At 42.0% G+C, this 72,089-nt stretch overlaps 1 protein-coding gene across 1 annotated transcript; it reads left to right on the forward strand.

Moving 5' to 3' along the window:
• The first annotated feature begins 5,305 nt into the window (after positions 1–5,305).
• Positions 5,306–38,586, forward strand: SYT10 (synaptotagmin 10). Its single transcript, XM_088528454.1, has 7 exons — positions 5,306–5,464; positions 16,366–16,723; positions 22,559–23,123; positions 34,797–34,917; positions 35,255–35,426; positions 36,875–37,004; positions 38,393–38,586. Exons 1-7 carry the CDS (start codon positions 5,314–5,316, stop codon positions 38,462–38,464), a joined length of 1,569 nt encoding a protein of 522 aa, XP_088384580.1. The 5' UTR covers positions 5,306–5,313; the 3' UTR covers positions 38,465–38,586.
• Positions 38,587–72,089: the final 33,503 nt, after the last annotated feature.

Raw genomic sequence — 72,089 nt, forward strand, 5'->3', positions numbered from 1 at the left:
AGCAAGGCCTCGTCCTGCCAGCTATGTTATCACCTTCAACTCCACATCCCTTAGGGAGCAGTTCCCTGACATCAACAGAACTGCTCATTTTGTAATCATTAGTCAATGAATTTCCATAACTCCTTTGTACATAACTGGCTGTGTAGGTCTTAATACAGGACAAATGCGACACAAGGCTATACAGTCTTTCTCTGAAATGGCCAGAATGACTTTGCAGGATCCTCTGCTTACCAGATCTATTGCTTTGCTTATTCTCTCTACTGAAATGGCCACAGAAAAGAACATACCACAAGCTTATGGCTTAGCAGGAAAGTGTATCTTATTTAATTACCAGCTAATAGTTGAAAAGCAAAAACAATTCACAGTGGATGCAGGTTTCTAAGACACCAAAAACTTCCCTAGCCCATGTATCATTTACAAAGCACAAGTAGAAATAAAAATAGAATAGTAATCACCTTGCCCTCTGTCTCTAGCATTCTCGAGGACCTAATCTAATATTCTCAAGGAATTATAACTCCTTAAATCTCCTAAATTATTCCATGCCATATATTTTAAGAATAATCTTCACAAAACTGCAAGCACTGTTTGCTCATGACTCTCAGAAGCTACTTCAGCTGTCTGTAAAACAGAGTGTGTGCAACACTCATTGCTCAGTCTTTCAGCTATACCAAACTATGTGGAAAAAATATAGCAGTTACTCAATATTTTGAAAATCGAGGCACTATCTGTTTAGACCAATCAGGAGGGAGTGTGGGGGAGCATCTTCTATATTATGTTTCTGATGAAACATGGCAAAAGCAACCTGAAGAGGTCTCTACTGTATCAGGTACTATGGAAGTTTGGAAGTGAGAAGCGAAAAAAGAGAAGGATGGGAAGAATGGGAATTTAACCCATCTGCATGACTTCTAAAACTAAGAAAGTATTTTTGTTCATATGTATTCAAAACTTAAGTAGGCAAGAAAAATAAAGGATAACAGAGTTACTATCCTCATTTTACAGTTTGCAACTGAGGTTGAGTTATAAAATTAAGGGGACAGGGACAAACTGAAAACAGGAACTCAAAACTGTAATCCTTCATTGCTGTAGTCACGAGGCCACAGTCCTCTTCCAAGGAGGCTATTCTGAACATTCAAAAAAAAACCCAAAAAACAAAAAACCAAACCTGAAATGCTGTCTCTCAAGCTATTCAGTTTTTTCTCTGATGACAAAATCATGCTAAGTAGTTACCTTTCAAATCACAGTAAAGAAAGGCATAATGACTTCATGCATTGGATTGATGTGCTAGCCTTCTACTTCATAAGCAGAGGCCAAATCCTGGCCAAAATGATCTCATCTTTATTCAATTATGATAACAATGAAAGAAAGGACAGCAACAGTCCCACATCTCGCTGACCTAATGTTTCAGTCTGTTATTACTGGCACCTTTACTTTGCTCATGGCACCCTCCTTCTCTAATTTGCAGGTTAGGAACGTTCTGCTTTGACTGTCTCCTGGATTGCTATATTACTGTAATAATGCCTGTCAGACGGCTATCTTCTTTTTACATTAGCAGTGAAAGGGACTTCTTATTCAAAATTAGAGGGTTAAAAATATTCAGCCAGACTAATTCAATCCTTAATGGTGTAGAGCTTATTTTGCTATTTAAAAGGGATTTAAAAGTTAAGGAGATGCTGCCTCTGTGACTTCATCTGTGTTTTCACTTTTCTTTTGAACTCACAGCTTCTTAAAGGCCTAAATTGGAAATATCTCTATTGCCTAATGTCTCTATTTGCCTCCAAACTAACCCATTTTTCCTCATGCACACCAGATAAATTGGGCCCTTACACTTAGTAGTGCCAGCGTGACTGCAAGACATCTGAACCACATCTCTCTTTAGGCTGTCCACATGCTATTGACTGAACTTCAAAAGTCCTAACTTCGTGCTGAAGGATTCCTCTTATGAAACTGAGTTTACCATGTTTCCCAGTCCAAAGCTTAGTACCGTAACTGGATGGATCTTGCCCATGCAGTTAATGCAAAAGGAAAAAAGGCATTTTCTGCCTTAGTCCATTCCAAGCACTAAAAAAGGAGTCAAGCCAACAGGAACTCAGCAATGATTGACTGTCCACATAGTAGGAGTGGGTAGGTGCTGCGATGACAGTAGCGGGAACCCATGAGTCACGGATCCACTGTGTTCTACTAATACATCCACAAACAACATGTGGGCCGGTGACCTCAGAGCACCTCCGAAGGGGAACTAAAATAACTGGGCTTGGTGAGCACAAAGGCACATGATGCAACTGCAAAGTCATTTAAGAACCGTCAGACTGATGAAGATCTGAGCAGTGGAAACCAAAGCCAGGAGACAAGGTTCTATGTCCTTTCATATACAGAAGTACTTTTCCATTGAAAGCACACATTCAAGAGAAAGGACGTGATTCCTAACCGGAATTCAGCTTTCTGACTAAGCTCTCAGTATACTAAGGAAGAATTTCCTTCTCCAATAACATGTTCCCAACAAGAAAAGATACACATAGATCTGGTAGGGCAGAGAGCTGGCATATCTCACCGGTAGAATCATTTACCTCCTGGAGTAATTCATCTCATAGCACTAAGGCTTAGGAAAACAATTATATCAATGAATTCAAGTTTATATCTATGCTACTACTATATCTTATTGAAACTGTGATGCCTTTGATAAGGATGTAGTGGCACTACTAACTGCAGCTGGATTTTTTTGTATGCCTAAAAGCATTTTCAGAAATACTTAGGACATCTAAATATCAGTATCAGTTGGGTACCCACCAGGCACGTACCACCCAACATCTATCTAAAAAAAAAAAAAAAAAAATTTCTTTTTTTTTTACAAATGCGGCAATGTAGAATATACCTCATTATGGTTTTTCAAATACATGTACTTATCAACTCTATCACTAGTAATAGTAATACAAAGGATGGCAAGAACTCCAGTGAAATGAAGGTTTTCACTGTGTTAGAAGGCAAACAGCATAAGAATGTATCAAAGACTTATTATACAAGGAAGAAAAAGTGTGGTAGTAAAGAGACAGACCATTTTACAGTGAAGTAAACTGACCTACATGTGAAATTTTGGCTCTGTTGTATTCAACAGCAAAACCGCCAGTAACCAGAGACAAAGACTCTCATGGACTATGTAATATACATCCATGGGCACAAAGAGAGTCTACAGAGGAGAACAGAAGTACCGGTAGCTCAGACTTTAAATTAAGTCCTTCTGTGAAAGTCAAGTCCCTTCCTTCATCAGTCTCTGTAAGCATTTCCTGCTAGTCCTGCTAGCGTCTGTTAGAGTTGTATGTCTCAAAAATAAACAAACTGATTAATTAATGGTGATGCATGGCAATTTTGGGACCAGGGTTGTGAATTCTACATGAGCAGTAAATATGCTTTTGTTTTGAGGTTTGGAAGTAAGCATCAGCTTTCTCCACTATAATGAAAATATGTACATTAATTCTTTTACTGCCAGCAGGCCCGTTTTCATGGGATAATTAGCCTGATTTAGATCCCTATGAAGGTTAAATGAGTCTTCAAATAAGTCTCCACAATTCTGTGCTCCGACTAATTATAAATAAGAGCCTAAACATTCCAGGAATTGTCAGAACACTCTGCAGAAATTACATAGTTTTGACTGCACCAGTCTCAGGAAATGCACTGAACAGGACAGGACTTTTAGCAGCAACAAGTATTTCCAAAATACCTGCTATATCTATAAGAAAGCTTTAAGGATCAGAGCTTCTGTAGATGTTACAGTTTGTGTACTACAGAGTCCACTTATTTCCTAAGATTTAGAAAAATAGATGTGTATGAATTCATATGCAAAAATGCATGAGCCTTCAACTGCCAAATAACCGATTTTTGCAAGCCTTTTTTCTCTGTAAGTTTCACAGCTACAGTTGACAGAATAATTCTCTAATATTTCTGCATTTGTTGAGTCGTTCATTGATGATTATGAAGCGTGGTTCATACATTGAACTTTGCATTTTGTTAGACGTCAATTATTAATTTTCAGGTAGCAGATAAAAAAATGGGAAAAAGGGACCGTAGCTCACAAGTCAACTTTTGATGTTTATAAAAACAAGGCATTCTAGCAGCAGACCAGATGCAGTGCTGCTAAGCAAGCTGCTAGCAGACTTTTTTTTTAAAAAAAAAAAAACTGTAATTAGCTGTGTTAAGCATTGAAAGACATACACATGTTATTAAAGAGCTTTTTTTTCAGAAATATAAAACATATGCATCAGGATATCAGTAAGTATATCACCAAATTAACAGCATAAGGTCGTTCCCTGCTGTGTAGCTAATAATTTAAAGGACTGTTAGCAGCATATGCCATATGATTTTTTTCTTTTGTTAAAGTATGTTAAAGCATATGTGACTTTTACCTCTTCACGGAAACAATTTCCTAACTTATCCGGGATCTATCCCGGACGAGCAGAGGGCTGCTCTAAATCCTTCGCACGTTGAAGACACCGCGGGGACAACTCGGACCGCGGTGCGGACGGTGCCTCGGTTGGCGGCTCTGCCCGCTGCGCTGCTCTGCGGACGGGCCGCACCGCGCAGGGCACCGGCCCCCGGGAGCCTGCGGGGAAACGGCCGCGGCGCGCTCGGATCCTCTCCAGAAGGAGAAAATCCAGGGAGCCGCCGCGCCCTTCCCTGCCGACCCGCGCCCGCCCTCCCACAGCGGCCGTTAGGAGCCGTTGGGAGCCGTCGGGAGCCGTTACCCGCCGCCGCGCGCCCTCACCTCGGCCCCGGGAGCGGCGAGGCGGAGCCGGCCCGCCCTGCCTGGCCCGGCGCGGCCCGGCCCGGCCCGGCGCGGCGCGGCGGCTCGAGGGCGGGCACGGAGCGAGGCAAAACTTTCGGCCGCCGCCACCTGCGCCCCCCTCGTCCCCCCGACCGCGCGGGCTGCGCCGCCATTGGGCGAGCGCTACCGAAGCCCGCTAGGCACAAAAGGCGTTGCTAAGGGGGAGCCGTATTTTTTCCCTCCTTTTTTCTTTTTTTTTCTCCTCTCTCTCCCTCTCTACTTTTTTTTTCCTCCTCATTCCTCCCTCCTCTCCCCGCCACCCCCCCCCCCCGCTTCCCTCTTCGCTACTTCTTGGGAGCGGCGGCCGGTGTCGCTCAGAGCGCGCCCGCTCGGCGGCCACCTCGGCGCGCGCTGCCCGTGCGGGCGCGGCGGGCGGCTGAGGCGGGCGGCGCTCCGCGGCCCCGCCGCCCCGCGCCGGGCCATGGCGTAGCCCTGGCCGTGGCCGTGACCGTGGCCGTGGCCGTGGCCGTGGCGTGGCGAGGCGGCCGCGGGAGGCCAAGATGAGTTTCCCGGCGGAGGACGGCGTGGGCAGCCTGTGCCACAAGGCGCTGCAGATCATCTCCGAGCTGTGCCTCGGCGGGCAGGTGGAGCGCGACAAGTGCGCCGGCATCTTCCCCCTCGAGACCGCCCGCCAGGGCATCGGCGGCACAGGTAGGAGCCCGCCCGGAGCCGGAGCCGGCGCCGGGGGAGCCGCTGGTGCCGCCCGTGGGGCTGCGGGGTCAGTTCGTGGCGCGCCCGGGCACGGCGGGGGAGCGGAGCCCCGCGCTGCCCGCAAGGGTCGGGGCGCTCCTGGAGGCAGAGGCGACGAAACCCCTCAGGGCGCGAGGGGCTTTTGGGGCGTGAGCATCCCCCGTGTCCCTTCGTCCCTCAGCATCTTGGCGGTGCCGGCCCCGCGGTGCCAGCCGAGCCGGGACCGGTGCAGGCGGGCTGGGGAGGGGGCTAACTTCAAACGTCCCGAAAGCAGGAACATTTTCAGAGCGGGGATTTTTGACCCCCCGTTATCGTTGCTCCCCAGAGAAGATTTCCGTCTTCACTGGGTCGCTTAGCATTGGCTCCGCTCCTTTGCACGGTGCTGTCCGGAGCCAGGGCGTTGCACAGTACTTACTTGTTGTGTTTAAGATGGGGCTTGAAAATTAGCCCAAGTTCTCGTGCTTAATTTCTGCCTGAAGTGCTCGGTAACCTGGTCTGTCGGTGTATCAAAGGAATTAGACAGCTTGTGCCACAGCCAACGAATAGCACACTTAAAAAAAATACTACTGACAAGTCGTTGGAAGCAACTGGTCCTGAGCATGTGCCTCAGCCGCGGGTTTGCTGCCACAGCTGCTGCTTACTATTATTTTTTCCTTGCTATTCTCATCCTCACTGCAGGGGCGGGGAGCAGTGTCCTGGTAGCGGAGCAGGGATGCCGCCCGTGGGGCCCGGGCCCCTGCGCGGCGGCGGCGCCGCTCGTGGGACCGCGGGGTCCCCGCGGGAGGGCAGGAGCCTCGGCGCCTCCCGCAGCTCCCGTGGCGCTTCGTGGCTGCTAATCGTCACGGTGCAAAGCGTGGGAGGCTGCCTTAAAATGAAATCACTTAACGGGGCGGGGGTGGGTAGGTAGAGAAACAGACCGGGTCTCTGCAAACATTACTGGCGTGTAGAGATCACTGCACAGGGCGTCAGTGTTAGGCGTTGGAGCGACTGCTTTCGGTATAAATAGATGGGACGTGAAGGATGCATGATGTCCCATAAAGTAAAGCAAGGTTTGCTGTTTGGAAAACGGGAGTCTTCAATGCTTGCCTTGCTGTCGCATTGCTTATAGTAACAAGAGCTGCTTTTATTCAAAGTCAAGAGTGCTGTTGGAGTTTTACATGTGAAATACCTGACCTGAAATTGTTGGACAACAAGAAGGTGGTAATGGGCAGACTAGGGGCTTGAAGCAGCAGTGTCACATCTCGGCTGAGTTCCTAACCTCGTTTTCTCTGTCCTTCTCTAACAGAAACCATTATTAGATGATGAGTGTCAACTGTATTTACACTCAAGTTAAATTAAACATCATCTCATTAATTAATAATGCTTCTAGTAAGCATATTAAAATACTCTCTGACTCCAGAGGAGGCACAAACAGACAGTCATTGTTGAGACTTGGCAGTATTTTAATGTGTAAACTTGGATAGAGAGGATATTTACATCACTCGTGTGTGTAAATACACACTCTCATGAATTTTATGAAGTGTAGGCTGTAATTACAGTGTTTAGGTTGAGAGAAATTATTGAAAGGTGAACACATAACTGTAGAGATATCTCTCTTCTACTCTTCAAATGCATGGAGAGTTCCTGTTCGTCTCTGTGAATAAAGTTAATGTTATCCATGGTGTTGAACATGCGTGGCTCTAGTTCATTAAAGGCGGAAATGTTAAATGTTACAACTTCAGCCACAGAATGAAGACAGAGAAATGCTTGTTTGTTTTTCTGAAACGTCTTTGCCTGGTACAAAGGATAGTAGTGTTTGGTGTGAAAGTCCGTGCCACAAAACCATATACTTCTGTGGCTGAGTAAATAACGCATGCATCTGGGGTCGTGCAGCTGCAGTTCTTCCTGCTCTTTGGGGGAAGAAGGGAGCAATGGTTAAGTACTCCTGTCAATTTTACTCTGTTTCCAAACAGTGATGTGCAGGGTGCCATTTGCCAGGCACTTCCTTGGCAAGTGCAGGGGCTGGACACTGATTTTTGTGGTTTTATCTAGGTATGAGAAATAGCATAATGGAATCTAACACAGACAGTGAACAGGAAGCTAGAGATACAAAGCAAAAATAGGGAGTATGGATTTGGGGAAGCAGAACACAACAAAATAAAACAGCAGGAAGGAATCAGGAAAGAGCTATTCAGGTACACTGGTAACCAAAATGATGCTTGGGATAATGAATAAGGAAATAACTTCATCTTGTTTAGTTCTTCTTATTCTCAGAGAAATAAGAGTTTGGGCATTCTTTGTGGACAAACAGGATTGCATCAGTGAAATCTCTGATTCTTCAATAGTTTGCTTTTTCCTTTTGTTTATTTGTGTTTATTCCCTCCCAGTGGCAGCAATGAAACCTTAGAACCCTCATTTACTGCTCACCACTTGGGTCAAGAATGGGTAATCATATTTAATGTAATGGATGATTAATCTATGGAACTTGCATCAAAGAATGATATTGAGAGAAATAATCTTCCAAATTTCTAAGAGCATTAGACAATTAGTGAAGATGCAACATCTGCTGTTGTATTTTCTGCCCTAGTAATTACAAGGGCTATTAATTGTCATGTCTCAGTGGAATGTTCAAGAGGAAAGATTAGGAGGCTATTTACATTCACGGTACCTTTATATAGTTAGATGGCACCATGAACTTTCCTCTAAAGAGTATAATGTTTTTGGCAAAATGCAGAATGGACCACTGATTTTCTTATAGACACTGTCTTTACTTCCAAGAGTTTTGAGCAAAATAATTAAGATCTTTGTCAAATAATGGGAAGGATTCGTCTGGAAAAGAAATGAAGCTTGCAGAATTGGACCTACCAAAATTAATCTCTAATCTAAAATAAGTATTTGCTAGATATGTTCAAACTTCATGTGTGCAGTTTGGCTGTACCTGTATTTACAATCGGGTTACCTGGTTAATAATAAAGAACTCCAATTTTGCCAGTTAAGTATTTCCTGATTTTCAAAGAAGCTGAATACATCAAAGTCCTATGTGGGAGCATTTCTGAAAGTTAAACCAGTTGCATAAAGTGTAGTGAAAGGACATGACTCCTGCTTTACAGACAAGTGTTTAAAATGTGTTGCTATTGCATGCCCCCTGCAAATTAGGGCATCTACTGCTATTGTTGTCTTTATTTTTTGGCCTACTGATCCTGCAGAACTTGAGAGTCCCATGATCAGTTCTCACGGGCTACCAGTCTCTAGAACCAAGCTGGGAACCCAGTACGTATCATTTCAGGAGGGCATTTTATAGCCAATGGCCTGAAGAAGGATGTTGACTACTGCTTGTCAGACTGTAAGTTTTTAAGTTGGCCATGCGGAGAGCCTCTGCTTCTACAGGTTTATTCATTATTCACCTAAATATTCTACTTTCAAATATTATATTGTCATAGAAGCTTAACCAACCAAGTTTCTAGCCCTCCCCATGATTGTCAGTTTCCCAGGAGTGGGGCTAAGGGTAATAAGAACTCACTAGAGCACCCGGGCATAGCCAGCCTACAGTTTCGCTCTTCAGCTCTCAACCTGCTGATGGCAGCTGATGATTCTCATTCAGCTCAGTTTCCTTTAAACACAAATATACACATATTTAGATTTAATATAGGCTGTAAGTGTACTTACAGCCAGCCTTCTCCTGGCTTAGCTGGATAACCGTTGAGTTCTCTGCCTGGATCCTTTGCAGGAGAGAAACAGATTTACCCGGTAGTGGGTTATCAAGTTCTTTTCTGTTGTGCCAAAGCAAGCATGAGGGGGGCTGCAAACAGCTTGGATGGGTGTGAAGCATACTGTGAGCGGCGTAGGAATGCTGCACAAGAAAGGCAGTTTTCTTCGTAAGAAAGTAACTGCTCTGTATAACAATTGAGCTTTTTGTTATAGACAAATGTGATAAAGTTAAATAATAAACATTTGACCTGGGAGCAGATCAAGTTATTTATGCTATAACTCATAACCTGGTCACAACACAGTTATAACCAGGTTTGCAGGGTAAGTGTATGGTTACTGAAGTCTATGCTTCCCAAAAATCAATGTTAGCAAGCTGTGGGAAAAAAAAAAAAAAAAGTGCCTCCAATTCAGCAGCGGGAAGGTAGAACAGAGGGCTAAACATACCACAGAGACCAGATTTATTTACAGTAAATGTGAAGGCAGTCAAAACAACAGAGAAGTACTCAGCACAGACAACAGCGATACACAGTAGAAACTGGAATTAAGCAACAGAATCTTCCTGCTTCCTCCTTATATGTTTTTTTCAAAGAAACACAAATAAAAAATACCACAATGGTTACACAGCTGGAGGTCAAATCTGTGATGATGAAGATAGAAACACAGTGTTTTGCTGGGTCTCATCATATGTGTGAGGTTATTGTTACATAATGCTGGGCTTGAATAAATGTAAGCAGGACAGTTCAGAAATGACACTTGAGCTGTGTGAACCTTGTTATAGCTATGGCATGTTCAAGATTAATGACTGTCCTATGAGCCTCAGAGGTGTTTTCATTTCATCCTCTTGTCTGGAAGAGGATAATGAGATATTCTTGAGGATGTTTACAGAGACATCCTCATAAATGTGAGAACAGCATGGGACCAAGCCCAAAGCAGTTTTTGGGGGGTAATAGAAAGGAAGAGGAAGGGCAGACATTGGCTGGGCAGAGATGGGAGTTTATCTCCCATTGAGATTAGATGAGAGTTAACAAGGATATTGGCCAGAAAAAGCCCTGCAAGTAGAGACAAATAATCTACATTTTATGCAATAGAGAGGAGAGTCCTGCATTCAGTGCAGCAGATTTTGCTCCCTACACGGCAGGCAAAAAATGATGACCCAGTCAGGCAAAGTGAGGACCATCTTTTCTAATTGCATACAACATGCTTATCATGTACTGAGGCTCATAATTAAACAGCTGTTGTGTCACGTTGCTTCTGAATTGAGGAAAATAGAAGGTAAATCAGGCCAGGAAAAGGCTAATAAGCTTTTAAGAAATCCTTGCATTTCAGCATCTGGAAATACGTGCTATATGACAAAGGCTATATGTTAAAAGCCCATACATGGAGTTTGAAATGTAAAAAAGGGCGATTCATTTTTGCCTGGTTAAGTGTAGATGCTTGGATGCATTAATAGATACAATAATTAGATAAAACTATTTTGATGAGAAATTAGTAATATTATATCCTGCAGGGACATAATAAATCAGTGATACCCTTTTTGACTCTTTTTGACTTCCTCTACAGTCCCTCAGAAACACAAGACCTTAAAACCCTGTTAACTTTAAGAAGCAATAAACCAGCCAGTAGATGGTGATAGCTGTTTTGAGCAAATTTCTACATCAATCAGACTAAATTAACAGCACAGGAGGGAGCACATTCACAACAGAACATGAGGACATGTCATGAGGACAGCAGAGGAGGTCGTATCTAGACTTTTAAATGATAAGCTATTTTTGCAAATTGAAAGACAAGTTTCATCTTAAGGAAGAAAGCAATAAGACACTACCTGTCACTTGCATGCTGAAGCATTATGTTCCCGTTCTGTAGGGATTTGGATGAAATTGAGGTAATTGTGGAAGATCTGCTAATGCCAAGTAAAAAATGAACACCAACAGTTTTTGATGCTCTTTTAATTTCCCCAGGGAAAGCTGAAATGTTGGGTTGTACCAACTAGTTCATATACATGGGGATGAATGAGAAGGAGACCTATTGGATATAGACATTGATAAAGACTTCTCACCTCCCGCCCCCCCCCCCCCAAAAAAAAAAAAACAACCTGGAACATCATAGGCATATTAATTTACTTGAATGAGTTGAATCCTGATGTTTCAGAAGTCTGTTGCATTCAGAACAGACCCCACAGAAGAGTGGAGTTGCTTATGAATGATTAGCAAGAGAAGAAAAAAAAGTAAAAAAAAAAAAAAAGGAGTTTTAATAAGTTAGAGGCAGCATTCTTTAACCAAGATCCATTATATGGCGAGAGTGGGCCAAAAGAGATTATAATCCTTTTTACCCAGGAATTCCTGCTCCCGCGGTCACTTTGCTGGCAAGAGCACGCTCTCAGCGCGGTGCTTTGCAGACGCGTCAGGCACGACTGGTCTCCTGCCAGACAAGGACAAGTGCAGTAGCGTTCTGCAGCAGTCGTGGATCATGAGCCTGGGGTACAGTTCTGTCCTGCAGACTCATCCTCATCCCTTTAACCTCTGGCAGGAGCTAGGTGACCTTAAGCACATCTGCCTATCCTCTGGCCTGTGGTCTGACTTGCGAGAGGCACCGAACGTGTGGTTTGACACAGCTATAGTGGGCCACCCCTGCCTTGTTCTGCCTGCTGCTTGTACCCACGGGCAGCAGCATCGCAGCGCTCTGGTCACTCTCCGTGTGAGTTCCTGTGTTCATGGAGTGTCTTTTCCAGGCTATGCATTAAGGTTTCTATGCCATCGGGGCACTCACTAAATGTAATTTCATAGAAGAGTGGAAGGCTGCCAGAACGCCTGTCTGTGAATGCATTTGTATGCAGAATTTGATTGAGGCAAGTGGTTGGAAGCCATAATATAGAAACCATTGCTCAGAGCATTCCCAGTCATCCAGAAAAAAAATGGTCATGTTTCGATGTTACTTGTTTAATGAAACATTAAATGTCGAGGTGGAAATGTTTCTCAGGAGACTTATAAAAATGCAGGGAGATTTTGAAGGAAATATAGCTCAAGCACTCCCAAAATAGGTGTCACCTTCTCAAATGAGAAATATAAAATGGCCTAAAATTTCAGCATCTTGAAAGAGTAATTTTAAATGGAAAACTGTGAGCAAGAGGACGATTTCAGTTAGGAAATCTTATCAAGATTATGAAGATGACATTATGGATAGTGGTATGTAATGAAATATCACTGTAAGCAAGGTTAACTCTGTTGAATTTACAAGAATATTTCCCGTTCCTCAGAAAGAGGTGTGTGAAAGACAGGATTTTCTCCATGTTCATAAGTTTACCTGGCTTATAAACAAGAATGGCAAAGATAATGTTCCCAGATAAGTGTTCAGAAAAGATGTCCTATTCTGTGCAAAAGTGTAGCACTGAAGACAATATGCAGTTCAAAATGTTTTTCCTCTCCCTTCATCAAAACCAGTGAGAACATTGTTTAGACTGTTGGCAATTAGCTGTGTCCCAGCAGAATGAAAACATCTCCATCTGCATCCAAAAACTTAATCAGCCTTTGAATTTGCCACCAGTTTTCTGTCTTTAAATAATTCTAAAATATATAGAATACAACATCTTTCTGATGATACATCCATTGTTCATTACCTATTTTACTTTGCAACCAAGTTTTCCTGATAAGGATCTGAAGAAATTCCAGGGATGTGAAGAAATTCCCGGTCTCTATAACTGCCTTTTAATGTTTTGTCATCTAAAACAAGACTTCATGTAAAAAGTGCAATATAAGAGATGCTGCCTGTCTAAAGCTTAAAGAGTTAGGGAAGCTACATTTGCCTGCTGTTCTACAGATGACTTTAGTCTTCACACAACAGGAAAAAATTCCTAGTAAAATTTCCATTTCCTTGAAAAAAATTTCAGTTGAACAACTATCAGAAGTGAAGAAACAAAACAACACTTTCTAGTTTTTATGCCAATTTATGTGACATGCTGATTGCTTTTTTAGCAATGATTGCAGTAGCTGCAGTGAAATTAGTTTTCTTTGGTAATGAACTAATATTTTAGTCAAATTCCTGGCAGTTATAGTATTTCATATTTTTGTTCAAGTATTTTGTATGAAATAGTACAATATTTGGGGGATCTGGAATTCAATGGTGAAATACCAAGTGCAGAAAGTGTAAGTTTTTAAGTGTAAAATGTATAAGAATAAAACCATTTATCAACTTAGCTCTTAGACTTTCTCTTTTGCTCTTGAGAGTTCAGTGGTTTGATGCAATTCTTTTGAGCTAAAAAATACCCATTTTCCATAAAGATTTGGGGGACTGATTGAGAATTTGAAATAGCGCAATGGAAATACAGAAGAAGAAAAAAAAATAAAAAGAAAAGGTTGAAAAAATCGAGTAGGTGTTTAAAAGAGACACCAAGTTACTTGAAGGTTGGAAAAAATATCTTGCAGCAAGAAACTTAAAATAGAATTGGTTCGAAGTGCTGTGATGGAATGTTCTTCAGCTGAAGAACAAAACTGAAACTGCTAGAAGGGGTCAGTTTTCACACTTTCGGTTTTGAAATGTTTCCAACTGTTTCAAAGTTGTTGAAGCATTGTGTTTCAGCATACTCTAAATGAAAAATTATGACTTTCTGTTCTAAAAATCTTCATCTCAGGGTATAACATTTAAATATTGCAAATATATATAAATATATATTGCAAAATACTCTTTAATGCGTGTGAGAGAGATGTTAATGAACATTTGGATGAATTTGACTTTGTATTAGCTTTTGCTAATGAGCAAAAACCAAAGTTTTCTCCAACTTGTTTCAAAGTTCAATTGTTTCAGATATCAAAAAAATTTCACTGGGATAAAAATATTATCTACCTCTGTATTCATAAATTAGATTCGCATATGACCATTCTCCAGCATTGAGGCCAACTCACATGTAAAAGCCTCATCCACACTGTTAAACTCTGTCATCTACCAAAATAAGACCACTTACAAACTGCCTATTGAGAATAATTTCCTGAAACACGCCCAGAAACTGGTAGGGTGAGTGTGAACTGTGCCATGTTAGAGCTGTTCCATGACCTGCCATAGGCAATTGGGTTTAGTGACTGGGTTTCTTTCCTTACTGCATTTAGTTTATTTGTGTTTTGCATAGGCATATGTTATGAGTACTGAATTGTTATTTAATCTTTCATACAAAGGCATAAGAGAAGGCAGTGACACTAAATTAGAACTACAAAATGCCAATTAGCGATACAAATTTGCAACAAGGCAATTACCATTGAAACAAGCTGTAGACCCAGCATCTTTTCATGTCTTGATGTCAAGATAGGACATTGTTGCGGCATGCGCAAATGGAAAGTACAGAGCTCAGTAAAGGTCTCAGAGCAAAGAGTAGATCAAAACAAATAACCCAATAACCTCTCCCAGGGATAAATTCTCTAGGAAAATCACACACTAAAGTAGTGTTTGCTTCTTTTGTTACATTATTATTAGTTATAATTATGCATTAATTTATATTATAGAAGCATCTTAAACCAGAAGTTGCCATATAAGTTTCGCATTAAGAGAACGTGCATATTCCAAGGGCTACATTTTGACATTTAACTATAGACAGAAAAGGCGACATCTTTGTCAGGACTGTCAGGAAATGTCCAAGAAGGCAAAGCTCTGATCAGGGCAGTGCCACAGTTTGTGCCAGACTCTTTAAATCAAACACATTTCCTGTCATTTCCTCTATGACACTGCAAGGACATCTACGAAGTAAAGTTAAGCAGAACTGAATCTTTCAAATTTCAAGACTAACTACGTTTTCTGTTTTCTTTTGCTACTTTCATGTCTTTTTATGTCAAAAGGGCTTGAGCTCAGTATTTGTTACTGAGAGGTGTATCTGGTAATTACACATTATCAAAAACAAATGAACAAAATAACAGCAATAACAACAAAACCCTTCCCAAATTTTCAATTGGAAGCTCAGTCTCCACAAGTGACCTGTGAAATACACACTACATCATGGAGCCAATATGTGCCTAGAGGACTATTTTTCTTCCTCTGATCCTTTAGAAAAAAAAAAAATGCTCAAACTGCTTGGTGCACTTTTCCACTGGTTCAATTTAGTAGCCTGTAGCCTGGAGCTATGGATGCAAAATATTAGCTGTAAAACTGTCAAGACTTGTTGTAACAAGCAGCAACAAGCCATCGCTTGAGGGACATTTAAACAGGGTTTATTGAATGTTTTTAAAATATACAAAAGCCTTGCTTTTCAAAGGATTTTTTTTTAATTTTTATTCTAGGGTATTACATGATACTGGAAAAATCAAACTGAAACATGTCGCATGTAATAAAACTCCTAATTAGGGCTCTAAGTGGTACTTCTGATGATCCACCATCTCCTAAAATATGAGTCTGTTTGCAGACTCTAGTTGATATGAAATCTGTTTTCCTTACTTAGGCAGTGCTACTGGATATGTTAACCCACTGTGACAGAAAAAGTCAAATACTGGGCAGCAGGGGTAACTAATATGTACGGTATGTTCCCTGTACAACTTGGTGCTCTACACAGTACTCTGAGGCTAGCTGCAGTTTCAAAGCAGACTTCTAGACACCAAAATATTCATGCTGTCTTGATCTAGCATCATTTAAGATTTAACCTCAGTTTAAGATTTAACCTCAATTTCTTAGTTATGACAGATTGTACTATATTTATGCCCATTAAACATCAGATTTAAGCATGTTTCTGAAGTAGCTAGTACACAGAGTTAAAAGTTTGAACAGTCATTAAGAAAAATGTGCCTCAGTCTGGATGTTTAGAACTGATGTGTCATTATGTGTACCTATAGAAAATGTTATCTGTGATTTAATTCTGAGTAAGATGTGTTCCTGAGCCAACATCCTTTGATTAAAAATGGCTAGACATATTTGGGACCATTTGGGTAGCCTCTTCCTTATTGAGAAATCTGATTTTGTGGCTGGTGGTTGATCTCTAGCCTGAGCAACAATGGATGGAATATTTGTGAAGTTGATTTGAGAAGCTGACACATTTTAAAATTAAAAGTGTCGGCTTGGATAGCAAAAAGTAAAAATATTAAGTAGATTTTTTAAACTCTACACAGGATAATGATTTAAGATTCTTCAGTCTCCTTACCTGTGTCATTCTTTTTTCCCCTCTTCGTGTTTGTCTGTCATGATGGTCTCCTGTTTCTAATTCCTTGCAGACATCTCAGTGAGTCTGTTAGCAGTAGTCGTCAGCTTCTGCGGGCTCGCCTTGCTCGTAGTCTCGCTTTTTGTCTTTTGGAAGTTGTGCTGGCCCTGCTGGAGAAGCAAACCTCTCACTTCTAATGTCAGTAATATCCCTCAAAGCAACTCCAGTGCTCCTACGGAGGTTTTTGAGACCTGTGAGAAAAAGGAAGTTAAAGAAAATGGGAAACCTTCAACAAAGGTACTTGAAGCTGCACTGAAAATTAGCCACACTTCACCTGATATACCAGCAGAGGTCCAGAACGCGCTGAAAGAACATCTAATCAAACATGCACGCATGCAGAGACAGATCACTGAGCCTACGTCATCATCAAGGTAAGGGACGCTCAAATTTATGGCATGTGCCCTGGGAATAGACAAATGCCAGAACATTCAGCTCAAGAGCTTCCCGATCCTAGGTTATTCGCTGAGTTGTGGGTAAAACAGCGGTCATGTTAAGCCAAAGCTTCCGTGTTCTGTGAACAAAATACTATGTAAAATAAGGTGCACTTTCATTTTTGAACATATAAGCATGAAATATATATTTTCAGCTGTTTTGCCAGTACATATGTTACTACATCAGGCACTTTCATTTTAAGTTTTGTGTGCAGGAAAAGCTGTGTCAGTGTTATTTTTAAAGTATTGCAAGTCTGTAGAGTCTAGCTTTTCAGGGAGATATTTTTGTTGCTTTAACAGTTGCTTTTGCAGATGAAAGTTTCCCTCATCATTAAATAAATGACAGCTTTGTTTTTGATGGCACACATCTTTAAGACACAGTTTGCCACTTATAAAGGAATTAAAATCCTAGGCTAAAAATATAGATCCTTATGGAGTCATCTTAAAGCACTGCAGATTTTATAGAGATTTTTTAAAAAATTATAAGCAAATAGTAGGGCTGAAGTTATTTATTTCGTATTAAAATGGAGGAGAAATGGAGGAGAAATGGAGGAAACTTTTATTTTCCCTCAGGTACTAGATTAGGTTGATATGCAATGAAAAAGAGATGTGCAATGATCTATAGCATCAAATGTTTTTTTTTTTTTTTCTCCACACACAGTCCCATCAGATTTAATGCATGAGAAATAAACAAGGAGATACAAAGTTTGGATCCTACATCAGAAAAAAAAATCTTTTGTAAACACAAATACGAAAATGAAGTTGAAAGGGGGGATTATGTGTGATATTATATAATGATTCTAATAAGAATAGAATTGCAGTATAGAAAGTAGCTTTTACTCACTAGGCTGTGAGGTGAACACATGTTGCTAAAGCAATAAAGTTGAATTACAGTAAGTTTCAGTGCCCCAATATTGGAAAAGGCACATTCTTTACATTCAGTGGACACACATTTTGTGAGCTGCTAAGATGATAATATTTTGCCAGCGCAGTATATTCTTTGAGATGGCAGGTGCTAAAGTGCTTTTTTTTCAGCTTTTCCAGCATGCTGGAACAGCCCACAAGCAACTGCAGGAAGCTACCAAAATTTAGAGACCTCCAGCCAAGTGAGATCTAACTGAGTCTAGCAGCTGAACTGTCTCCTGAATGTTGAGTCTGTTCAGAGTGCACTAAGTTACACTGCCATGGCTATGCCAGCTTCCAACTACTGTATCCACTTGCTAAGAGAGGGGATATATTCTGAAAAACTTTTCCAAAATGCTAGCACGACAACTGAAATTTCAATTGTCATATTGGAAATAGAGGTATCAAAACCAATACAACTTAGTATGACTAAAATATTTCTTAATGGGATATTTTCTAGCTGGACATTAATAGAAAGAATTTTATCTATTTTGTGCCAATAAGTAAATCTTTAATTAGTCAGATTGTCATGTCCTGAATAGACAGAATAACCAGCTAGTTGACAAATGAACTCAGATGTTCTCTGTGATACTGCAGAGAAAGAGAGACATGCCAGGAACATGGTCCAGAGTTGTTTCAGTTTGGAAGATATTCCCACGGACCTCCAAAATAATTTGGACCAGGACCTAAAACCATGAGCTATCTTCAAAGGACAGTTTTCTGAAAAAAGCTGTTTATCATTCCTTTTCTTTCTACACAGGTTGGTGACTTTGTAAGGGAGATCTTTCTTTCCATCTTCTCTATATTATTTGTATCAAATCTTCCTTCAGAGAAGCATTTCCCTCCCCTCGAGTAGCCATTCCGGTGTAGCCAATTAATAGTACAGTATTTGGAGACATCATCTTCTGTTAGAGTTTGCTGAAAAACTTCGCACGCTTGTTATATACCATTTTTACAATCCAAAAATGCACCTTTATGTGCTAACAAATGCGTCTTTTCTATAACTCTGCTTGTTTCGCAAAGCTGCCTGCCTGCTGAGACCTATACTTCCCACAGTCCATATTAATTATGTATTAATGTATGAATTTAATGCATAAGATGAAGACTGGACACTTGGACCGACTTTTTGGTTGTGTAACAGAATGTTGGATCACGAAATTACTAAAAACTACCACAGTACCCTTCCTTTAAAGAAAGGGGAGCCTTTAGCAGAAATAGTATAGCTTTCCCTTACACTACCCTCACTGCAACACTTCTTCATTGTACTTCAGAGAAACTAAAATGCATCTCCAAACTGTTCCCAGTTGACAAGAGATCTAATAGAAATGTTTGCTGAGTTGTGTTAAAATTTCCTCTACACTAGTCTCACCTGAGCTTGTGCAAAGAAAAGAGTTGTAGCCAGTTCTCTGATAGCTACTCATATCTTCTGCCTGTCTTGCCAGACCGCCATGTGAAAGTTAGATGACATTTTTTGTCTTCATGCAGCCACCAACTCTTAACAAAAGCAATGGAATCATATTAACTCATTATAATTGAAGCATAAATAATTTTAAAAGCCATTTACAGCAATAATAAAATGTACCTGAATACTTTTTCTAGACTGCACATATAACATAGACATGTTACTGCAGGGATATGATGTATTTTTGCTTAATTACAACTATATAATTTTAATGGTTCTCAATAATATGAAAAAAACTCCTGCTTATTTTTTTGTTTAAATCAGTCCTTAGTCCCAGTTAGCCAGTAAACCGCAATAAGTGGTACATTCCTGCATCAGCTCTGTACATTAAACTACATTTTAGTTCTGTGTTAGAGAACCACTCTTCCCAATACTTCGGGGGGGGGGGATTCTCTATTATATAGAATCTCTATATATTCTATATTATATTCTGTAATATAAATTATTGTTTCTGTGATATTAGTTCCCTCAAATGTCCATCTGTAACTTCAAAAGGCAGGTTCTGAGCAATTTAACTAAGTCAGTTCCCGAGAGGTACAAAGGCAAATGCGAGGTGCTTAGGAATGTTAAGGTTAAAAAAGCCAACAGGTCTGCCTAGTTTAAGTGCTTGCAAGAGAGATAGGAGCCTCTATTCTATTTAAATACCACTTAAGTGTCTGTGTCCATTGCAGGCTGTGGTTGTAAAGATTAGCCTCCTGTCATCCAGGAGAACTAGAACAGGCCCATACCTCATAAACCTCAAGTCACAGCAGAAACAGCATCCTATTCTCTTCTGTCTTATTTGTCGCAATTGTACTGAGTTAGGAGTCAGCTTCATACATCAATGTTCCCCTGCAAGTGCAATTTTCTACTGAGGATTTACATACAGATTTGCTATGCCTCAAACTGTGTTTGTTCTGAGATAAGGAAGACATGTCTATAATACATATGCTACTAAGAGTCAGTAGTGATCAAAGTGCCTGAATTTGCACGTTAGTAGCTTTGCCACATCTTCACAACCTGGTTGCCTGTCATCCTTGTACTTCATTATAACCGTCATTAATTCCTTTGTTATTGCAGAACAAAAGACGATAAATATGTTGCCATGACAACAATGAAGCATCTTAATAATTAACACACCAATTAGCTATCCTGGCAAAATGCTGTGACTCAGAACAGATTCTAGGCGCTATGTAATTCGGGTATTGGCTCAGCAGAGCAAAAGCACTGCTGGTTCCCTCTTTGAATAATCATACAGCTGCGTCGTTTTGTTCGGTGACACCTCGCAACACCTAGCTAGGGCTAGCCCCGCTAGAGGAACTTGCTTATATGAAATTTGAAATTTTGAAAGGAGGTTGGTAACTTAGGAATCACAGATTCAGGAGTTTACATATGATTTTTACAGATATTAACTCAGGTCATCATATATGCAAGTAGATTTTTTTAATATCCATCTTAATTAAACCACAGGAAAATGTCACACAGTCACTTTTACTGTTTCCCCTGCATAACCATTTTTTTCTACTGCCTCTCTTTGGCAAGATTTGAACATGATTATCTGGGCATATCTGTACTAAAGTTGCAAGTATGAGGAGCACTGAGGAAGGCCTACTTGCACAGATTAGTACAAGTAATCTTGCACTAATAAATCTGTGCTTACTTGCACGGCAAGTAAGTAACACAGGACTTACTTTATGGAGTTTATTTTGAGGCAGGGACACTAGGGAGCTAGCACGTGAATTGCTAGATGCCCAAACACCCAAAGTCCTATTGTCAGTACAGTGTGAGTAGAATTCAGTTTCCACCTTAGTTTGGGCCTCTGAGAACACCTACCAGGCTGAATTTTTCAGAGAAAAACAATCCTCAAATTCCCTGCTGATATTATTATAATTATCTTTTCCTGACTAGCTTGGGCCTTTTAACTCCTTGCTCCATTTCACTGTGGACATTGTATACTATGAACTTGAGTACTCTTAACATCCGAGGGCAAAAAAAAGTCTTTAAAATGGCCCATCTTGGAGGAAAAAAAAGGTAAAATGTGTTATGAGAAGTGCATATTATTAATTTAAGCTGCAGATCAAAACACCTGGATTTTCTGGAGCCACTTCAAATCAAGACTATGAAGTCTTCCATCCCCTCTTGTTGTGTTATAGTAGGACTGTTCCCTACATCTAACACTTAAAGAGCCAAAAGGGGAAATGTTCTTGTCTATTATTGATGACTGCAGATTATCCTCTTGTATCTCAGCTGAGCTGAACTGCAGTAGTTTTGTGCTTTGTGTTCTTTGTGTCTTCTACAACCACTTCAGTTAGAGCAAAAATACAAACAGTGTCTATGAAATGAGTCCTGGTAGCTTTCAAATGGACAATTTGCATTTCTGTTTTAAAGAAAGAAACACAGCTGTGTCACCTCTTGTTTTCAGAACACAACACCACAGGGAAACAAAGCAATAAGGCAAGGCTGCATTTGTCATTAATAAGCAATTGATTGCAAAAAGCAGAGGAAATTCTGACAATTAAATCATTTTTAATGGCAAATAAGTATACTTGCAGGAGGAGATATTGAGTTTCTTTCTTTTACTTCTGTAAGGCTGGTTTGATTTCAGTCTTAATAGGAAAAAAAAATCCAGTGATGTTCATGAGTCAAGATAAGCCTGTAAATACTCTGAATGTGCTGCATGGTATCCAGAATTACAAGGATTTAAATGTAATGTATCTTGGTAGGAGTGTATGATTTGATTTTCTAATACATTACAAAGAAGAATTTGAGAACAAAAGAAAAAAAAAAGCTACAAAGCTCTCATGGAAATATGTTGACCCAAACTTTGATATTTATTAAAGCCAGAATGAAAGCTTGACGGTATTATTGGCCAAGGCAACTTGTACCCTGGTGTAGCAAAGATCTTAAACAAATCTATGAAATGTGCTAGGATGGTGGCTTATACTGGCAAAGCACTATGCTGAAAACCTCCAGGCATAGCTTTTCTTGGCCTTTTCAGTCCAACATGGATATATCGATGACAATGCTATGGGTGATCCTTTTTTTTTTTTTTTTTCTGCATGACTGCACTTTATTCATATCCTATCTCTGTGGGAGCAAGTGATGTTGGAGCTGTCACTTGCTGCAGGAAAGAACCTGAATTCACTTTTAGCAGTATAGCCTGAAAACAAGATTATAAACACATTGCCAGGACACTGGTGTGTCTCAGACCAAGAAGGTCAATTCTGAATGTTCATTTCCTCTCAAGGATGTTTTAACACTTGAAAAACGTTTGGGGGGGATTTAAAATTATTTTTAAAAGATGAACCTTTATTAATTTAGACTTCTTGTATTTTCTGTTTAGTAACACCCTTATATTTTCCTGGAGATAACCATGGCTCGTTTTGTGTGTGTGTGTGTGTGTATGTGTGTATGTGTCTGTGCGTGTACAGGCACAATTCTTTCAGGAGGCATTTACCAAGGCAGATGCAAGTGTCCAGTGTTGATTTTAACATGGGAATAGATCCAGTTTTACAAAGGAGAGAGACTACAACCAGCATTGGGAGAATAAAGCCAGAACTCTACAAACAGAAGTCGGTGGATTCTGATGGGCAACAAGAAGATGTGAAAACCTGTGGAAAACTTAATTTTACTCTCCGGTATGATTATGAAAATGAACTTCTTGTTGTCACAATTGTCAAAGCCTTAGATCTGCCTGCTAAAGACTTCACAGGAACATCTGACCCCTACGTTAAGATTTATCTGCTTCCAGATAGGAAAAAGAAGTTTCAGACACGAGTTCACAGAAAGACATTAAATCCTGTCTTTGATGAAACCTTTCAGTTTCCTGTAGCCTATGATCAACTCAGCAACAGGAAATTGCATTTCAGTGTTTATGATTTTGACAGATTTTCTAGACATGACATGATTGGGGAAGTTATTCTTGATAACCTTTTTGAAGTCTCAGATCTCTCCAGGGAAGCCAATGTATGGAAAGACATCCACTGTGCCACCACAGTAAGTAATATGTTCCAAAAGTGTTAACGTAATATTTTCATTTCTCCTTTGTAGTCTGTGGCAGAGCATCCTGTTTATCAGCATGTCTGGAAGAAGAAGAAAGTTGTCAATATTTTCCTTTAAACACAGTGAATAAGATGCTTAGGAAGTTATAAAATGTAATTACTAAAAAATCTTCTGGGAACATGCTGTCACCCTCATGGCTTACTACCTGAATGTAAATTAGGTCTATTAATTAAATAGTACATCACAAAGAGTCACTGATTAACAAGAACAATTAACATTTTCCTGTTAGCAAAATACTTTGTCCCTCAAAGCGTCCAGCTATTAAGGGACAGAACCCTCCCTGCTCTTCATAGCACATTTTCATGGATTAAGATTCTTGTGAAAGAAAAGAGAGAGGCTAAAAGATTTTAACGTCCAAAAAGTCCTTTGCTGGGTATCCCATGCTTAGAGTCTTCTGCTGTTGGTTGCTAGCATGATTCAAGAAACACAAACAAGAAAAGTTATGAAATAGAAATTATTTGTTTCTTCTTGCAGACAAGAAAAGGAAGACTGTATAATCTACCCATAAAGTAGAGGACAGGGTACTATCAGGAAATCCACGAGTCTCCAAACTTCACTTTTGTTAGCCCAGAAAACCAAACTCATCTTTCCCATTTGGAAATTTCAGACAAAAAAAAGAGAAGGCTTTTTTTTGGGGGGGGGGTCTTTTTAGTTTCTATGCTATTCATGTAGAAAATTTCCCATCCCTTGTTCAGCTAAGATACACAAAACATTCCGAGTTATCCCTGATTTTCATCATAGGCTACACTGCTCTCTGTAGAGCAGCGAGGACAAATGGCATCTGGAGGACAAGGCAGAAGTTAGGCACGTCCGCTAGAGACAGAAGCTTAACACTGTCTATTGAGTGAAGCCAGATCTCTCTCATGTCTCTTTTCCCAAATTTTTTTTCATGCTGTTCATATTTATTGATCAGGGAAGTCTAGGTCTGAATGACTAGGAAGACAAAGAGGAGTTGAAGTTTCTCACCAACCTGAGCATGAGCAGTGTGTTTCCTGAGAGAGGAGAAGCAACACCAGGGAGCAGAGCATATGGACACAGTTTCTAATTGTGAGTTCAGGAAAACAGGTCTACCAGACTGACCTGAACAGTCTCTGGCACGTTTCCAGTACATTGCATCTGTATATGCTTAGTTTTAGCATGGTCGGCCTTCAGGCAACTATGCTCTCAACCTTAAAATTAAATCTGTGTTTAAGGTCTTGAAATAATAGCCTGATAACTTTTTTGCATGGTTATTCTAGCTTTGATAAAATCTTTAATACTTCAGTAATGATTTAAATGCTTACTGGTCCTTTGCAACAGGCATACAAGTAAAATCTTTAGCTGATAGCTAGACTGATTTCAGTATACTAGAAGTCCTGGATGATTCATCGCTTTTTGAACAGATTGAAATGCCAGTGCCATATTCAATGATGCTGTTGGGAGAGATACTAATATACATCTGGATGAAAACAATTACTGATCTTGGCTACTGAATCCTAATTCAAGTTTCTTCTTCACTGAGGGACAATATGTGCAGTTACAGGGCTTAGTTCACTCTGCTGTTGTTCTACTATCTATAACGTTTAGGAAAGAGCACTCAGATTTGGGATTTCAGCCTTTAATGAGAATGGTTTATAGTAGTGCACATGTTTAAACAAGTTGTCTGCATCTAAACAGTTAACAATAAACCGTGAAAATGAAATATATTCTAGTATTGGCTAACCATATCAGTTTTTACAAGCCTTACGTTGTTGTCAGCAAACTTTGTTGGAAATTGACCTAATTGATTCTTACTGTCAAAATGAAACCATCTTAAAATATGTTCTTTTACTATATGTTCAATGTCTTCTCTCATATTTTACTTTAGCTGCTTGATATAGATTAAAATTGGTTTGCTAGTAAACATTTCTAGTTCTGACATTTCAGAAACTGTAAGGTGAGGGGGCCAATCTTGCCCAGAGCTAAACAGTATATACATTGCTAATCAGGGAGGACTTATGTTTTAAGTACCAAATTTAAAGCCTACCAAAGTCACTAAATAGCAAATATATACCTAACTAGTGCTTGCTAGCTAGTGCTAGCTTGCTAACTAGTGATTTGGATCAAGCCTTGAAAAAATAATCCCATTCGATTTGCAATTAGTGAGAAATAGCTGTATTGCAGGCAAGCATATTTTGGCGTTTATAAAGAATCTTTAAAAAGCAAATTGTCTGCTTCAGTGGGAAGGTGCTTACTAAGCTAATCACACGACAGCTTGAAACCAAGACATATGTATACAAATGTATTTCTCATGCTTTTTCCTTCTTCGTTGTATGTTCTGTGAAGTCTCCAGTCTAAGAGTTTGGGTATGTTTCCAATACCCAGTGATTTGCTTATACTGTTCCTAATGATAAATGGTAAAAAAGGCTGGATGTGACAGATCAAAGAAGTGATCAAACTTAAAATACCCAACACTGGCTTCTCCACAGCTTTAAGTAAGTCCCTCACATATATTCCATGGTCAAACATTTTCTATTCAAAAGTGGAAATGAGGGTAAAAATCAGAACTTATATTTATGATACAAGGCTCTGCAGGCAAGGAATTGAAGATGCATCACATTTGCCTTGGAAATGGACTGCAAAATTCTACCAGTGAGGGGAGCTATCACTAGAAAAAAAGAGATTGTTCACTAGTCAAAGACTCTCTATATGTAGTTAATAGTTAAAAGGCAAGACATTTTTAAAATATATGCTTGCTGTTCATAAAGAGTTTTTGTTTGGTACAGGGAGAACTCTATCCTCTTGGGAAGATCAGGATAGTCACACCAACTCCTTTTGGTCTTAAGATCTATGACTGTGAGAGACCACGTTTTGAATGCTTTTTCTTGCTTGTGATGGTCATTTGGAACTTGTTTATACAAGTGCAGGATTGGCTTCCCTCGTGCTCATTTTTGTTATAATTTTCAGCTGTATTCATCTTTTGTAGTTTGTATTTTGTTCCTTTAATTTTTCATTTATGTCATTGTTTCTCTGTTATCTGTTCAGTTAAAAACTGCAGCTATTGTATAATATATAGCATGTACCTGTTGTAAGTGCTAAAGCATTTTCATTGTTTAATGTTGAATTATCAAGATAAAATTTTGTGTTGAATCTGTTGTGGAAAAGAAGCATTCTAGATATCTGATGATATTAATATCCCAAAGTTTTGCTTATACATGAGTGATCAAGTTTTCAATAAATGATCCATCGTTTACTTCTGTTCGTTTGACTGATTAAAAAGACAAACTCAGAGGCAGCTTTGAAGCATGCTCAGTGTATTGGACTATTGTAACTCTTAATACATAGTAATTAAATCAGGGCAATAGAGGCAAGCAAATACTATCAAATCAATTTCTTGATTTGATATCAATAGCCAAAATATCTAGTTTCTCTTGTTGCGAAGTGCTTCTGAGCATTGCATACAGATCTGATGGTTTTTTTACTCCCAAAAACATGTTGCATACTTTAAAATAAGAAAAACTATTTCTTTGAATTGCTGATAAGAATTTAAGTGCAAATGCTCAATATTGCAAATGTTTAGAGAGAGACCACTTGTTGTAGTCTGAGTTAATGTAACACATAGAATGTACTTTCTAGATCTAAATGTTTAATAACTTACCATTAACTTACTTTCCCTCTAACATCATTGCTCAAAATCTTAGTGGAAAGTGACTTTCCAAAAAATTTTTTTCCAGAGGTTTTCTGTGAACCCTGTAAGAGTAGCCAGTTATAGGAAACTACACAATTGGATAGAAAATAGGGCTCAGAATTTAGATGAAAGCCATTTCCAAAATAAAGGTGGTCTCTTGGGGATGTTAGTCTTGGAGCTGTCATGTATTTGTAGCCTCTGGGATTATCTCATGTAAATTGATGGAATTTGATTATTATTTAGTCTTACAGCACCCGTCATCTCTGTCCTACAATTTTGTAAAGTCGAATGTGAAAGAAGGTATTGTGAGGACACAGACTTCATATGATGCAAATGATGTATGTTTGTTCTTGCTGGAGCACTTGGTTCATAAGTGAATTGCATTACTGAAAAAGATAGGAGAGCTTAGATACCATTTAGTATATGTATAAAAAGTGACATTGTATTTTAAAAGTTCTGTCTTAAACACTTAAATAGAGTAGCATTTCACACTGGTTAACCTATTAGCTATCGACCTCAGTCATGGAAAAAGATGCTTCTGATTTTAAAAGCGAAAAACAGTTGAGCTCACCATGCAGTTCACCCACAGAAATTGCAGGCATAGTCTTTACATAGTTCTCCCCGTGGTTTGCTGTTTCCTGACTGGATAAAAATTAGTTTACTAGACCTTACTTTTAGTAAGACAATAGTGATACAGAACAGACAAGGATTTATCTTACAGTGGTTGAACTTTGGGACCACATTGTAATGAGTAGCTTAGTTCTTGACATTCGAAGAACTTCTCTCTCAGGAAGTGTTTTATCACAGTGGAATTAGAGGCTGTGCCCTACAATTAACCATGCTCATTAGAACAGACTTACACTATTAGTGTTTCTGGAAATGTCCATAAAATCTCTGACGCAATGTTAAACACACGTGGGAGCGTAACAGCTTGTAAGCACAGAAACATTTATCATTTCTGTAACGAGAGCAGCGCCTTTAAAGCCAAGAATCCCTGGTGCTTGTCATTTCCAATCATGGTCAACGATATAAAAGATTCATGTCATAGCCTGCTGCTGAGTGGATGAGACAATACTCTGTGTTGGTTTTTACAGGAAAAATATGGAGGCTTTTCATTTAGTTTTGGGGCTGCTTTAGAACTGGGAGATAGCTCGAAAAGATGTGGGTTGCTTTGCAGTCATGGAAAGCAGGAGAGATTTCTGTTTTTATTATTGTATGTTTCTTTTCATTTGAAACAAAAAGAAATTTGAATGTTCTGTTTTGTTCGAGGCAAACTGCTATTTCTTCATCTACATTTAAAGTAGAATTAGGTGAATGGAGAATACAGTTTCCTCAAGGGAAGTTAATATTGCTCTGCCGGGGTGATACCGGAGTAGTTAGGCTAGGATGCACAGCTTGACTGATTTGCTGTGCCTTCCGAGGTTCTCACTGCAAATATTCTCAGTGTAAAAAATGCATTGCTGCCTCAGAAATACCTCTTTGCTCTGGGTCTCTGGAATTCAGTTACTTTTTTATTCGCTTTGTTCCAAACCATTCTGAAGCAGAAATGGGCATAGGGGCTTCCTTGCTGGTTGGCAAGATGAAACTATTCTTCTGGTAGTGTAGGACATGCACAAGTCACAGTGAGAGTGACCAAAGAAGCATCCACAAGGCTTCTAGGTCTCTTACTGAGAGCATTCAGCCTGCTGGACCCTGCACAGTCCTAGGGAGTCCTCTCTGTACAGTCAGGACCTCAGTCAGGAACTGGGTGTAGCGAGAGCAGCCAGGATGTCAGGCTACAGCAAGCATTGGGTCTCCAGAAACAGAAGGGAGTAAAGCAACAGGCCCCCTCACTGCTTCCAAACTGTTTCCCAAAGAGACAAGAACGGACACAATTCATCCTCGTTGATTCATTTCCCAGGAGAACAGTTCAATCAATAAACAGTGCTGTTAAGAAGGAGGAGAGTTTAAACTGATATTCAAAGAATAACAGGAGAGAGAGAAAAGTATTAGCTGTGGGGACAAAGTTTCCAAAATAAAATTGCCTTTGAAAATTCTGAGATAGCATATATATAATCATATTTGAGATGCATAGGTGGGAACATAAATGGACTGTTAGAATCCTGTATTCCACGTTCTTGTCATTCTTGATCTATACCTCAAAACTGGAAATGTCTTAATGCATTTTTATCTGACCCAGAAACCAGTTTCCTCTCTTTTTTTTTTCCATCCAACCTCCCCCATTGATCATTACGTGTTTTATTTCATCCTTAAATGATTCTTGAAGCTTGAAGTCATTCACTATACCAAAAATAGTTTTTAATAGAAAGTAGGAGAATTGTGTTTAGGGAAAGGTTTTCCTGTACTCATCAAGAAATCCAAGGGCTGAATTCTGACATCTTTATTTTGAAATTAATACACTATTCATTTTCAGCAGGACTAAATGAAGCAACTTAGAAACCAGGTATGTGAATGCCTGAAAAACTTGACATCTAGAAAATTACTTAATACAGATGTTCACTCAAAATGCATTAAAAAATAAAGACAAAAAAAATTTAAATTGATCGCCCAACTATCACCCGTGAAGCAATGAATACGTACAGATCCTTGTGAACCTGATGGAAACATGATTAATATGTCTATTCAGGTGTGGTCATTTGTGTGGAATGAAAATTATGCTATCCAAAAAATCTTTATTCTGTAACTAAAAAAATCAAGTTCATCCAAGTTGCTGATGCCTTCGTGTGAGGTCTGTGTCTTTATTTTATTTTGTTCTAGCATCCCTGTACCAGAAAATGTATTGGCTAGTGAGGTGAACTGGGAGCCATAAAAATAAACTGAAGCTGGTATAGTGGTTACCACTGTTCCAGTTCCTTAGTTGTGCATGGTGGCTTGTGTACACAAAAGGGAAATAAATGAAGAGGAGACATGTAGTACTAAACAAATGCTTCTTTTTGCAATAGTGCAGCTGTGCTCAATGCTGTTTTTTTCTGTGCCAGTTATTGGAAGTCTGTGGGAGGGAATCATTATGAGCATCTGTAAAGCTAGTTGTTAATTGAAATCTAAGCTTAATAAAAGAGGAAAAATAAAATCTCAAAATAGGCCAAGGAAAGCGATAAAACTTCATGGGTGTTACATAAGAAACTTACAACTAGTCTAACAAAAGTTCTAGGTGAATATATAGTTCTGCTACTAAAGCTATTTGTAACATAGTTAAAAACATGCTTGTATGGCAGCCACTGGCTTCCTGCTCATGTCTTCTAAGTCACACTTTGTTTGAAGTGTGCTGTGAAGTGATTGTAGTTATTGAGGACAGTTTATTATTTGGCTTCCACAGGTTTGCTTGTACTGAAGTGTTCCAATCAAGATGGTTTGTGTGAGCTTAATTATCTAGTGGACTATAAAGCAAGAGAAATCCTAATTTTCTAGACCACTGGGGTTGTGTAGTAATTTAAATCCTATTTTTAAATCTCAATTAAAATCAATAGCACTTAGGTTTCTGGGGCATTTAAAATTGTTACTAATTATAATCTTTAGACAGATTGTTATGGTGTGTTTCAAAGCTGAGCCTTGTTTTATTCATTATCTTAGAACAAACTTGTTCTTCTAGCCCCAAAAAACTAAACCTATTAGTAAAAAAAAAAAAAAAAGTGATATCCCAGCCATTTTACCCAATATATAACTGTAGATATCATCTATATAGAGAGAATTTTAATCTTCCTTCTTAGGAACATTTAAAGTGTTCATAAGTCTTGGACTATCCTACAGTTTCACTTTTCGTAAAACAGTTACAAAGAATACTTTTTATAAAGATGTGTTATAATACTTTAATCCCTGCTGACAAATGATTTCTAGGGGTCCTAACAAAATGCACATTGTTCACCTAAGTATGAAGAAAGACCACCCATCTCAGTAGATGCTCAGAGTAGAAAATTAGTGAAAATACTAAGACTTTCTATTCTTTACTAAGCAAAAGTTCGGTTTCTACAAAAATGTCAGCAAACATCAGATGATGCAATGATTATGAAATCCAAATAAAAAGAAATAATGAGAAGAATTGTTTCAGAGGATTCTGGGAGGAAATGGATTTCAGTTTAATCCAAAAGAAAAGATGCAAACTCCTAGTCTGTGGTCACAATCTTACGACATCCAGTTCTTGCCACTGGAAGAGGAATTAAATTGTGACTGCGAGTTCATGCAGGATAGTTAGTAATTTTATTTCCGGTAAATGTATTTCCTTTACAGTGAGATTCATATATCAAAGGATATAAACAATAGTATAGTAGGTATTTGAAGTAATATCTATTCCACTCCACTGCAGCTTTTTTCTGTCATAATAGCATGTGAAGTCACATGAGTTTTCTTCTACCATATGACAACTCGGCATTTCAGGGCAGCACAAGCCCCTTTTTCTCCAGGCATAGGTCTTTAGTATCTGAAAATATTTGTATAAAGAGTGCAGTTTTCTCACTTCTAAACCTATCCGTGACCACTTTAAGATTGAAGAGTAGGGCATCACAGCTTATCAAGCAGTGATAACTTCAGTGCCTCTGTCCCGTGGTCAGTTTGCTGAGCAGAGTGGAAGGATTCATCCCTTTCTTTGCCAAAACCTTTCTTCTTACATTAAGGCATCTTGCTTATTCATTATAAGGTCAAAAGATTAGGTTTGATTGCAGGTATTTTCTTGGCTTATTTTCAAAATGTCCTCAGTACCTGGAAAGGACTTTTCTTTCTAAAGAAAGGAAAGAAAAAAGACTGAGAATAAAAAAGTCATTATATATTGCCCTGTCTGCCTGTATTCTTGTTTATCCTTTGAGTGCACCCAAATTTTCAGTGCCTATAAAATTTCTCTTCAAAAAGAAATAGTAGAAGACTGGTGTTCACATTCCCATCTTACCAAAATGAGTTTTTCTGGATTTACCTACACAGGGCAGGTCCTTGAAGATGATTTGTAACTTCCTGATTAACTTCTGAGTCTACAGCTTAAGAAGCCAGTTTTGCCCATGCACCCCCAGCATCTGTCTCCCAAGACAGCTACGAGTCATAGGGAAGAACTGAGTCCACAACCTTCACTTCTAACGTAGTATAATTTGAACTGTGAGAGTTTTTCACCTTAGTTTTACAGACATGTTTATATGACCCTGCGTGTGCAGAGGGGTTGGACTAGATGATCTCTAGAGGTCTCTTCCAACCTTAACGATTCTATGATTCTATGATTCCTGTACATTATTGTTGGCAGCATTTAAGGTAAGTTTATCTTTGGTGGATACTCTATGAACTGTTAGGCACCGTAACAATATAGCTATTCTTACTGGAACAGTGCCTTTTAAAAGTTCAGGATGTCAGCAAAGAGATAAGTGATGCATTAATGCACAAGAAGTAGAAGGGCATGGAATTTGTGAAAAGTTTATGTAAAATAGGTTCAGAGGAAAAATGAAGATCCGTAAGAACATATTATGTCTGTGTATTTGATACTGTGGTATGAGTCACATACATTGGTGCTTCTTGGTGAATAAAAACAAATAGCAAAAATTAAGGACCAATAATGCCTTTGATCTGCCCTCAGGTGGTACTATCAGAAAATTGTTGTTTAACTGTTAGATTTATTATTACTGTTTGAAATTCTAATTCTAAGAGAAAATTGATTCTATTTAAAGTTGTAAGTCATTTTTCCTTTATGTTTGGTTGCTGTTTGGACTGGTGGAGCAGTGATGAGAATAAAGGCGGTTTAAGAAAAATAAAAATAATTTGGAGGACAGTGTCTTTTTGTTGTAGGAGATCTAGAAGGAAGGATTTGTGTCCTCTCTACTTTTCTTGATCTACCTACTATGCTCCCTGATCCATCCTCACCATCTCCCTCAACATAGATTTTGAAGCACTGAAAGTGGAGGAACTGTGTTTCAAATGAAAGAGTGAGATCTCTTTCACATATGGATATGAGGGACGTGATCAGATTCCCAGTTCAGAAAGTAATACTAATAACAGAAGCTGTGTATAAAACAGATCTCAAATATGGTAAAAACTATAACAGAAAACACTTGCCACTTTAACAAATGAGTGAAAAGCAGTCACGTTTCAGAGATAACCACAAGCTAGCAGAACCTTGCAACCTGAGACCACACCAGTGCTTCAAAATGGTTGCTTGAAAACACTAATTTTCCCATTTTAGAATTTTTCACAGGCATTTCATTTGTTCAAGTTCTGTTTAGAAACTTAGAAATAGAAAAGTGAATTTGTTAATATATTCTCAGACACAAAATTCTGCCTTTTGTGTAGCAAAGAAAGGGACCGGGGGAATATGTCAAATAGATGCCCTGTGTGTTGCCCAGCGTGCATGCTTACATGCATACCAGTCTATTAATTTTCAGAACAGCATCATAACAAAATGACTGACTGTGAAATGACTGACCTCCTCAAATGTTAGTATTTTATTAAAGGTACAGCAGAGAATTTAAAACTATTCTAAAACCATATTCTTCAGTGTAGAGTCTACAATGCAGGAAAAGAACCTGAGGCATGTCTATCTTTACTAAAGAAGGATGTGAAATACTTTATTGAGTTTATACAGAGCATTAGATCCCACAAAAGACAATACAACTGTTTGAATAAGCATCTGATAAGATGCAAACAAGGAGCCCTTCTCTCTTCATAACAAAGAGCAATGTATTTGTCTTCTACAGAGCAGTAATTATTATATTTTATTTTTTAAAAAATCATGCTTGCCTTCTGATGTTAGAAAAGTTAAGCCACAAATCCATCAGTTCTCCAAAAAATTGTACTCTCAAGGTAGTTTTTCAGATGAAGCATTGAAGCTGGGATGTTAAAAATAAATCTTTTGGTAGTTGTTAAAGCAAGTCTTTTGAGATGACGTAGGCATGTTTGGGAATTGCTGCCTTGTAGAAGTGATCACCTTATAATCTATAAGTTCATATTGATGAATGCTGGGCTGCTCTTAATATGTAACTTTCCCTTTTTTGTGTGTGGGGGGAGGTATTAAATTAATTAAGTTAATAAATTAATTTGGGTATTAAAGTATTAAAAGAACAGAAAACAATTTGGAACAAAGCTGGCATTTCAGCAACTAAAATACGGGTGGCATTTGAACAATTGCAGGGAGGTTAGACTAGATGTTCTCTAGAGGTCCCTTCCAACCTCAACCATTCTGTGATTCTGTGATCTATATGGAAATTAAAAATAAGGATTTATGGAGTCCATATTCTCTGATGTTTCTCAAATGTTTTAACATCTGGACTGTATACTACCCTCATATTTCATGACTTGCCAGTGTCTGGTCTGAACATAAAAACAATCTGTGAGTATTATTAGGATCCATAGGGACCTTGTTTATCGTTTCCAGTATATCATTCTCTTAAAAGATGTCCTTGAGCCTGAAAAATTAGAGATGCTTAGCTTTTCTTCTAGAGTAAGACACTACCCAAAAACAGTAGAAACCTGGCAATATTTAAAATTGTGTTCAGCTTTTCAAACCGCCTAGATAGTAAGAATATTTTTTTCACATGCATACATATTTGAAGAAAAGAAATCTTTCATACATTTGCTTCAATGGCTAAAATTCATGTAAATATGTGCGATAAATATCCCAAAACTTTTATTTTTACTGGGTAAGATGGAGGCAGAGTCTTTTCAAGACCAGAACTTAGTGTTCTACATTTAGCATCCTTTTTAACTGTGAATTCAACACAGACATACTCCTGCCCCTTCAAGTATCCTGAAAGTTTTGGTTCTGCTTTTGGTTTAAATTCCTCAGTCTAGAATCTGTCACTAAATATTATCCTGCTGCTACTCTTTCCATATTTTTTTAAAAATATTTTCTGAAAATTCCTCTGTGTGTTCTTCTCAAAAACGTCTGATGCTTCAAAAGAAGCTTCTGCATGTTAAAAATTATCTCTAAAATTTTGCGTGATTTGAATTGATTTGTTGTCAGGATGGTCAGACTGTTAACCATTGCTTTTCTTTTTCAGGAGAGTATAGATTTGGGTGAGATCATGTTTTCCCTTTGTTATTTGCCTACTGCTGGGAGAATGACATTAACAGTCATCAAATGTAGAAATCTCAAAGCAATGGATATAACTGGTGCATCAGGTGAATCTACTTCCTTTTTTAATAACAAGACAGAGTCTATTCAGAAAGGTGGCAATTAGCAGCTTGCTGTTTCTGTGTGTTTAACATGGCTGCAAAGTGGAAATAGCAAGAAAGAGAATTGGTGTAGGCCCTATTCAGACCTACTTGCTTTCTTTGGTCTGGCAGTAGGTATGCCTTTCCTTTGCATGCATATTGAACACAGTGTTGTCTAGTATTACAAAGACCTATGCGATTTTGTGTCTTATCAACGTGACAGTCATGCAAAAACACTGTTTTTTGGATTCACATTTGAATGACACAAATTCCAAATGCACACAACTGATTATCTGTTACTCAGATCCATATGTCAAAGTATCACTGATGTGTGAGGGTCGAAGACTGAAAAAACGGAAAACAACTACGAAGAAGAACACGCTCAATCCAGTTTATAATGAGGCCATCATCTTTGATATCCCTCCAGAGAATGTGGACCAAGTGAGCCTCTCCATTGCAGTGATGGATTACGACCGGTAAGCACAGTTTGCTTTCTGAATGTTAATCTTCAGTGAGAAGTTTTCTTATGGTAAGCAACGTTTTTTCACCTCCGTGAACTTTCAGCGCCACAGAAAATAGATCCTTTGGGCCTTTTTCTAACATTTTTCAATGTTCCATGCCTTTTAGAGCTCAAACAATTCTATCTGTGTCATAAATAACTGTGATGAAGAAGTAACATGGCTGTGTGGTGTCATGTGCCGCTAGCATTAGTATGCATTTCTGTCTGGTGGCTGGATTTTGTAAGAGCTTTATGCCTTCCAGATTAAAGAGAGGAAAAAAAAAAAAGCCTAGGAGGTAAGCATTAAATGCTTAATTGCCTCACAAAATTTGGTCATGATTAATCCTTTGATTGGAGCAATAGAGATGCTTTGTAAACCTTGAGTTCTGCCCTCACTGATAACACATCTGGGCCTTGGTTAATTCATGTCCCCATAGAGGATTCACAGGAAGAAAATCAACTTGGAGCAGCCCTACGTCTGCAGGTTAAAAAAGAAACTTATGGACAGAATCATGCCTAAGCCAAGTCTGCTTCACTCAAGTGCCATTGGTAATAAGCACTTAGAGACTGCAGGGCAAATAAATAGTGAAAGTAGTTTACTAAACAGTAGTTTAGTAAGATGAAAGTCTAGTTTTAGTAAGAAAAACTTCAGGTTATTTTTCCTCATCATTAAATTTCTGATCCTCCACGAACTTCCGTCAGGAAGACAGTCTCCCTCTGCTATGAAAGGGGCATAATTGTGCTTTAAGAATTGTATGGCAACTTATGTACCACAATCTTCTTCAGCTGCTACTTTCAAGCCATTTGCGAAGAGGAAGGTAGAATACCAATAATCTAATGTGCATACAGGCAAGGTGAAGAGTCCAGTCCCTCCATTAACCTATGCCATGCCAGATGTATGGAAGTATGGCCTATTATGGATACACCCTTGCGTATGTCTCAAAGGGAAGTTGCCTTTCAAATTTTTCGTTGAAGTTCCAATGGCCATCATGGTTAGAGCTGAGAAATGTAGTGTGAAACAATGTCTGAGGCATTTGGAGCAGGAAATGTATTCTTGCCATTCTCTTTCAGTCTCCCATCTCACAAAATATAAGCAAATTGTCCTTCTAAATCATTCCCTATATTACAGTCCTTCTCTGTCCTTGTGTCCTCTGGGTTGTAACCTTTTGATGGTAAGGGGCCAAGTTTCGTCGCTATTTTTGTAACTCCTAGCAGCATGCTGGTAATGACTAGAATTCCTGGATACTGCCATTATAGAACTTAATACTACTATGCTACCACTAAAAGTAATGCCTGTAATAAATAAAATGAAAACTTGGGCATCTTTTATTCCTTGCTGCATTGAATCAGTCAACTGAATTATGTGAGGCAGATATTAAAACATTTTTCATTAAAAAAGAAATTCTGCTTTCTTACAATTCTCAGAGTAGGGCACAATGAGGTCATTGGAGTATGCCGGACAGGAATTGATGCTGAAGGGCTTGGAAGAGATCATTGGAATGAAATGTTGGCTTACCCACGTAAACCAATAACACATTGGCATCCACTAGTAGAGGTAAGAAGTAGATAAATTCTTTCTTTCTTGGTGTATTAATTCTCTCACACATAAGAAATTCACTGCAGCATGAGTGTCAATGCCTAGTGATAGGGCAGGAGTAAGATCCTTAGCACAACACAAACCTAGCTGCATGGTAGGTCAACCAGGTGAATAGCCAACAGGTTACTTGTTTATTTAGGTTCATACTCTAGAACAAGCCTTTCCCTGATCTGGTGAAGGCTTGTCTGAAAATCTGGATAAGGAAGTACAACGATCATAAATTCACCCAAGTTGGAGAGGAGCATCACACTTAAATAGAAGATGCATTCTGTTAAGTCTCCAGGGTGAATTTTCCCATGTAAGGGACTTATATATATATGTACTTTGGTTCAAATGCTCCTGTTGTTATTCACCTGTACTGCAATTTGGAGATTTGATGTTCCTTTAGATGTGCTATTTCAAAAATTTCCATGAGCCACTGGCAACATTATAGCATTAAAACCTTTAAAACTTCCACTTAAAAGAGATCATCTGCACATATTTCAAAAGCAATCATTTTCTGTTCAAAAATCTTTAGTGTTAAGAGTTATGTTGCTAAAACATGAATCTGAAACTGATCTGCTAATTAGGCTAAGTTGAGGCAACATACAAGCAGCTACTTCTAGAATAATTAAGCTTATTCAAATGTATGGTTGATTTTACCATCAGCTGCCTGGGCATAGAGAGGAGAACGCTGTGGGCACGTCTTACTGATTTTATGTATACAAAATGCTCATTGGCTTTGAGTTTGAAAGGATTCATAGTGAAGCCTTGAAAAGCAGCAGGCCCTACTTTGTAACACAGAGGACTCACATTTAGCCTCTTCTGGCCCAATCTCTATGGGAAAATTAGTTGCCATTTGAGGTGGCACTGGCTATTTGTTTTCCCCTTTGTCTACTACCTGGCTTCACAGAATATCCAGGGTTGGGTAGCAAAGGCCCAATATTACAACACCAGTAAATCTCCAGAAGAAGAGTAAAAGGGCAGGGAAACTGAGCCGGGAATTCTCCTTCTGAGAGCGGGAGAAAAGACTCTTCTCAGAGATTCCTTTCTTTCACTCAATTATGTGGGTGTGTAGACAAAGGTACCACCTCTGAATGGTGAAATAAGCCGAATCCTGTGGAATGAGTCAAAGAGAGGTTTCAGGAGGCCACTTTAGGAGTTTCCTTTTCATTGTTAGTTCTACTGGAAACTTGCATTGTGAGATAGCTGGTTAAAAACTTTTTTTGGATTATCAGCCTAAAAGAAAGCAAACAGGATATAACTGTGATTCACATTTTTATCTGGAGGATTCTTTTATCCTTAGAAACAATTGAAATGCATGGTCAGATATGATGATATTCATAAAGATAACACTTTTCTTTCAGTTACCTGGCCGAGCAACAAGTTTTGATAGCCAGGGATCTTGTTCATCACCAAAACCACCACTTACGCCCTAGGTGCAAGAATGGATTCATCGTGTCCAATGTCGAAAGCTCCCATGTAGCTCACATCTACATCAATGAAGGTTTGGCTTCCGCAGATGAACTCTATCCATATTTTTGTATTAAAATACATTTTTTTTCCTATTCAAAGTCTTATACTACAGTTTATAATAATTTCTGAACTTACAAATGAAGCTTACTTGAGCCAAATATAATCTTCATGCAGATTCATTCACTTGTTTCTTTCTGGCATATATCCAATGTCATATCAAATAAGTATTTTGATATGAACTATACCTTTGCATAGAGAAAGAAATCAGAAGAAAAATCTCTTAAGCAATTCAAAACAACTGCAGCTTGTAATGTGTACTTCTTTTGAGGTAGACCAAATAGTCATTTCATCTAAATTGCACTAAATCCTATATGACTTCTTAAAATAACACTACAAAGTGGACACCTCATGAAAAGACTGCAGTCGTCACATTTTGAAAAATTAGTTTATTCATGACTAAGGAGGAAGGACTGATCAAAAGCTTGCTGAAGCTGTTGGGGCAGAACCTACTGGCTTCAGTGGGTTTCAGTTCAGCCTTTGCAGACCATATTTCGCAGTCCAACTCTTCCAGCAATCAGGAGGCCAGCTGCACACATGGGAACTCATTTTCCTGTCCAGCATAAGTAAGTGACAGCGGGCCAGGCTTTTGTTTCAGCTCTCCAGCAGCTGATTCAGAGCCAGCACAGGTGTCTCTGCATTTGCACTGAGCAACACTGGTGTGGGTATTATTGGGACAATGAATGTGTCCCTGACGAGTCCTGTGGAGACTGGTGCAGCACTGCAGAGATACAAGTGTCTCCTGACGAGGTGGATCCAGCCCCTTTGAAATAGTCCATTTGTTGTGAGCATCATGCAGTCTTTATTCAGTCCTTATTCAGGCTGAACTTTAGCTTAGTGAATACTCTGAAGTAAAAGAATTAATTTAATGAATTTTTGTTGTTCATAAAATGACCAGCACAACATACATGTGATTCTTGATTTTGTGTGGCAATACTAGATTTGCTTGAAGCTATTTTAACTTAGTGGGCAACTCACATGGGATTGTTTCTTGTCCCTGTCTGGATGTCTTGAGAATTAGGAGTCCAGTATTTATGAATCTGTGCTTTGTATCAACATGTGGAGAGAGAAATCAAAATGTAACAATTATATAAACTAGTAAATTCATTTATTAGAATAAACAGTGACAGCAAATTCAAAAAAAAATGTTAGCTGAAGTGAGCTAGTTTAAAAACTGGAAGAGAACTGCAAATTGTTTTGTGAACTTGGTTCTTGATAGATAAGATCCTTGATGTCATCAAGGATCCTCATTCAGATAATTGTTTTCTTTATATTTTCCTATAAATGACCCTGTGAAGGCACAGAAAAGACTGCATGATTTGTCTGGGAGTTTTGAAAGGTGATCTACAACTAGGAAAAAAAAAGTTGGGGTGGATGCTCTTCTTTGTACCATTGTAATGTATAAACAATGCTGTGAAGATAATATTTTTGAAGTAACATGTTCACAAAAGAAAAATTTCATACACACAAAATTGCCGATATGTAAGTGTTCCATAATGAAAGAATTTGTGAGCATTAGTGTGGTTATAAAGGGAAAAGGGTTTTAGGCAAATGTCTAAAGAAGCATTATTGATGGTTTTGCCTGGTTAATGCAGAATATGTTCATAAAGATGGAGTCCCTACATTCCTTTAACTATTCCCTGAGACAGACAGTTCAAATGTCTTAAGTGCTTCAGGAAAGCTACGAAGGCTGGTGTTAATATTCCATGTGTTTCTGAGGCAAAAAAAAACATCAAGTATAAAATAATTTCATATACATATGGAAAGTGAATAAGCAAATAAAGCTTTCAGTCATTCTTTACATATCCAAAGAAAGAAGGAAAGAAAGTAAGAAAGAACAAAAGAAAGAAGGAAAAAAGCCCCAGCCCAAGTTTTTGAATGTCCATTTCAGGTTGTTTTTCATGGCCTCTGGGTAGAAATAGCTTTTCCCAGGGAGGGTTGGTAATGCTGTCCACCGATCCTCTGTGATTGTAGTTTAATCTCTGTAAATACAGAGCAACCTTGCAGAATTTCATTCCTCCATTTGCTCTGGGTGAGTAAATTTTTCAATAGGAGAACAATCTCTTCTTTGTGGGGATATTTTCTCCCATCGTTGTCATCATCATGAGATTTTGTGGCCTCAATCATTTTCACAGTGATTTTGCAGGATTGTTGGAGATACATAGATAGATATACATGTGGAGTTTGAAAAGCTATTTTGCATATACATTTATGTTAATATAAACTATATCAGAGTGGCCTTCGTGGCCTAGAAGATACTTTTTGTAATGTGGTACTGTAACATTAGACTAAATATTCTTTGCACTTTTTTGCACCTAATATCCAAAAAGCTAACAATTTTACAATCAAATGTAGCATAAGTGTTCAGCAATGAGCAACATTTTTTTTAACTGTTTCATTGTTCTGTTAATATCATGTATGTTTCATTCTAAATAGTGAGATATTTCAGTTTTCACTTTCTTAAATTTAAATTATTATCAAACACCAAAGGAATAATAGCTCAGTTCGTTCCCATTGTTGATTTTTTTGTATTGTTAATAACAACAGCGAATGACTTCTGTATCTAAACTTGAATTATGGGTGCTCTGCACTATGAAAATCAGTCTGCAATATTGTCAAGACATCTAACTTCAAAAAATATCCCCTCATTAATTTCCTTTAATCCCTTATTAGTGATTAATGGAATTAATGTAAAAGATGATCATGTTACATTTTTCACTGGCATCTTAGATATTTTACAAGACAGGGAATATATCCTTAATGTAACCTATCTATTGACTTTAGAGTCTGGTTCACAAGTTACTTTCTGAGTGTACTCACAAAAATATTCTCTGAGTAAAAACAGCACTTGTTTAGTCAATGAACATTTGTTTTAAGTAGGTTCTCATTAAGAGATGTAAAATGATTTAATTTGCAGCTGAGTGTAAACTCCTTGCCCCCATCCTGAATGCTTCTATGTTGCCTATCTGCTGTGTCACAAACATTGGCCTTATTTTAGAAAAAAAAATTGGCAAATGATTGGTGTAAAATATATTGTAGTAATTTTACAATAGTTTGAAAAACTAGCACTTCCAAATGTTTGAGTTATTTTTTATAGAAATGATTTACTGGAAACATTAACTGTATTTAATAAGAATTGTATTTTGCACTGCAGAGCTTTTTGTACTTTCAAAACAGTAAGCCACAGAACTGTACAGAGAAAGTGCAAGATGGATTAAGTGGTTCCAGGGGAGCTGCTAAATTTTTATATTTATTTTCAATAATGCACTGGAAAGTGAAAAAGCCCACATACAAATGTATCTAATGAGCCATTCTAGTCTTTTGGGTAAATATTATATTCAAACAATTGTTTCCCCTCCCCACATTAAATAAGTTTTCAGGGACCGTTAGATTTGCTCTAAGCAACCATAAAATTGTTATTAGATCTATGCAAAATGTAAAGTAGGACCCTAAACCACAGGTAGGCTTAGGATTCCAGTGCAACTGCACACCATAGCTTATGCTTAATAAGGCGCAGGTCACATATTGCACTCCTTTATTTCAGCTTTAAACCTCTATATTGTATATTTCAGCTGATATGGCCATTCCCTTTGATGTCCCAGCAACCAACTATCTGTTCCCCTCTATCTCTTGTCTGTACTGGGCTTCTGCTCACTTACTAGTGACTTGACCTTCACTTTTGTCTGCACTGCTGGAAGACAACTGCTGGCCTTAACATATGAAATCTGTGGGATTTGGACCAATGGGTGTAGGATAGTCTTTATTTTAATTCTATAGGAAACCAACAGGGTCTCCAAAGTCCCTTATGATCATGAGAGTTAAAGGGAGCAGTGATAGCATCAGCTTCTTGGCTTCTAGAAAGCACCGAGAATACAAAATACATACGCTTTAGCTTTGGCCAGAAAGAGAGAAAGTAGTCAGGACTCACAAAGATAAAACAAAGCCTAGTACACCAGGTCAAAAGTTCCCCATCAAAGTTGTTTCTCCAATACATGGAAATGTTTTTACATCTTATGTTTAAATACCAAATTAGAAAATTTTGAGCCACCATGAAATGTTTCCATTTGAGTTAATATTTTCCAAGGGAAAATGCATTTACTTTCTAACTAATTCTTTCATAAAAATGTTGAGAAAACAAAGCTTCCAAAAAAGATTTATTCAATCCATCCATTCTACTACTACTCATTTTTTATGGCTTCAGTTAAATCCTTTTAAAATGTTGAACATAGTGATGCACAAAACTTATATGATAATCTAGTTCCCACGTTACCCTGCTATATTTTTCAAATCCACTGATTATATTCCATACACTTTTATATCTATTAACTTTTTATTAAGCTCCTTTAATTTGATTAATGGTCTTACTGTATACAACTTTTGGCTATATTTTTAGACTGTGCAAAAGGCTGAAAAAGAAGGCAATGAACTATTTTTGAATTCAGTAATAGAGTTATTTTCCTGATGAAAATGCCATTTTTTCAGAAATTTATGAATGTGCCTAAAAAAATTCTCTTTTTTTGTGTATTTGAGCATTTACCTTGATTTGCACACACAAGTATTTGCACTTGCAAAATGTATAATCAGTATTATTTAGCACTTCTATTACTACCAAGGCCTAACGAGAAATAGGCTTCCATTTGTGATAAATACTGGACAAATCCATATTGAGAGAGTTTCTTGACCTGAAAAGCTCATAAGACTTTGTTCCTAGAAATATGCTTGAAAATTCTGTAGGTGTAAAGTATGACCTACATGTGCACTGTTAATTAGATGGCATTAATTAACTTCTTAAACAGACAATCTAAAATATAGATAAACTATAGTATGTGATGAGAATATTAGTCATGTTTGATGAAAAATCTTCTGTATCATTCACACTACAGCTGAGATTCAGTTTAATACTTTGCAGATTCACTTTTACTTGACTTCTGAGGCTTCTCATTTTAAACTCTGTGCTCTTTACTACCGGAAAATAGATAAATTGTGCCTCACAACAGACCATAGAGCTAAGAGGATAAAAGAAAATAGCCAAGAGCATATGGTAGTAAACATACAGCTCCTCAGTGCAACTGCAAAACTCTGAAATTAAAAGCGTCTGTCAGAACTGATAATCATTACAATATTCATATCACTCATCCATTCTTCATGTACTGTAAAGCAGGATGAAAGTGGGATTAGGTTCTGGAATTACCGAGGTGCTGATCATAGCCATTTTCCATCTCCAGGATAAATAACACCTTACCTTTTAAACCATGTTTCCTTCAGAGTCACCATTCCAAATAAATATCTTATACAAAATTCCCTTTTCCTTAGCTCCGGCTGGAAATTGGCAGTTCTTTGATAGCATGCAGGAAAACCAAGAACTGTAACTCTAAGAGAAAGTGAAACTACATGTGGGATTTAAGTATCACAGGGGAATCTGGCCAGGGAAACAAAACTAACACCTTCAATCTTGTGCTAAGTGCTAGGAGTTGCTTGATAATAGCAAGTGCTCAGGGCTATGATTTTATATTTTAACTGATAGCACCTCTACAATGTTGCTGTTGCAGAGAAACCCCTACTGACTCAGAAAAGAGAATGCCACTGGTATTGTTATGTAAAGTTTTTTTGCTCAAGCATAGACCATGACTTTTATGTTACATGGGGCTCGGTCCTCTGGAAGGAGATAAAGCATGTAAAATCTTTAAAACAGGAAAAATCAATTAAAGCACTACCCTGTACCATCACAAGGACTATTTGCTTTGTTGATATTAAGGACAAGCTTTGGTGCCTTACTGACCCCACAGAGCATTTCCTAGAGTGCTCTATACTGCTAAGCCCAAGTTAGTAAACTGTTGATTAAATATGTTAAGCTTTACTGAAGACCCTCAGTGTCAACGTGGGTGAAATATGACTAGTAAATATAAATACAGGTTAAGTAAATTCTCAGAGCACCAAAGCACTATCCAGTAGGGAAGACAGTAAGACTCTGATATATAATTCATGACAGTGTGCTCTGAAAGTTGAATCTGCAGGAAGTCAGATAACTGCCGAGAAGAAAGCGAAGCTTCTCTATAATAATTTATGAGTACAGTGTGTTGGCTTGGCTTTTGGTCTAAAATTAAAGGAGTTGAATAAGTAAGCTTAAAACAAACGATGGGAGGGGGGCAGTGGGCAGAGCATGTCTGACATCAAGGTGCTTCTTAGTAAAAACAGAGGTTTTCTAAAAGTCAGTTTCCCTTCTGGTGACCCTAGAGATTCTGCACAGCAACTGGCAGATCCACAGCCAGTCTCAAAAATTCAGGTAATCCAAAATGGTGAAAGCTCAATCATGGATGGGAAAAACAATAGTAACTATTAAGAGATATTTCAGAGAAGGGAAGATTTGTGTCTGAGCAGATGAGGATGCAAGCAAGTGTGTTCAAGTTCACAGAGAAATTGGACTCCCACTAATAGGCAGGAAACCTTTAGCTAAGACAGATATACATGCAGTGTGTTTCCAAAGCATTTTCTTTTAAATATTTAAGCTTGCCATTAAGCATTACGTTTTCAAGGGATCATTGACAGGCTCTCTGGAAAAAAAAAAAGTTTCAAATGTATTCAGATTTTCTGGGTCTGCACGGTTATTACAGCAAAAGTGTCCCAGAGCCTAGCCTAACAGTAGGAAAAACATGGAATTCTACATCTCCCCTGGAGAAGTGAAATCAGGATTCCTGACATGAAAAAAAGAAGAAAAGACAGACTGTGGAAGGAATGGAGGGGTTTAACTATTTCATGAAAGATCACTAAAATATTTGCCAGTAGTTTATCATATAAAGCACAGCAAAAGAGTGCTAAGAGAACCTACTGTTCAACTATATTTTCCTGCCTTGTTTAACCCATACATGGTTCCTGTTATCAGAGATGATATAAGAAATGGTTGTCAGTGTAAGAGAGTGACATGTTAGGCACTGAACATTATCATTACCAAAAAGCAATCTATGTTTTTGTTTGTTTATTTTTGTTGGTGTTTTTGTTTCTTTATTTGTTTGTTTTTTGTGAGGGGGTACAGCTTGCAGGTAAGTTTCTGGGGAGGAGGAGTTGCAGCCTGTCAGCTGTTTTTACAAAAATAGATTATAAAATCCATTCATTTCTATGAATACACTTACAGTTTGCAGTAGAAGAGAGAGAAAGGGAACATGTTAATTTGTTTAATAAGCTCTGAGTTGAGATTGATACTTGCATCAGAAGTGAAGAGGACTGAACAAGCAAGAAAATAGTTTCTGTAGCATCTGTATCACGAACGCAAGAGTAGATAGGCGGCAAAGAAAGTCCACTGAGCCTGGTAAGAGCTCTCTAGGAAAACAATGTTAAAGGTGAAAGTGAAAAATAAAAGAAAAGGGTTAATTGCAAGTGTTTTCAATGGTCAGAAAATGTGCATGTAGCAAACATTTCCAGATTTTGCAGACAACTCATGTCTCGTAGAGCCATTTGCAAGCTTGCAAGGGTAATGGGGAGCTGTGTTGGAGACCATGGGTCTGGTCTTGGAGTAAAACTGGCTCTCAGGTCCAGAGATCCTGATCTGAGAGCAAAGATCACAGTCACTTGCTCACAGCACATCCTGCCCTTCTGGTCTGTCTTCTGTAGCATATTTGGGGTCAAAGACACATAGCCAGACTGTGCTAAGACACATTCCTCCCTATTCGCTCTAGTGGCCTCTTAGTTTATTGGCATCAGCTAAAGATTTGAGAGTCCCTGAAAGGTGAAAAATAATTTTTATTTAATGTCACTTCTTGCATTTTCAAAGCTTCAGACAATCAGTTTTTGAATCAGAAACCATTAAGAAACCTTTTGAAAATGCTGCTGTGATTCACAAGGTACCGTTGTTTTCAACTTGTGGCCAGGCTGTTGCACAATGGTCTAAGAGTCACCAGGCTGCTGCAGGTGCCAGTTCTCAGATGACTCACAAAAATGAGGTCATAATTATAGTGTATCTCTCATTTAATATCCCACAGCTCTTTGTGCATGAGTAGGGCCTGGAACTGATGTTCCAGACAAATCCCATCTCCTCCTGTTGTTCCTATTCATGCAGCTTTAGCTGCATAGCAAATTCTTCTTCCTTTGCCCTAAATGTCACATAGTACTGGGTATGCTGTGATTGTTTCACCCGGGGAGTGGCTTCATTTTGCTAAAAATCAGAATAGTTGATTCATGAGCATTACTCCCCTTACCACAGTTTTCTGAGGTTTAATTGCATAATAATAGTTGTGAGGGAAATGACTGTATAGCTGTCTAGTATATGACTGTATAACAAGTCATAGAGGTGTGAAATATATTTATTTTTGGCAGATGGGTGTGTGTGAGGGGTGTGTGTCTTATGTAAAGAGAGACTTGACTACCCCAGAAAATGATAAAAGAGAAGAGAATCAACAGACTCTCCAAAGAGCTCTTTACACAATATTACATTTATTCCTTTCACACTTTATGCAGGCTTAGTGTTTAATGTTCTTAATTATCCTTATGGTACAAGAATTTGATTAATTTGTTTAGCTCTTTAACCTTCCCAGTTCTTAGTCCACCAAATCATTCTTTTTCTATTACTAAGTAAATTTGAGACAGAGAATTAAAATCAGTAACTGAAAGTACAGCTTTATCTCAGCCAGCTACTGAATCTACAACTGGACATTTTATGTATTATTCTGAAAGGGAGCTTGGCACTATTGCACTTTAGCTACTTGCCAGTAGCAGAATTGTAGGTCATAGCTGGGAAGCATTGAGAATTAATTTCTTAAATATTGGGTCTGATTCTGCAAGCCCTCAAGAAACAGGGCAACCCATGAGGTCAAATAACAGTCCTATCTAAAGTAGGCTTGATAATGAGCAATCTATGCTGAGGAGAGAGATTTCATTCAGAATATTTCAAGGCATCTTTCAGATTTTTTTGCCTGGTTTTCTGTATTGTTGTTAAAATGTGCTTTTTTAAAGACAAAACTTTATAATTTTATCTCTAAATAGGGCAAAAAGTGGTAGTCAAGTACCAAGCTATACATGCACTGAAGATAATAATGATGCAAAAAAAAAATCAAGCCTTTCAGCAAAAAGCAAAAATATTTATGACAGCAAAATATGAATAGGCTGATAAAAACATATTTAACTTTTTCTGTGTTTTTTTTCCTTTTTTAATTACTATTAAAACACTTCACCCCCTTTTTGTCTCTCAAGAAAACTACAAAATCTAAATGTATCTATTGTAGCTTTAGTATTTATTAAAATAACATAGCACAAAAAGTCATTTAATTGAACCTTTTAAGGTGTGCTTTTAACTATAATGCACATTTTTATATTTTACATTAATAAGCAAAGCTTACTGAAAACTGTTCATTGCAATTTTCAATATTGTAATTGTAATTTGGAATTGTAATATTCTTTCAAAACAAGTTTTAAGTTTGTTAATTGATGATAATTACAATCAAAATATTTTTAAATATCATGGCAATAGACCATTAAACATATCCAGCAAAATAATTCTACAGGTCTTTTTAATGTGTCATTTCATTCTGAAGCACAGTATTATGTAGTTGGCCAGCCCATCATTGAAATCAAGCAGAAATACTCCTGTTGATTTCAGTTGGCTTTGCATCAGGTTGCATGGCATGATATATATATGCTAGCATCTTATGAAAAACACCTAGTAAGGAGTCTTAAGGCTGACAGAATGAATTCTCTCATATCCACCATGGCTTGCTGACAGCTCAGATTCAGCGTTCAAAGTCTTCAGGGCATCTCTAGGGTATGAACTGTTACTAATATGTTGATTTTACTAATACTGGTAAGAAATATTAGCCTCAGCTGCCTGATTTGGTCAATAAAAAAGTCTGGTCTCTGTAGTCAGGCATAGAGGGTAGATATTTTTTTCTTGGGTTTCCCTATTTAATCGTGGCCTACAGTTTTCCACCCGATGCCATCTTGCTACAGAAGCTCAGAGGGTGTCTTTAATATGTAACATTTAGATAATCCTGTTGCACATCAGGTGAGAAGCACTTCTTTTCACTTTATATTTCTACAGAGAAAGTAAACAAAATTTACTTTTGTTAAATAAACAGAAAACAATTTCGGTGTAATGAAAAAGTATAGATATATATTTAATATTGTTTCTTACTTCCTCTCGAAATGTGAGTCTAAACTCCTCCCCCTCTCTTTACAAGAGTAGTTTCAATAGAATATGTTGGACTTAAATGCACTCATCTAACAAGGGGATATGGCTAGTTCTACAAGTGGCCACTATTGGTGTCCTGGTTTGGAGAGGCACGTCCTACTCGTGCTTTTTTTCCCATTGTTGTGGGGCTCGCAATAAGGGTCCTTTTTTAGCACACCATTTGAAATATTTCTAAATATGAGCTGCTAGTTGAGTCCCCCTGAAGTACACTTTAACTTGGGCATACAGCTGGCATGAAGCACCTGCTCAGCTGCTTTGCTGAATAAGCATGAACTGATATGGTAGGTCTTAACAGCTAGTCTATGCTAAAAGCCCATTCCAGTATCCTCCATGCCAGCTTGGCTGTACTAGCCAGGAAGGAGTAGGCAAAGCTATTTCCCTTTATTCGCTGCACTGCCCACTCCTCCCAACCTTGGGAAGTAGACTTGGCAGTGCCTGCTCCTTGCACATGAGCCAAAAGTCCCTGTAGCCACTGCAAGAGGAATCCTTAAATCTTCTCATTTCTTCTTGTGAGCATGTCATCCAAATTACATTCAAGATGGTTGACTTGAGGAGGCTCCTCTTGAGAGGGAGTAGAATATAGAAATTAGCCACATCTTTTCTTCAGCAGAGAACATTTGTTTTATTAGTAGATGCTTATTTGTGGGAAAAGCATTCTCTAGAGTGTATGCTTTAAAAGGTAGGAAGTTAAACTGGAGTTTCTGGCCATATGTTGACGTCTGAAAAAATAGTTAATATTTTTAAAACACTAAAGGAAAGCACCTGCTACAACGTCCATCAGAACAGGCATCTTGGCTGTGACAGTGTGGGGTACTGGACGAGGCCCTAACTGGCTCAACTCTAACAGAACTCCCTACCTTTAAAATAATCTTTATGATTAGATCACAAATGTTGCCAAGTCTATGTAGCTTACAAAGATTGCAGAGTTCCAAGATTTTTGTCTCTTCTTGCTGTGTGGTGTTGGCTGACCAGGACTAGTCATAATAATATTAATTATCATCTGACTGTTTTAGTACCCTTTATTCAGTGTTCATGATGTGACTTTTTAAATGAAGTCTGTGATTTGATACCTAGCCATTGTTAAAGTCAATATCCTTGGCTTCTGCGTTATAGAGACAAGAAAACAAAACTTTTTGAACTCGTGTTACTGGCTTTTTGTATGCGCTAAATGGCCATTTGTGAAACTTGAGAGCATCTAATCGTACTACTGATAGTAAATGTTTTTTTTGCACTAGCCTCTAAGAGCTGTAACACATTTCAGTATTTTTACAATGTATCCTCTAGAAAGTGTGAATCTATTTGTCTGAAAAAATATGTAACAATGAAACCTCAAAAGATATGTTATGAAGTGTACAGTTTGTGATAATTTTATATTAAAAAGAAAACAAAAAGAACACCTTTGAAAAAATTTTATTCTGATTGTTTCATATGTATTTTGAACAAGAAATAAAGTGATTAAAATTATTCAATTTCTTGACTTTTTTACAAACTGTAGAAAAGTAACTGGAGACCAGGAGGTTGTGATTGCCTTTTGCATCCTATTCTACAAGAAGAAGATACAGGGCAGTACTTAAAAAGACTGCTATCAGTTCTGCATTTCAAGTTATAATTAAATAGATCTCTAGACTGTATTTTCTGATTTTTTTCTACACATTCCAGAACTCCTTCTGCACCCACACTATGTCTCATTAACCTGATACCCAAAGATGACGATCTAAAATAGAACAGATATTACCATGATGATGGAAAGAAAAAAACTCTTAACATTCTCACATCCCATCGAGAAATCCTACCTGTAGCCAAGCATCATTACACACTGCCTTGTTCTAATAAATCTATTATTTTAAAATTCTACAAAACAGGGAATATGTTATTCCCATGGGCTTTGCAGAATTGGAAATGGAAGATGTTTAAATAAAGATCCATTAAATGTAGCCGCTCCACTAGTAACTAGTATTTTGTGTAAAGCTGTACACAGAATTCTCTTCTCATTCATGCTCTCTTTTTATTCACTTGAATCCTCAGAGTCTTTTGAGCGTAGTATAAAGAATGGCTAAATTATTCTACTGGAATACCATACTTCTAGGTGTGGTGGAACGTTCCTGTACCCTCCTCCTCCTTCCCCCAAGATCTTCCTTACTTGCAGTTTTCACGTATCCGCTAGCCGATAAGGAACACACACCACAGCATAACTTAAGAAGAGCACCTGTCATTTTATTTAGAAAACATAAGAGACTACGTAGAAAGCGAGGGAAAAAATAGAAAACGAGATTTTGCTGGAGGTGTGTGGGGCAGCAGTGCTGGGGGAAGGGCAGGCTGGGGTGCAGATGTTCAGGGGCTGGCACGTTGCAGGACAGTGGCAGCTGGGGGTAGCAGAGGGAACCCCTTGCCTCCCTACTGGCAGCAGGAGCGATAGCGCTTCTTTGGTGGGAGGTGTTCAAGACACCTTTCCTCTTGAGCCTGCTGCGATGGTGTGGGAGGGGAGGAAGGGGAAGCGAGGCTCCTCTTGCGATTCGCTTTTTCATTCTGCCTCGGGTTGCTGCCTGATGCTCCTCCGACCTCAGGCTGAGGGTGGTCGGTGTGTTTGTTGGCCACGGTCGAGAGCACATGGTCTGGCCGAGCAGAGGTATTGGGGGTGCTGCAACCGCTGCCCTGGGTGTGTGGAGAGGGAGAAAATGTCCCGTGAAAGGCCTCTGCCTTATAAATGCCAGCAGCTTCCTTTGCATCTGTGGCCTCAGGAAGATGGCAGTGGTCTGCTGGGAGTGGAGTGCTATATTTCACCTCTTCGGCCATTTCTTGGCCACGACGTACCTCGATATACATTTTCCTGTGGCGGGGTAAGGGCCTCGGTCTCTTCTTGGTGGAGATTGAAAGCAACAAATCAGTAATGCAGATTCGGACAAAATCCTCCCTTTCCGAGGGCTCTTCAGAGTCTTCCTCAGAGATGACTTGCAAATCCTCAGTACCACAGAAAGGGATGTTCAGTAACTTGTTGCCAGTCTCGTGATCCGATGTACCATCTTTATGCCTGGGAGAGGGCTGTGCTTCTGAAAAAGATGGGGGTGTCAGATCCCAGGGGTCTTCTAATTGCTCTTCCGAGATTTCCTCCAGATCCTCAGTGCAATAGAAGGCAATTTTTATGGAGGCGTTGCCTGTTGGATCAGGATGCATATCTTGAGGCAAAGTGTCTTGAGTGGGCTTGGGAGAGCCCGGTGCTTTTGACAAAGTTGGGGGTGTCAGATCCCAGGGCTCTGGTGGAGCTGGCACCTCCAGGCAGTCCTCAGCCCTTCTGGTGGAGCTGCAGCTGGGCTGCTGCCCCTCATCCCCATCACAGAGAGGTGCAGGCGCGGGTGCTGGCTGCAGCTCTTGCGTCGAGGTGCCGCTGGCTGGCTGGCGGGCTGGCAGCGGAGGAACAGAGGAGCCCTCTCTTGCCTCCTGCTGCCGCTCTTCAAGGCAGGCACGCACGCTGTCGCCTGCTGCACCTAGGCCGCTGCGCTCCATTGGGTCAACCCTTGCTTTAGCCCAGCCGCTTTTCCCTCGGAAGGGTCTTCCTGAATTGAGATAGGAAGAAAAAGCAGTAGCTATCCTTTAAAGAAGGCAGGACAATGTAGCGATGCTCCAACTTCGGGAGGGAACAGCCGCGAACCTCTAAGGTTGTCCAGGGAGACGGCAGGTTCCGGAGCAAACATTCCGCCAGAGCCGCTGGCAACCAGCTGCGGGGACCAAGCAGCCCTTAGACCCTTCAATGTCACAAACACAGAGCCATCGGTGTGGTGCCTTTGCCACCTGCCATCCCTCAGCAACGGCCTCTCCAGTGGGATGGAGGTTGCTCCCAGCCATAGCAAGTGCTTTGCCACCAAAGGCACCTCTGTCCGTTCTGCAACAACAGCTCTCTGCTGCGTTTTCTTTCAAAAGGGCAGTCCACCTCCCGGCTGCACAACAGAAAGCTACACCTCAAAATGTCTAAGTGACTTGTCTAGGGGTAGTTTACCCTTTAGCTGTCCTGCTTCCATATTTCATTGACTGAACACAATTCTATATGAAACCTAACTAGCTTCCAGCTAGGGTGAAAAAGCACTAGGTACGAAACGTGCTGGAAGGAAAAGAGGGACAGCATCTTCTTTGGAGCTACCCTCGCTCCTCAGTGTGTCCAGTGGAAAGAGAGGAGGATTGTAGCACAACAAAGCACATGCTCTTTAGCTGTGCTCTCCCTAACACGGGACTCAAGAGGCGGGAGGATGCTGTTAAACTACCCTCGGGCCTTTCTAGAAATGCTCCAAAAATGTTCCCGCTGCTCTCATTACTCCGTCACTTACTCACCAGTGTCATGGCTGTGCTTACCGATCTGGCAGGATTAAAGTGAGCCAAGCTTTGCAGGGCCACCTATCTTCCCTTTGCTCTTTTTCTGCACTCATTCAAGACAGCGGAGCAAACGGAGGAAGGCTGAGCGGGGTCTTGGCGTATGCAAGTCTTTCAGCTCAGAGCCTAATAAAATCCATCCTCCCAGTTTGGTGTAATGCCACGTGTCCAGTGTGTCAATGTGTTCTGCTGGTTGACCTCTGGGTAAGGGAGCTGGGACATTGGCTCATCGGGCAAGAGCGTCCTCCAGCCTTCTTGAATGGCCAACAAGTGGGCAGCAAGGTGCTCCTGAAATATTCAGGGTGGTAGTTTATTGGAGCTGTGTAACTTATTTTTTTTTTTTCTTCTTGCAGCCCTGACTGATTTGTTTGCCTCCACTGGGTTAGTGCTGGGGAAAAGACCCTTGGAGACCATCTAGCTCCTCTTCAAGTGCTTGGAGGAAGTGGGCAGAAGCAGAGAGAGGACTGGAATCTGCTCTCACTAGTCTCAGAGTCATCTCAAGGGAGGATGATTTTCGTCATTGGGAGGCAGCATGACGTATGGCAGGAACAGCATTGCTACTGTCTATTAACACTGTGATAATCCAAGCCAAACCAGACAGGACACACACACACACAAAAGGAAAGAAAAGGGAGCAGCACTGGCTCCCATCACCCACAACTACCACCAAACAGCAGTCTTAGGCATCTGCGCACAGTGTCATCGCTCTGATGAGAGAATGGCAGTGAAAGTGGGGAAGTAGAAGCGAGCTCGTAGTTCCAAAGATCACTTCATTCTCATTGCATGTGTCCCACTTTAAGAAGGTTCTGCATGAGAGCAAGCTGCATCGCTGCTCATACCTGCAGTGGGAAGTGATTTTGTCTTCTCTTCGATGCCATGGCATAGGCAAACCTCTCTAGCAAATGAAAGGCTGAGCTGGAGACTGAATACAGGTCTCCAGCCACGTTCTCCATGGTGCAGTTTCCTCCAGGGGATGCAGGAGAAATCTGGAAATGTCTCATCTTTGCTGGCGCCTACCTTGCCTTCCTTTCAGAAGAGAGGAACAAAGTTGCCACATTTTCTAGGAGCACTTGAAAAGCCAAAGGAATGCAGTGCTTAGTCTCTGCAGAGAGTTCAGGTTAGAGGGGCTGCGAACGCCGCAGCTGAGACCAAGTAAAGGTGGAGAGGGAATAGTTGCAGGGAATCAGAGTAGCCTCTCTCATCTTTGGGGAAATCAAGAAATCAGAGACATGGAGGCCTCCAGATGTGCCTTGCGTTCTGAGCCTTCAAGAGCCTCCAGCCCATCGTGATGTGTTGTGGCAGAGCCACCTTGGCAAAGCGTAGGAAGGGGAGGAACCTCTGCCACCGACTGTGGCAGCTTTGTTGCATGGCCAAAATCCCTTTGTGTGCCCCTCCTGCTGGCAGGAATCTGGACCTGCCTGCAAAGCCTTGTCCAAAGCAGAGCAGAGCAAAGGAAAGCAGATGGAGAGCGCGCTGTCCTTGTGCTGCCTACTGGAGTGAGAGACCTAGGCGTGGGGAGGGCACGATGGTGCCTCTTTTGCTGGCATCTCCGTGCTGTGCTGGAGGCAGCTTTCCTGCTCTCAGCGGAGAAGTGGGTGGGATGGCAGGGGGACGAGGAAGTGGCGACCGGAGCAATGCAATAAAGCTTGGCTCCCTGCAATAAATCTCCGAGGCTGCAGAATAGAGAGGCCTCCCATTTAGTCCCTTTTGCCATTTTAGAGCTCTATTTTGGATGGTATTCCCGGTGCCTTGACTCATGGTACCCCCTTTTTGGGTCTGGAATTGATGGATCCTCTTCTGACATCAGCTTGAGAAATCCTACCCATACCCAAGCATCATTGCACCGTGTTCTATTCCTCTAACAAGGCTGTTATTCAGAAATACTAACCTTTGTTTTAAAAATTATTTTAATTCTAATTAATTTAATCCTGACATTCAGAAATCAATTCTAATATTGCAATTCTACCCATATTACGAAGAGTACATTTTTGTACTTGGCAGAGTTGGAGATGGACTAGCATTGAATAAAGACCCATGAAATCTAGCCCCTCCACTAGTAACTAGTATTTTGTGTAATGCTTTTCACAGCATTCTCTTCTCATTCATGCTCTCGTTTTATTTACTTGAATCCTCAGAGTCATTTGAGCCGAGTGTTGAGAATGGCTAAATTATTCTATTGGAATACAATAATTCTAGGTGTGGTGGAACGTCCCTGTACACTCCTCCTCCTTCCCCCAAGAGTAGCTTACTTGAAGTTTTCACGTATCCGCTAACCGATAAGGAACACACACCAGAGCGCAACTTAAGAAGAGCACCTGTCATTTTATTTAGGAAATATAAGAGACTACCTATAAAGCGAGGGAAAAAAAAAAGAAAACGAGATTTTTCTGGAGGTGTGTGGGGCAGCAGTGCTGGTGGAAGGGCAGGCTGGGGTGCAGATGTTCAGGGGCTGGCACGTGGCAGGACAGTGGCAGCTTGGGGTAGCAGAGGGAACCCCTTGCCTCCCTACTGGCAGCAGGAGCGATAGCGCTTCTTTGGTGGGAGGTGTTCAAGACACCTTTCCTCTTGAGCCTGCTGAGATGGTGTGGGAGGGGAGGAAGGGGAAGCGAGGCTCCTCTTGCGATTCGCTTTTTCATTCTGCCTCGGGTTGCTGCCTGATGCTCCTCCGAGCTCAGGCTGAGGGTGGTCGGTGTGTTTGTTGGCCACGGTCGAGAGCACATGGTCTGGCCGAGCAGAGGTATTGGGGGTGCTGCAACCGCTGCCCTGGGTGTGTGGAGAGGGAGAAAATGTCCCGTGAAAGGCCTCTGCCTTATAAATGCCAGCAGCTTCCTTTGCATCTGTGGCCTCAGGAAGACAGCAGTGGTCTGCTGCGAGTGGAGTGCTATATTTCACCTCTTGGGCCATTTCTTGGCCACGACGTACCTCGATATACATTTTCCTGTGGCGGGGTAAGAGCCTCGGTCTCTTCTTGGTGGAGATTGAAAGCAACAAATCAGTAATGCAGATTTGGACATACTCCTCCTTTTCTGAGGGCTCTTCAGAGTCTTCCTCAGAGATGACTTGCAAATCCTCAGTACCACAGAAAGGGATGTTCAGTAACTTGTTGCCTGTCTCGTGATCCGATATACCATCTTTATGCCTGGGAGAGGGCTGTGCTTCTGAAAAAGATGGGGATGTCAGATCCCGGGGGTCTTCTAATTGCTCTTCCGAGATTTCCTCCAGATCCTCAGTGCAATAGAAGGTAATTTTTATGGAGGCGTTGCCTGTTGGATCAGGATGCAAATCTTGAGGAAATGTGTCATGTGTGGGCTTGGGAGAGCCCGGTGCTTTTGACAAAGTTGGGGGTGTCAGATCCCAGGGCTCTGGTGGAGCTGGCACCTCCAGGCAGTCCTCAGCCCTTCTGGTGGAGCTGCAGCTGGGCTGCTGCCCCTCATCCCCATCACAGAGAGGTGCAGGCGCGGGTGCTGGCTGCAGCTCTTGCGTCGAGGTGCCGCTGGCTGGCTGGCGGGCTGGCAGCGGAGGAACAGAGGAGCCCTCTCTTGCCTCCTGCTCCCGCTCTTCAAGGCAGGCACGCACGCTGTCGCCTGCTGCACCTAGGCCGCTGCGCTCCATTGGGTCAGCCCTTGCTTTAGCCCAGCCGCTTGTCCCTTGAAAGGGTCTTCCAGACTTGAGATAGGAAGAAAAAGGAGTCGCTATCCTTTAAAGAAGGCAGGACAACGTAGCGATGCTCCAGCTTCAGGAGGAAACAGCCGTGAACCTCTAACGTTGTCCAGGGAGACTGCAGGTTCCAGAGCAAACATTCCGCCAGAGCCGCTGGCAACCAGCTGCGGGGGCCAAGCAGCCCTTAGACCCTTCAAAGTCACAAACACAGAGCCATCGGTGTGGTGCCTTTGCCACCTGCCATCCCTCAGCAACGGCCTCTCCAGTGGGATGGAGGTTGCTCCCAGCCATAGCAGGTGCTTTGCCACCAAAGGCACCTCTGTCCGTTCTGCAACAACAGCTCTCTGCTGGGTTTTCTTTCAAAAGGGCAGTCCACCTCCCGGCTGCACAACAGAAAGCTACACCTCAAAATGTCTAAGTGACTTGTCTAGGGGTAGTTTACCCTTTAGCTGTCCTGCTTCCATATTTCATTGACTGAACACAATTCTATATGAAACCTAACTAGATTCCAGCTATAGAGAGAAAGCTCGAGGCACAAAACGTGCTGGAAGGTAAAGAGGGACAGCGTCTGCTTTGGAGCCACCCTCGCCCCTCAGTGTGTCCAGTGGAAAGAGAGGAGGATTGTAGCACAACAAAGCACATGCTCTTTAGCTGTGCTCTCCCTAACAGGGGACACAAGAGGCGGGAGGATGCTGTTAAATTACCCTTGGGCCTTTCTAGAAATGCTCCAAAAATGTTCCCACTGCTCTCATTACTCCATCACTTACTCACCAGTGTCATGGCTGTGCTTACCGATCTGGCAGGATTAAAGTGAGTCAAGCTTTGCAGGGCCACCTATCTTCCCTTTGCTCTTTTTCGGCACTCATTCGGGACAGCGGGGCAAACGGAGGAAGGCTGAGCGGGGTCTTGGCGTATGCAAGTCTTTCAGCTCAGAGCCTAATGAAATTCATCCTCCCAGTTTGGTGTAATGCCATATGTCCAGTGTGTCAATGTATCCTGCTGGTTGACCTCTGGGTAAGGGAGCTGGGACATTGGCTCACCGGGTAAGATCGTCCTCCAGCCTTCTTGAATGGCCAACAAGTGGGCAGCAAAGCCCTCCTGAAATATTCAGGGTGGTAGTTTATTGGACCTGTGTAACTTAATATTCATGTTTTCTTCTTGCAGCCCTGACTGATTTGTTTGCCTCCACCGGGTTAGTGCTGCGGAAAGGACCCTTGGAGACCATCTAGCTCCTCTTCAAGTGCTTGGAGGAAGTGGGCAGAAGCAGAGAGAGGACTGGAATCTACTCTCACTAGTCTTAGGGTCATCTCAAGGGAGGATGCTCCAAGGCTGCAGAATAGAGAGGCCTCCCATTTAGTCCCTTTTGCCATTTTAGAGCTCTATTTTGGATGGTCTTCCCGGTGCCTTGACTCATGGTACCCCCTTTTTGGGTCTGGAATCGACGGATCGTCTTCTGACATCAGCTTGAGAAATCGTACCCATACCCAAGCATCATTGCGCAGTGTTCTATTCCTCTAACAAAGCTGTTATTTAAAAATACTAACCTTAGTTTTAAAAATTATTTTAATTCTAATTAATTTAAACCTGACATTTAGAAATCAATTCTAATATTGCAATTCTAACCGTATTAGGAAGAGTTCCTTTTTTTACTTGGCAGAGTTGGAGATGGACTAGTGTTGTCTGAAGTTCCATAAAATCTAGCCCCTCCCCTAGTGACTAGTATTTTGTGTAATGCTTTTCACAGCATTCTCTTCTCATTCATGGTCTTGTTTTATTCACTTGAATCTTTAGAGTCATTTGAGCCTAGTGTAAAGAATGGCTTAATTATTCTAATGGAATATTATAATTCTAGGTGTGGTGGAATGTCCCTGCACCCTCCTCCTCCTTCCTGCAAGAGCTTCCTTACTTGCAGTTTTCACGTATCCACTAACCGATAAGGAACACACACCAGAGTATAACGTAAGAACAGCACCTGTCATTTTATTTAGAAAACATAAGAGACTACCTAGAAAGGGAGGGAAAAAATAGAAAACGAGATTTTTACTGGAGGCGTGTGGGGCAGCAGTGCTGGGGGAAGGGCAGGCTGGGGTGCAGATGTTCAGGGGCTGGCACGTGGCAGGACAGTGGCAGCTTGGGGTAGCAGAGGGAACCCCTTGCCTCCCTACTGGCAGCAGGAGCGATAGCGCTTCTTTGGTGGGAGGTGGTCAAGACACCTTTCCTCTTGAGCCTGCTGCGATGGTGTGGCAGGGGAGGAAGGGGAAGCGAGGCTCCTCTTGCGATTCCCTTTTTCATTCTGCCTCGGGTTGCTGCCTGATGCTCCTCCGAGCTCAGGCTGAGGGTGGGCGGTGTGTTTGTTGGCCACAGTCGAGAGCACAAGGTCTGGACGAGCAGAGTTATTGGGGGTGCTGCATTCCCTGCCCTGGGTGTGTGGAGAGGTAGAAAATGTGCTGTGAAAGGCCTCTGCCTTGGAGATGCCAGCAGCTTCCATTGCATCTGTGGCCTCCGGAAGGCAGCAGTGGTCTGCTGGGAGTGGAGTGCTACTTTTCACCTCTTGGGCCATTTCATTGTAACGATGCACCTCTATATACATTTTCCTGTTGGGGGGTAAGAGCCTTGGTCTCTTCTTTGTGGAGATTGAAAGCAACAAATCAGTTATGCAGATTCGAACAAATTCCTCCTTTTCCAAGGGCTCATCAAATTCTTCCTTGCAGCTCTCTTCAAAATCCTCATTAGCACAGAAAGGGATGTTCAGTGGCTTGTGGGCTGTGGGAAAGGGGTCTGGCTCGTGATCTAATGTGCCATCTCTATGCCGGGGAGAGGGCTGTGCTTCTGACAAAGATGGGGGTGTCAGATACCAGGTGTCTTCTAATTCCTCTTCAGATATTTCCTCCAGATCCTCAATGAAATAGAAGGCATTTTTTATGAAGGCCTTGCCTGTCGGTTCAGGATGCATATTTTGAGGCAATGTGTCATGAGTGGGCTTGGGAGAGCCCGGCGCTTCTGAATGATTTGTGGGCGTCAGATGCCAGGGCTCTGGTGGAGCTGGCACCTCCAGGCAGTCCTCAGCCCTTCTGGTGGAGCTGCAGCTGGGCTGCTGCCCCTCATCCCCATCACAGAGAGGTGCAGGCGCGGGTGCTGGCTGCAGCTCTTGCGTCGAGGTGCCGCTGGCTGGCTGGCGGGCTGGCAGCGGAGGAACAGAGGAGCCCTCTCTTGCCTCCTGCTCCCGCTCTTCAAGGCAGGCACGCACGCTGTCGCCTGCTGCACCTAGGCCGCTGCGCTCCATTTCGTCAGCCCTTGCTTTAGCCCAGACGCTTGTGCCTCGGAAGGATCTTCCTGACTTGATACAAGAAGAAAAAGGAGTATCTATCCTTTAAAGAAGGCAGGACAACGTAGAGATGCTCCAGCTTCGGGAGGAAACAGTCTCGAACCTCTAAAGTTGTCCAGGGAGACTGCAGGTTCCAGAGCAAACATTCCGCCAGAGCCGCTGGCAACCAGCTGCGGGGGCCAAGCAGCCCTTAGACCCTTCAATGTCACAAACACAGAGCCATCGGTGTGGTGCCTTTGCCACCTGCCATCCCTCAGCAACGGCCTCTCCAGTAGGATGGAGGTTGCTCCCAGCCATAGCAAGTGCTTTGCCACCAAAGGCACCTCTGTCCGTTCTGCAACAACAGCTCTCTGCTGGGTTTTCTTTCAAAAGGACAGTCCACCTCCCGGCTGCACAACAGAAAGCTACACCTCACAATGTCTAAGGGACTTGTCTAGGGGTAGTTTACCCTTTAGCTGTCATGCTTCCATATTTCATTGACTGAACACAATTCTATATGAAACCTATAGAGCTTGGAGCTAGAGAGAAAAAGCACTAGGTATGAAACGTGCTGGAAGGAAAAGAGGGACAGAATCTTCTTTGAAGCCACCCTCGCCCCTCAGTATGTCCAGTGGATAGAGAGGAGGATTGTAGCCCAAGAAAGCACATGCTCTTTAGCTGTGCTCTCCCTAACACGGGACTCAGGAGGCGGGAGGATGCTGTTAAATTACCCTTGGGCCTTTCTAGAAATGCTCCAAAAATGTTCCCGCTGCTCTCATTACTCCATCATTTTCTCACCAGTGTCATGGCTGTGCTTACCGATCTGGCAGGATTAAAGTGAGTCAAGCTTTGCAGGGCCACCTATCTTCCCTTTGCTCTTTTCCGGCACTCATTCGAGACAGCGGAGCAAAAGGACGAAGGCTGAACGGGGTCTTGGTGTATGCAAGTCTTTCAGCTCAGAGCCTAATGAAATTCATCCTCCCAGTTTGGTGTAATGCCATGTGTCCAGTGTGTCAATGTATCCTGCTGGTTGACCCCTGGGTAAGGGAGCTGGGACATTGGCTCACCGGGCAAGACCGTCCTCCAGCGTTCTTGAATGGCCAAAAACTGGGCCGCAAAGTGTTCCTGAAATATTCGAGGAGATAGTTTATTGGACCTGTGTAACTTAATATTTTTTTTTCTTCTTGCACCCCTGACTGATTTGTTTGCCTCCACTGGGTTAGTGCTGGGGAAAAGACCCTTGGAGATCATCTAGCTCCTCTTCAAGCGCTTTAAGGAAGTGGGCAGAAGCAGAGAGAGGACTGGAATCTACTCTCAGTAGTCTCAGGGGCATCTCAAGGGAGGATGCTTTTTGTCATTGGGAGGCAGCAGGATGTACGACAGGAACAGCATTGCTACTATCTATTAACACTGTGATAATCCAAGCCAAACCAAACAGGACACACACACACACAAAAGGAAAGAAAAGGGAGCAGCACTGGCTCCCATCACCCCCAACTACCACCAAACAGCAGTCTTAGGCATCTGCGCACAGTGTCATCGCTCTGATGAGAGAATGGCAGTGAAAGTGGGGAAGTAGAAGCGAGCTCGTAGTTCCAAAGATCACTTCATTCTCATTGCATGTGTCCACCTTTAAGAGGGTTCTGCATGAGAGCAAGCTGCATTGCTGCCCATGCCGGCAGTGGGAAGTGAATTTGCCTTCTCTTTGATGCCATGGCATAGGCAAACCTCTCTGGTACAGGAAAGGCTGAGCTGGAAACTGAATGCAAGTCTCCAGCCACGTGCTCCATGGTGCAGTTTCCTCCAGGGACTGCAGGGGAAATCTGGAAATGTTCCATGTTTGCTGGTGCCTCCCTTCCCTTCCTTTCAGAAGATAGGAACAAAGTGGCCACAGTTTCTAGGAGCACTTGAAAAGCCAAAGGAATGCAGTGCTTAGTCTCTGCAGAATGTTCAGGTTAGAAGTGCTGAGAGAGCCATGCTTGAAACCAAATAAAGGTGGAGAGGGAATAGTTGCAGGCAGTCTGTGTAGCCTCCCACATCTTTGGGGAAAAGAAGAAATCAGAGGCACAGAGGGCTCCAGTTTTGCCTTGAGTTTCAAGCCCTCAAGAGCTTCCAGCCCATCGTGACCTGTTTTGGCAGAGCTGCTTTTGCAAAGCGTAGGAAGGGGAGAAACCTCTGCCAACGACTGTGGAAGCCATGTTGCATGGCCAAAATCCTTTTGTGTGTCCCTCCTGCTGGCAGGAATCTGGACCTGTCTGCAAAGCCTTGTCCAAAGCAGAGCAGAGCAAAGGAAAGCAGATGGAGAGCGCGCTGTCCTTGTGCTGCCTATTGGAGTGAGAGACCTAGGCGTGGGGAGGGCACGATGGTGCCTCTTTTGCTGGCATCTCCATGCTGTGCTGGAGGCAGATTTCCTGCTCTCAGCGGAGAAGTGGTGGGATGACAGGAGGACGAGGAAGTGGCAACCCGATGGTTTCAATGGTATTCCCGGTGCCTTGACTCATGGTACCCCCTTTTTGGGTCTGGAATTGATGGATCCTCTTCTGACATCAGCTTGAGAAACCGTACCCATACCCAAGCATCATTGCACCATGTTCTTTTCCTCTAACAAAGCTGTTATTTAAAAATTCTAATCTTAATTTTTAAAATTGATCTAATTCTAATTAATTTAATCCTAACATTTAGAAATCAATTCTAACATTGCAATTCTAGCCCTATTACAAAGAGTACATTTTTGTACTTGGCAGAGTTGGAGATGGACTAGCGTTGCATGAACATCCATGAAATCTAGCCCCTCCACTAGTAACTAGTATTTTGTGTAAAGCTGTTCACAGCATTCTCTTCTCATTCATGCTCTTGTATTATTCACTCAAATCCTCACAGTCATTTGAGCCTAGTGTAAAGAATGGTTTAATTATTCTACTGGAATACCATTCTGCTAGGTGTTTTGGAACATCCCCGGACCCTCCTCCTCCTTCCCCCAAGAGTAGCTTAGTTGCAGTTTTCACGTATCCGCTAGCCGATAAGGAACACACACCAGAGTGCAATGTAAGAACAGCACCAGTAATTTAATTTACAAAACATAAGAGACTACCTAGAAAGGGAAGGGAAAAAAAAAAAAAAAAAACAAAAAAAACAGGATCTTGCTGGAGGTGTGTGGGGCAGCAGTGCTGGGGGAAGGGCAGGCTGGGGTGCAGATGTTCAGGGGCTGGCACGTTGCAGGACAGTGGCAGCTGGGGGTAGCAGAGGGAACCCCTTGCCTCCCTACTGGCAGCAGGAGCGATAGCGCTTCTTTGGTGGGAGGTGGTCAAGACACCTTTCCTCTTGAGCCTGCTGCGATGGTGTGGGAGGGGAGGAAGGGGAAGCGAGGCTCCTCTTGCGATTCCCTTTTTCATTCTGCCTCGGGTTGCTGCCTGATGCTCCTCCGAGCTCAGGCTGAGGGTGGTCGATGTCTTTGTTGCCCATGGTCAAGAGCACATGGTCTGGCCAAGCAGAGGTACTGGGTGTCCTACGGCCACTGCCCTGGGTGTGTGGAGAGGGAGAAAATGTGCTGTGAAAGGCCTCTGCCTTATAAATGCGAACAGCTTCCATTGCATCTGTGGCCTCAAGAAGACGAGAGTGCTTTGATGGGAGTGGAATGCTATCTTTCATCTCCTGGGGCACTTCTTTATCACAACGCACCTCTATATACATTTTCCTCTTGGGCGTTAAGGGCCTTGGTCTCTTCCTAATGCAGATTGTATCCATCACGTCTGTAGTGCAGATTTGGGTAATCTCTTCCTTTTCCGAGGGCTCTTTGAATTCTTCCTCAGAGATGTCTTCCAAATCCTCATTACCACAGACATGGATGTTCAGTGGCTTGTTCCCTATGGGAAAAGGGTTTGTCTCGTGAGCCGGTGTGCCATCTGTATGAATGGGAGAGGGCTGCGCTTCTGCACGAGATGGGGTTGTCAGATCCCAGGTCGGTTCCAATTGATCTTCAGAGATTTCCTCTAAATCCTCCGTGCAATAGAAGGCCATATTCATGGAGGCATTACCTGTCGCATTGGGACCTCTCTCATGAGATGATGTGTCATGTGTGCGCTTGGGAGAGCCCTGTCCTCCTGATAAAGGTGGGGGTGTAAGATCCAAGGGCTCTTCTAATTCTTCGTCAGAGATTTCCTCCAAATCATCAAGGCAATAGAAGGCCATGTTGACAGTGGCACTGCCTGTCTCACTGGGACCTGTCTCATGAGGTGATGTTTGATGTGTGTTCTTGGGAGAGCCCGATGCTTCTGGAAAGGATGGGGGTGTCAGATCCCAGAGCTCTTCTGATTCATCTTCAGATATATCCTCCAAATCAACGGTGCAATCGAAGGCAATACTCACGGAGGCATTGCTTGTCGGATCGGCATGAGTGTCAGGAGAAAAGGTGTCACGTGTGTGCTTGGGAGAGCCCGGTGTTTGTGAAAGAGATGGGGGTGTCAAATCGCAAGGCTCTTCTAATTCACCTTCAGAGATTTCTTCTAAATCCTCAAGGCAGTAGAAGGCGATGTTAAAGGGAGAAGTGCCTATCGGATCAGCATGCCTCTGCTGAGGCAATGTGCCGTGTGTGGGCTTGGGAGAGCGCGGGGCTTCTGAGAAAGATGGGGGTGTCACATCCAAGGACTCTTCTAATTCATCCTCAGAGATATCTTCCAGATCTTGAAGGGAATAGAAGGTGATGCTCATGGGGGGATTGCCTCTTGGATTGGGGTGAGTGTCGGGAGGCAGTGTGTCATGTGTGGGCTTGGGAGAGCCCAGCGCTTCTGAAATAATTGTGGGCATCAGATCCCAGGGCTCTGGTGGAGCTGGAACCTCCAGGCAGTCCTCAGCCCTTCTGGTGGAGCTGCAGCTGGGCTGCTGCCCCTCATCCCCATCACAGAGAGGTGCAGGCACGGGTGCTGGCTGCAGCTCTTGCGTCGAGGTGCCGCTGGCTGGCTGGCGGGCTGGCAGCGGAGGAACAGAGGAGCCCTCTCTTGCCTCCTGCTCCCGCTCTTCAAGGCAGGCACGCACGCTGTTGCCTGCTGCACCTAGGCCGCTGCGCTCCATTGGGTCAGCACTTGCTTTAGCCCAGCCGCTTGTGCCTTGGAAGGGTCTTCCTGACTTGATACAAGAAGAAAAAGGAATAGCTATCCTTTAAGAAGGCAGGACAACGTAGTGATGCTCGAGCTTCGGGAGGAAACAGTCTCAAACCACAAGTGTTATCCAGGGAGACTGCAGGTTCCAGAGCAAACATTCCGCCAGAGCCACTGGCAACCAGCTGCGGGGGCCAAGCAGCCCTTAGACCCTTCAATGTCACAAACACAGAGCCATCGGTGTGGTGCCTTTGCCACCTGCCATCCCTCAGGAACGGCCTCTCCAGTGGGATGGAGGTTGCTCCCAGCCATAGCAAGTGCTTTGCCACCAAAGGCACCTCTGACCGTTCTGCAACAACAGCTCTCTGCTGGGTTTTCTTTCAAAAGGACATTCCACCTCCCGGCTGCACAACAGAAAGCTACACCTCAAAATGTCTAAGGGACTTGTCTAGGGGTAGTTTAACCTTTAGCTGTCATGCTTCCATATATCATTGACTGAACACAATTCTATATGAAACCTAAGTAGCCCTCAGTGTGTCCAGTGGAAAGAGAGGAGGATTGTAGCACAAGAAAGCACATGCTCTTTAGCTGTGCTCTCCCTATCACGGGACTCAAGAGGCGGGAGGATGCTGTTAAATTACCCTTGGGCCTTTCTAGAAATGCTCCAAAAATGTTCCCGCTGCTCTCATTACTCCATCACTTACTCACCAGTGTCATGGCTGTGCTTACCGATCTGGCAGGATTAAAGTGAGTCAAGCTTTGCAGGGCCACCTATCTTCCCTTTGCTCTTTTTCAGCACTCATTCGAGACAGCGGAGCAAAAGGAGGAAGGCTGAGCAGGGTCTTGGCGTATGCAAGTCTTTCAGCTCAGAGCCTAATAAAATCCATCCTCCCAGTTTGGTGTAATGCCACGTGTCCAGTGTGTCAGTGTGTCCTCCTGGTTGACCTCTGGGTAAGGGAGCTGGGACACTGGCTCACCGGGCAACAGGGTCCTCCAGCCTTCTTGAATGGCAACAAGTGGGCAGCAAAGTGCTCTTGAAATATTCGGGGAGGTAGTTTATTGGACCTGTGTAACTTAATATTTTTTTTTTCTTCTTGCACCCCTGACTGATTTGTTTGCCTCCACTGGGTTAGTGCTCGGGGAAAGGACCCTTAGAGACCATCTAGCTCCTCTTCAAGTGCTTGGAGGAAGTGGGCAGAAGCAGAGAGAGGACTGGAATCTGCTCTAACTAGTCTCAGGGGCATCTCAAGGGAAGATGCTTTTTGTCACCGGGAGGCAGCATGACGTACGGCAGGAACAGCATTGCTACTGTCTTTTAACACTGTGATAATCCAAGCCAAACCAAACAGGACACACACACACACAAAAGGAAAGAAAAGGGAGCAGCACTGGCTCCCATCACCCACAACCACCACCAAACAGGAGTCTTATGCATCTGTGCACAGTGTCATCGCTCTGATGAGAGAATGGCAGTGAAAGCAGGGAAGTACAAGCAAGCTCGTAGTTCCAAAGATCACTTCATTCTCATTGCATGTGTCCAACTTTAAGAGGGTTCCGCATGAGAGCAAGCTGTATCGCTGCCCAGGCTCTCCCAAGCCCACACGTGACACATTGCCTCCCGACACTCATCCCAATCCAAGAGGCAATCCCCCCATGAGCATCACCTTCTATTCCCTTCAAGATCTGGAAGATATCTCTGAGGATGAATTAGAAGAGTCCTTGGATGTGACACCCCCATCTTTCTCAGAAGCGCCGGGCTCTCCCAAGCCCACACACGACACATTGCCTCAGGAGAGGCATGCTGATCTGATAGGCAGTTCCCCCTTTAACATCGGCTTCTACTGCCTTGAGGATTTAGAAGAAATCTCTGAAGGTGAATTAGAAGAGCCCTGGGATTTGACACCCGCATCTCTTTCACAAACACCGGGCTCTCCCAAGCACACACGTGACACCTTGTCTCCTGACACTCATGCCGATCCGACAAGCAATGCCTCCGTGACTATTGCCTTCGATGGCACCGATGATTTGGAGGATATATCTGAAGATGAATCAGAAGAGCTCTGGGATCTGACACCCCCATCCTTTCCAGAAGCATCGGGCTCTCCCAAGAACACACATCAAACATCACCTCATGAGACAGGTCCTAGTGAGACAGGCAGTGCCACTGTCAACATGGCCTTCTATTGCCTTGATGATTTGGAGGAAATCTCTGATGAAGAATTAGAAGAGCCCTTGGATCTTACACCCCCACCTTTATCAGGAGGACAGGGCTCTCCCAAGCGCACACATGGCACATCATCTCATGAGAGAGGTCCCGATGCGACAGGTAATGCCTCCATGAATATGGCCTTCTATTGCACAGAGGATTTAGAGGAAATCTCTGAAGATGAATTGGAACCGACCTGGGATCTGACAACCGTATCTCGTGCAGAAGCGCAGCCCTCTCCCATTCATACAGATGGCAGACCGGCTCACGAGACAAACCCTTTTCCCATAGAGAACAAGCCACTGAACATCCATGTCTGTGGTAATGAGGATTTGGAAGACATCTCTGAGGAAGAATTCAAAGAGCCCTTGGAAAAGGAAGAGATTACCCAAATCTGCACTACAGACGTGATGGATACAATCTCCATTAGGAAGAGACCAAGGCTCTTACCCCACAACAGGAAAATGTATATCGAGGTACGTCGTGGCAAAGAAATGGCGCAAGAGGTGAAAAATAGGACTCCCCTCCCACCAGACCACTGCCGTCTTGTTGAGGACACATATGCAATGGAAGCTGCTGGCATCTCTAAGGCACAGGGCTTTCACGAGACATTTTCTCTCCCTCCACACACCCAGGGCAGTGGCTGCAGCACACCCAGTACCTCTGCTCGGCCAGACCATGTGCTCTCGTCCGTGTCCAACAAAGACACCGCCCACCCTCAGCCTGAGCTCGGAGGAGCATCAGGCAGCAACCCGAGGCAGAATGAAAAAGCGAATCGCAAGAGGAGCCTCGCTTCCCCTTCCTCCCCTCCCACACCATCGCAGCAGGCTCAAGAGGAAAGGTGTCTTGACCACCTCCCACCAAAGAAGCGCTATCGCTCCTGCTGCCAGTAGGGAGGCAAGGGGTTCCCTCTGCTACCCCAAGCTGCCACTGTCCTGCCACGTGCCAGCCCCTGAACATCTGCACCCCAGCCTGCCCTTCCCCCAGCACTGCTGCCCCACACGCCTCCAGCAAAATCTCGTTTTCTTTTTTTTCCCCTCCCTTTCACGGTAGTCTTTTATGTTTTCTAAATAAAATGACAGGTGCTGTTCTTCAGTTACGATCTGGTGTTTGTTCCTTTTTGGCTAGCGGATACGTGAAAAATGCAAGTAAGGAAGATCTTGGGGATAGGAGGAGGAGGGTACAGCAACTTTCCAGCACACCTAGAAGAATGGTATTCCAGTAGAATAATTTAGCCGTTCTTTACACTAGGCTTAAATGACTCTGAGGATTCAAGTGAATAAAACGAGAGCATGAATGAAAAGAGAATGCTGTGAAAAGCATTACAGAGAATACTAGTTACTAGTGGAAGGGCTCGATTTCATGGAAGTTCATACAACACTAGTCCATCTCCAACTCTGCCAAGTACAAAAATGTACTCTTTGTAGAAGAGATAGAATTGTAATATTAGAATAGATTTCTAACTGTCAGGATTAACTTGATTAGAATTAAAGGAATTTTTAAAGTTAAGGTTACAGATTTTAAATAACAGCTTTGTTAGAGGAAAAGAACACTGGGCAATGATGCTTGGGTATGGGTAGGATTTCTCAAGCTGATGTCAGAAGAGGATCCGTTGATGCCAGACCCAAAAAGGGCTCCTAGAGCTAACATGAGTCAAGGCACCGGGAATGCCATCCAAACCGGAGCTCTAAAATGGCAAAAGGGACTAAATTGGAGGCCTCTCTATTCTGCAGCCTCAGAGCTTTATTGCATGGAGCCAAGCTTGCGTAGCTCGGGTCGCCACTTCCTCGTCCCCCTGCCATCCCACCCACTTCTCCGCTGAGAGCAGGAAAGCTGCCTCCAGCACAGCACGGAGATGCCAGCAAAAGAGGCACCATCGTGCCCTCCCCACGCCTAGGTCTCTCACTCCAATAGGCAGCACAAGGACAGCGTGCTCTCCATCTGCTTTCCTTGGCTCTACTCTGCTTTGGACAAGGCTTTGCAGACAGGTCCAGATTCCTGCCAGCAGGAGGGGCACACAAAGGGATTTTGGCCATGCAACAAAGCTGCCACAGTCGGTGGCAGAGGTTTCTCCCCTTCCTATGCCTTGCCAAGGCGGCTCTGCCAAAACACATCACGATGGGCTGGGGGCACTTGAAGGCTCGGAACACAAGGCACAACTGGAGCCCTCCATGTCTCTGATTTCTTGATTTCCCCAAAGATGAGAGAGGCTACACTGATTCCCTGCAACTATTCCCTCTCCACCTTCATTTGGCCTCAAGCGGGACTATCTCAGCCCTCCTAACCTGAGCCCTCTGCAGACACTAAGCACTGCATTCCTTTGGTTTTCAAGTGCTCCTAGAATTGTGGCCACTTTGTTCCTATCTTCTGAAAGGAAGGGAGGGCAGGCACCAGCAAACATGGAACATTTCCACATTTCCTCTGCAGCCCCTGGAGGAAAGTGCACCATGGAGCACGTGGCTGGAGACTTGCATTCAGTCTCCAGCTCAGCCTTTCATGTGCCAGAGAGCTTTGCCTATGCCATGGCATCGAAGAGAAGGCAAATTCACTTCTCAGTGCGGGCATGGGCAGCGATGAAGCTTGCTGTCATGCAAAACCCTCTTAAAGTTGGACACATGCAATGAGAATGACGGGATCTTTGGAACTACGAGCTCGCTTGTACTTCCCCACTTTCACTGCCATTCTCTCATCAGAGTGATGACACTGTCCGCAGATGCATAAGACTCCTGTTTGGTGGTAGTTGTGGGTGATGGGAGTCAGCGCTGCTCCCTTTTCTTTCCTTTTGTGTGTGTGTGTGTCTTGTTTGGTTTGGCTTAGATTATCACAGTGTTAATAGACAGTAGCTATGCTGTTCCTGCCGTACGTCGTGCTGCCTCCCAGTGACAAAAAGCATCCTCCCTTGAGATGCCCCTGAGACTAGTGAGAGCAAATTCCAGTCCTCTCTCTGCTTCTGCCCACTTCCTCCAAGCACTTGAAGAGGAGCTAGATGGTCTCCAAGGGTCTTTTCCGCAGCACTAACCCAGTGGAGGCAAACAAACCAGTCAGAGCTGCAAGAAGAAAACAAATTATTAAGTTACACAGGTCCAAAAAACGACTTCCCTGAATATTTCAGGAGCGCTTTGTTGCCTATTTTTTGGCCATTTAAGAAGGCTGGAGGACCCTGTTGCCCGGTGAGCCAGTGTCCCAGCTCCCTTACCCAGGGGTCAACCAGCAGGACACACTGACACACCGGACACGTGGCATTCCACCAAACTGGGGGGATGGATTTTATTAGGCTCTGAGCTGGAAGACTTGCATACGCCAAGACCCCGCTCAGCCTTAGTGCTTTTGCTCCGCTGTCTCGAATGAGTGCTTAAAAGAGCAGAGGGAAGATAGGTGGCCCTGCAAAGCTTGACTCACTTTAATCCTGCCAGATCGGTAAGCACAGCCATGACACTGGTGAGTAAGTGATGGAGTAATGAGAGCAGCGGGAACATTTTTGGAGCATTTCTAGAAAGGCCCAAGGGTAATTTAACAGCATCCTCCCGCCTCTTGAGTCCCGTGATAGGGAGAGCACAGCTAAAGAGCATGTGCTTTCTTGTGCTACAATCCTCCTCTCTTTCCACTGGACACACTGAGGGGCGAGGGTGCCTTCAAAGAAGACGCTGTCCCTCTTTTCCTTCCAGCACGTTTCGTGCCTAGAGCTTTTTCTCTCTATCTGGAAGCTACTTAGGTTTCATATAGAATTGTGTTCAGTCAATGAAATATGGAAGCATGACAGCTAAAGGGTAAACTACCCCTAGACAAGTCCCTTAGACATTGTGAGGTCTAGCTTCCCGTCGTGCAGTAGGGAGGTGGACTGTCCTTTTGAAAGAAAACCCAGCAGAGAGCTGTTGTTGCAGAATGGACAGAGGTGCCTTTGGTGGCAAAGCACCTGCTATGGCTGGGAGCAATCTCCATCCCACTGGAGAGGCCGTTGCTGAGGGATGGCAGGTGGCAAAGGCACCACACCGATGGCTCTGTGTTTGTGACATTGAAGGGTCTAAGGGCTGCTTGGCCCCCGCAGCTGGTTGCCAGCGGCTCTGGCGGAATGTTTGCTCTGGAACCTGCCGTCTCCCTGGACAACGTTAGAGGTTCGAGACTGTTTCCTCCCGAAGTTGGAGCATCGCTACGTTGTCCTGCCTTCTTTAAAGGATAGCTACTCCTTTTTCTTCTTGTATGAAGTCAGGAAGACCCTTCCAAGGAGTAAGCAGTTGAGCTAAAGCAAGGGCTGACCCAATGGAGCGCAGCGGCCTAGGTGCAGCAGGCGACAGCGTGCGTGCCTGCCTTGAAGAGCGGCAGCAGGAGGCAAGAGAGGGCTCCTCTGTTCCTCCGCTGCCAGCCCGCCAGCCCGCCAGCGGCACCTCGACGCAAGAGCTTCAGCCAGCACCCGCGCCTGCACCTCTCTGTGATGGGGATGAGGGGCAGCAGCCCAGCTGCAGCTCCACCAGAAGGGCTGAGGACTGCCTGGAGTTGCCAGCTCCACCAGAGCCCTGGGATCGGATGCCCACAATTCTTTTACAAGCGCCGGGCTCTGCCAAGCCCACACGGGACACATTGCCTCAAGATATGCATTCTGATCCGCCAGACCGCCTCCATAAAAATCGCCTTCTATTGCATTGAGGATCTGGAGGAAATATCTGAAGAGGAATTAGAAGACACCTGGGATCTGACACCCCCATCTTTGTCAGAAGCACGGCCCTCTCCCAGGCATAGA

The sequence above is a fragment of the Tinamus guttatus genome, unplaced genomic scaffold (genome assembly GCF_059628265.1).
Source record: "Tinamus guttatus ecotype Peru unplaced genomic scaffold, ASM5962826v1 Tinamus_guttatus_pri_ptg000308l, whole genome shotgun sequence".
In the NCBI taxonomy this organism is placed as follows: domain Eukaryota; kingdom Metazoa; phylum Chordata; class Aves; order Tinamiformes; family Tinamidae; genus Tinamus; species Tinamus guttatus.

Bases quoted from the DNA above. Each gene is read 5' to 3' on its own strand.
- SYT10 (XM_088528454.1), top strand. From the start codon at position 5,314: ATGAGTTTCCCGGCGGAGGACGGCGTGGGCAGCCTGTGCCACAAGGCG. The intron at 5,465-16,365 runs GTAGGAGCCCGC...AATTCCTTGCAG, and splicing joins CCAGGGCATCGGCGGCACAG to ACATCTCAGTGAGTCTGTTA. The intron at 35,427-36,874 runs GTAAGCACAGTT...TACAATTCTCAG, and splicing joins GCAGTGATGGATTACGACCG to AGTAGGGCACAATGAGGTCA.